Source organism: Perissodus microlepis, chromosome 3 (assembly GCF_051167445.1).
Source record: "Perissodus microlepis isolate ML-2025 ecotype Zambia chromosome 3, ASM5116744v1, whole genome shotgun sequence".
Classification (NCBI taxonomy): Eukaryota; Metazoa; Chordata; class Actinopteri; order Cichliformes; family Cichlidae; genus Perissodus; species Perissodus microlepis.
In genome coordinates, this window is record NC_140463.1 from 30806879 (window position 1) to 30867826 (window position 60948).

A 60948-nucleotide genomic window follows, 5' to 3' on the forward strand; every position below is an offset into this window, starting at 1 on the left:
TCATTTCATTCTATTTTTTCATAATTACGTTTGTAAAAATTTACAGACAGTAATTTTATGTGTTCTGTGTCAGAATAAAACTCTACAAAGCTCAACATCTCTGTCATCAGATTAGATGAACTTTTATTGTCTCCATTCAGAAAAATTCAGGCAAACACGTGATGCAAAATAAGACAAACATACAAATGTTTACAATTTCAACTATAACCATTAAATTATGTCACTGTTAATAATTTGACTCCTGCAGGGAGGATGAAGGGAGCATCCCAACTATATTTCCAGTCCTCTTAATCAAATTTTGAATTTGGGATCTGAGTTTGACAGAAAGTTTGCCAAAACATGTAGTGATATCACGAATAGCAGATTCAACAATCTCCACATAAAATAGTAACATGATGCAATTATCCACTCCATGGACCCTCAGCCTTCTAACAAAAATGCAAGTGCTGATGACACGAATGATCCACATGATGAACCCACTGTAACTGAACATCTAAACACTGAAATGTTGTCACTTGTTCAAACTTCTCTCCAGTCATTAAAACCAGGCTCTCAGAAAATCTCTCTGAAGTCAGGTCTGCATGTAGATCATGAGACACGACTCACAGCTTTTTCTAAAAGTTTGCACCAGCTGATGTGACTGAAACAATTGTGTGTGATTGTTTCACAGATGATGGTAATGGTCCTATCCTGGTGAGTCCTGTTCATCCTGTGACTGAGGGAGCTTCTGTTAGTCTGAGCTGCAGTTTGAAAACACAAAAAATTCTTTCCAATGTGTTTTTCTATCACAATGACAAACTTATTCAAAATGATCCCCGAGGGGAGCTGAAGATCTCTGCAGTGTCAAAGTCTGATGAAGGTTTCTACAAGTGTCAGTACTCAGGAAGAGAGTCAGCACAGAGCTGGATGTCAGTTAAAGGTGAGCAGGATCAAAACGTCTGATGGATTTTTATAAATGATTTTTAGCAAAAAGTTGTTTTCATATTTTCTCTTTTGTATTTAAATCACTAAAAATCTCAACAACTCTGTCATCAAAGTGTTATTCATAAAGATAATCATGTAAAAAAGTGCAGTGGTGTCAAAGGTTGTGCTGTGTGTCAGTTCTCCTCAGTGCAGATCTATTCTGCCCCACCTCTCCTCGTGCAGCTGTGCTGAAACCACACCTCTCTACTAGAGCAGTCACATATAAACATGAATATCATCATCTAATTTAGTCAGATGCTTGTTAAACATGTGCATTTCAGATTGTGGAGTGGAAATCTTTTTGGCTTTGCAGCAACTGGAATTTGAAATACTTTAAATGTTTGGTTGTTTTTTTATTTACAGATTTGTTCAGTTTTTAAAAACTAAAAATCTGTGGCACATCAACATCCTGTAATAAACATGTTCTCATCCTCTCTAAAGCAAACAAGCCATACCTTAACTCATCATCATCATCATCATCATCATCACAGTCCTGGTTAAAACTTCCACCATCACACTTTCTAAAGAGAACTCAGTCTCATATTTTTCCTCATTGTAATGAGGTTTGGTTGAGTGAAGTTTTTGTGTTCACATGTGACCTTTCTGAGTGGAGCACATTTACTGAGGAGACGTATGGCACTACTGTGACTTACATTAATGTAGCATTTGTTGTGCTTCATTCATGTTACGTAAACAATAACCGAGACCTTAAGAGATGAACTTTTTATTTTGCAAATTGCAATTCAAAACAAGTACTATAGAAATTATTTGGTAAAAATAGGACATAAACAGTAGATTTTAAATACAAGATCAGATCTTCATCATAAAAAGCATTTCTGTAATCCATCCTTGTTAACATGTCTCAGCTTTTTCTAAAAGTGTGCAGCAGCTGATGTGACTGAAACAATTGTGTGTGATTGTGTCACAGATGATGGTAATGGTCCTATCCTGGTGAGTCCTGTTCATCCTGTGACTGAGGGAGCTTCTGTTAGTCTGAGCTGCAGTTTGAGAACAAAAAAAATACTTTCCGATGTGTTTTTCTATCACAATGACAAACTTATTCAAAATGATCCCCGAGGGGAGCTGAAGATCTCTGCAGTGTCAAAGTCTGATGAAGGTTTCTATAAGTGTCAGTACTCAGGAAGAGAGTCAGCACAGAGCTGGATGTCAGTTAAAGGTGAGCAGGATCAAAAGATTTGATGGATTTTAATGTATTTCATGCTTGAGAAGGAACATTAGATTGTCTGTTTAAAGGCTTGAGGTTACCTGGATCTATTTTGTCAGAACTTTTTGTAATATTTTGTAATATCTGTATATTGTCAGGTTTAATATTATTGTGATTCAGGACTCAAGTGCAGGAAGTAATGAGTGAAAGTTTCTTTATCAAACAAAGGTTCATTCATTTAACACAACAGATTGTGAGCTTCGACTTGGTCAACAAGAACAAAACATAAATGAACCTAAACTTAATGAGCGAGTCCTACAAAAACATCTTAACTGAGGTGAGAGAGACAGGCCAGAGGAGCGGACATAACAGCGTGAGGGCGGCAGATCTGTGGGAGAGGAGAGAGCAGTTAGGGCAGGAAATCTGAGAGGGAATGTGACAAGACAGAGAGTGTTCATAAAGTGGCTGCAACTATGCCTTACTTGGAGTCCAGACTAGCTGGGGGTAATGGATGAGGCAGAGGTCTGTGGAAACTGCTGAAGGGTGGGCAGGCAGGCAAGTGAGGAAGAGGCTCCGAGGGGGGCAGCAGTGGTGGTGAATAGGGGGGTAATGATCCAAGGTGGCAGGCGTCTGACTGGAGGTGAATGATGGCATGAAAACGAATCTTGAAGCAGGAAGAAACTGAAACAAGGGGAAAATAAAAATAAAAATCCTTTAACATAGAAACTGATTCTTACAAAGGTGTTGTGTCTTGTCAACATATAGAAAATACTGTATATAATATCATGTTACGTTTGACCTCTGACCTCACTTTTACATTTCACATCTGTTTATCTTGTCATGTTGAAAAAAAATCTGCCTTTGGACTTATTTTTACCTCACTACAAACTTCTCACAGTACAAATAAAACAAAATAAATACATAGAAAATGCAATATTGTTCCCTTAAAAGTAAATACTGTCAACAGAGTGAGCTGCCTTAGCAGAGATTTGTGCTCTCAGAGTGTTTGTTTTATTTATTAATAATTAATTATTGTTTGTTGTTACTGTGTCAGGAGCTGACAGCTCTTCATCTCCTGTGTGGTTGATGGTTGGACTGGTTTGTGGAGTCTCTCTCATTATTATTCTCCTGCTCTTGTTGTATCGCTGCAGACAGTCCAAGTGTAAGAGCCTCTTCTTTTCATGCTGTATTAGAGAGTTTATTTACTACACACACTTTAATTATTCACACATATACATGTATTCTGATCTCATGACACAAAATATCAGTGGAACAATTTATACATGACAAACATGTGTAATAACATTTGTCTCTTTCACAGATTCCTGCTTCACCAGGTTGGTAAAATACTTTTTATTATTATTTTAAACAAACATCAGTTACTTTTAAGTTTATTGTGTTTATTTCCTGTTTTAGGTCGATCCAGTCTGAGAGTCACAGTCCGGGCTCCTCCACAAATCATGGAGTCAACCAGGATGAAACTCATGAGTACGGCTATGTTCAATACGGTCAGCATTTTACCGATCTTTATTATCATTATTAATATTGACTTTTAAATCAGTCTTCATTAACAGTAACAGTTTTGAGGGTTAATTTTGTGCTCAGCAGCTTTTCAAAGAACGTTCGTCAAAATCCAGTTGGACAAACATCCAAACAGCCAGCTGACACATGAACATAAAATGAGAAATAAACAGGATTTTACAACCTGATTGTGTCTTTAAGTCAACTGAAAGAATCCACAATGTTGTTGTTTAATATCATAACAACACAAACAGTAACAGCTTTATGGGTTCATGGTCCGAAAATATCTCATAGTCCTGGTTTTGACTTAAACAGAATTATTTAATCTCTTCTTTATGTTTTTATTAAAATGATTAATGTGACCCTGGTTCGTCTTTTTTAGGTACCAATCACATCTATGAATCAGTTTCTCATGTCGAAGACAACAGAAATGGTGTAGTATGTTTTGAAAAGCACAGAGCTGTTACAGATGAAACTTTTTTTTTTGATTTAATAAAACTAATTCCATGTGAAATGTTTACAATCCTGTAACTAAAATATGAACATTTCAGGATTAGATGAACATCAAGATGTCACATACGCTCCTATTAAATTTAAAACCTTTGGAAAGAAGAGTGAGTACATAAAACACATGCAGTTTAAAAATAATAACTGTAAATATAATGTAAAAATACAAAAAATAAAGATTAAAAAAATAATTTTCTTGTGTCAAATAACTTGATCATCTTCACAGGGAAGCATCATGAACCAGAGCAGAGTGCTGTTTACTCTGAGGTGAAGACGGGAGCTGCAGGTACAGACACAACAGTCTCATTCAGTGTTTGTACTGAAATGTGTCATTTCATTATGTTGCAGGTTATTATAGGTCAACATGGAGTTTAGTTATTCACTTACCAAGCTTAGCCGCTACACATCAGCAGAGTTAATCTGCAGTCATTTAGGGTTTTGGTGGGTTAGTCATTAAGTCAGGTGTATTTGTTTAACATGATACTGTGTTGTTGTCATCTTTCAAAGCACTCAAACACAGACACACTGGAGAAGGTGAACAGATTTATTGAGTGATTCAGAAACACAGCAGGTCAGAATGTTTGCAAAGAACGATGAAAACTCAAAACAAACTTCTTCCACAGTTTGAGTTCAGTCTCTTCATCAGATCACAGGTTAATCTCACCAACAGGTTTGTTGGGTTGCCTTTCATTAAAGTGTCTTGATGCATGCTCAATCATCCAGGCAAGTGAATCCCAAAAAGTCATCAGGACGCTACAACACAGAGCGAACACCATCCCCACAGACACAGCGTCCAGGGAAGCAGAAGAACATCACATCAAGAAGGCCCTGAGTAAATGTGGTTATCCCAGCTAGACATTTGTCAAAGCTGGGAAGGCACCTAAAGAAAGCTCCAGCTGATCCAGGAGAGAAGGACAACCGCTGCCTAAGTGAAAACCTGTAGTGATCCCGTTTGTGTCAGGAGTATCAGAACAGCTGAGATGCATTTTCTCTAAACACTGCGTCTCTGTGGCTTTTAAACCCCAAAACACGCTGCGCCAAAAATTGGTATGTCCAGATGAACAGAATCAACTTTTTGGGGCTTTCATTAAAGTCTTTAATCAGGGAGGCAAAAAAGTCAGCTTTTCAGCTGGATTTACTGAATCACAGCATCCACTGATTCTGAACCAGAGCACTGATCACAAAACCAAACACAAACAAATAAAGCATATAATCTGAGTGCGGTGTACCACTAGAAGCACAGCAGAGCTTGAGCACAGCTGTTAAAGCTGGTTGTTTGATACAGGGAAGTATCGGATGTGCCAAAAGCATGGAAAGTGTGTGTGGAATAAATGTAGGGCATATAAATATGAGTAAGGGATGAAAGTAGGGGATGATGCAACATCAGAAGAAAGCACAGTGGAGTTCAAAGTCAAAAGTTTCAGTTGTCCAATCACTGTGGACTTATGAACTGAAATGATCATTTTTGTCCTTCACAAGACTTGGAAGACTTTGTACTGTGTTACTGCTTCCTCATTTGGACTTTCAGGCACAGGATGGAGAGAAGTGCAGCACTGACGGGGGCATTACCCCTCTCCTCACCTCCAAACTATATCTGAAATCAGCAATAGCACTGAGTAGATTAGTTACATTTGGATAACAGTCAGGTGATTGAATTATATGATTATTGCTAGTTGATTAAGATTTTTGTTTTGCCCCTTCTAATTTCCTTAAATAAATATCCTGTGTTCAAAATTCTAAATTGTTAACTTTTTGTGTAACAGTAAAGGCAACTTTAACTGTAAATATCACATCTCATTAATAGTTCTTACATGCTGCTCTTAGCACTTAAAGTAGTCTGTTCTTTACTTGGCAGCTAAAGTAATAATCTAGTGAAACTACAAAGAGTGAGAATCATTAAGGGGAGCGTAGCATTAATGCTGTTAATGGCTGTGGCTAACAAATCTGACTTGATCTGCAGAGTTTAAATCCACCTCTACGTCCAACAGCTCTGTGTCATATATCTGCTGATCAAATGTATCCTGAGCTCTGACTTCTCTTTTAGAGGACAGTCTGATGTATGCTGAGGTCAAACGCCCCCAAAAAAGAAAAAGCCAAGAAAAAAGCAGGTAAACAAAGTCTGCCATCATCTCCAGTGAATGTTGTTCAACATGTTTATCTGGTCTTAAAATCTTATTTTCACTCACAGGAAAATCAAGTCCTGCAGCTGATGCAGCAGTTTATTCTGAAGTCACGTTAGGAAGCTTTCCTGGTAATTATGCTGCCATGCAGGATGAGTTATTCTTCAAGTTATCAAATGGCGAACATCCTGAAACTTGGACATTTGTGTTCTTTGTGTGTTTGTCTTACAGGTCAGTGAGGAGAGCTGCAGCAGCAAAGCCAAAAAGAAGCTTTTTATGAATCCACTGTTGCTCCTCTGCTGCCCGAATATAAGACACACTCACTTTTTAGTGTTTATGAAGATGATATTGAATAATAATATGATATAGATTTGGTACTGTGTTTTAGCATAAAGCACACAGAGGTGTGTCCTGTTTCAGATCCATGCTCTTCATTTTCACCTTTTATTTATTGTTGAGCTTTAATATCAAACTTTGAATGTATCCTGTTCCAACAGCAGTGAGAAAAAGTCTCTGATTTTTGTAGCTGATAGCAGCAACTTAAAGTCAGCAGAGTTACATCAGGAAGTGCTGCTATGGACACAAACAAATACTTTTACTGTCTGAGTTTAAAGATCTGCATCACGTAAAAATGAATTATTTGGTATAAAAAACATGAAAAAGCTGTTTTTCTTCCTTTTCTTTTTGCAGTATAAATATATTCTTTATGGTGACGAAGTGTGTGAGTACCGCAGTGTGTGACGTCTAGGAGTGAATGGAGCTCACTCACCAGTCTCGCTCTCTCGCTTTCTCTCATCATTAAAATAAGATATTTATATATCTGTATAATGTTTATTTGGTTACACTTTGGACTGCAATGTTTAAGTGGTTGGAGAGTCTATATTAGTTTTCAAAAGCCACAGCAAAAATAATAACAGCACAGAGGGTATCACTTCCTTTTAAATATGTGTGTGTAATTAATTGAAGCAGTAGCATCATAAGCATTAATTCAGTGATTACAAGGCCCAGCCCAAAAGACTCTGGTTAATAAAAAAAAATGGGAATACCTGCGCCTGGCAATACCCATAAGCAGCAGGTACGCCACCTGCAGAAACTGGGTTGCTAAAACCTCGTTAAGTCGTGGTCACGTGATCTGGGTGTTTTTGAACCAGGCTTCGGAGCAGTGTGTTGAAACATCTGCGCTAAGCAAGTTCAGCACAGTGTTGAAATGTCTGAACTTCTCATCCCTAGTAATATCGCTGGAATAATAATAGATAAATGTGGGAAGGGTTATCCGATAGTGGTCTTATCTCACACTGAAGTTTCACAAAAACAAGGGGAGCTCGTGGCTATGATGAAGAAAGTCCACTCAACACTCAACAAGCACAAAAAAAGGGATGGAAAGAAACTCCTCACACTGAGGTGAGTGATTATTGCTACTGTCACCAAATACAATACAAAACACAACTGCTGCCCGCAGCTATATGATCAGCACCATATGAACAGAGGTGCTAAGTTAGCGGAGCGCATCGGTCACACCCACATGTGCGCGCACACATTTGAGTTAAGATCTGTTTCTAAGGCTGTTTTATGGGGCGATCGTGGCTCAAGAGTTGGGAGTTCGCCTTGTAATCAGAAGGTTGCCGGTTTGAGCCCTGGCTTGGACAGTCTTGGTCGTTGTGTCCTTGGGCAAGACACTTCACCCGTTGTCTACTGGTGGTGGTCAGAGGGCCCGGTGGCGCCAGTGTCCGGCAGCCTCGCCTCTGTCAGTGCGCCCCAGGGCAGCTGTGGCTACAATGTAGCTTACCATCACCAGTGTGTGAATGTGTGTGTGAATGGGTGGATGACTGAATGTGTAAAGCACTTTGGGGTCCTTAGGGACTAGTAAGACGCTATACAAATACAGGCCATTTACCATTTACATGTGCGCGCACACATTTGAGTTAAAATCTGTTTCTAAGGCTGTTTTAGCACAGTGACGTCAAAGTTTAAGATAGATTTGAGAACTCAGGTTGAAGCAGGATTCATCCAGAAGGATTCACCCACTTTGTATTCTGTAACCTGTGCGCTACATGTACAGAAAAACATAAATCATTATTTAAAACAATTAGATCCTTCTCTCACCCTCCCTCATTGGCTGGGCTCGTTTCTGAGCTGTTAATCTGGCAGGTAATTATTGAAATGAAATGACTGCATCTTTTTAAATTAGCGCACTGTTAGCACAACTTTCCAATTTCATTTTTACAAATGCATCATCATGCTAATTTGGCCCGCAGCTTTAAGTACAAAACTGACACTTTGCCTGTTTGGTGAATGTGGAAAACAGATTTTTGATGCCTAAAGAGCTGCTTTGCACCCACTGTTAGTTAATCAGGAGATATCATGATGATAGTTTGATCATTCATTTATAACTTTTTATTGCATGAAATATGAAATGTTACTCTTTACCTGGTGTGTAAACACATCATGGGAACCCCCAGATTAGAACTAGACCTACTGCAGTGTGAGGGATTCAGGGTCCCCTAATCGAGCCGTTATTATAAACTTCCTCAAAAAGGAACATTTTAAGCCTAATCTTCAGGTTTGGCCACATTTCATTGACTCATTTTATTAGTGACTGGTCTGCTATATTATTCATCTTCAAACTGAGCATCAGGAATAAAGGTGATTGAATGTAACATGGTTGTTGGTGTCAGACAGGCTGGTCTGAGTTATTTGAAAATCTGCTGGGATTTTTCCACACAACCATCTCTAGGGTTTACAGAGAAGAGATCAGAAAGGAGAAAATCCCCAGTGAGTGGCAGTTATCTGGATGAAAATGCCTTGTTGATATCAGGATTCTCCAAATACAAAAACACTCCCTCCACAGCTTTTACAGAACTATTTATAAAAAGTCTCTGAGTTCTCCAGCTCCACTTCTCAAGATTAGGGGACATGAAGCAGAAAACAGGTAAGTAATTTTTACACACAAAAAGGCAGTCTTGGCTTACAAGCCATAGTTAAACTGACTGTTTGTCTTACAATGACACTGCATCAACTGAAGCTCTGTAGCCCAGAGGTGGAAACTCTCCTGACAGTCCCAACACTTTCATATAATAATATAATAATAATGAAAGCAAAATGAAATTCTCACTGTGCTATTTGTCTGTCTTGATAACTCTCTGCTGTTTTCTGAAGACTTAAAACTATATATCTGCTACATAGAAGACTTTTGGATGTATTTCCTGTTTTCTATGAGGCCCAGCCACAAATTATGACATCTTTCAGTAGATTAAAAATAAAACTGTGGCAGAATAGAGAGTAACCAAAAGTGTTGGGCAAGTTACTTTGATACTACTTTCAGTTACTGTTGGTTTTGGGCAGCATGGTGGCATGGTGGTTAGCACTGTTGTCGCAAAGCAAGAAGGTCCTGAGTTCAATTCCACCGTCGGGTCTTTCTGTGTGGAGTTTGCATGTTCTCCCTGTATTCACGTGGGTTTCTTCCGGGTACTCCGGCTTCCTCCTGCCGTCCAAAGACATGCAGCGTGTGGGGATAGGTTAATTGGCTAATCCAAATTGCCCATAGGTGTGAATGTGAGCGCGAACGGTTGTCTGTCCCTGTGTGTTAGCATACATAAACAAAGAAACCAAACTCTAGGAACTAAAAAGTCTAAACCCCAGTACACAACCTAGAACACAAGATCATGATAATGAAAAACACAAACCGTTGGGTCAAAAGACCCAGGACCATAATAATTGTGTTTATTTCCTCTTTTAGGTCAATCCAGTCTGAGAGTCACAGCTTCTTCACAAATCATGGAGTCAACCAGAATGAAACTCATGTGTACGACTCTCTTCAACATGGTCAGTATTTAAACCGATCTTTATTATCATTATTAATATTGACTTTTAGTGGGGATAGGCTAATTGATCAATCTAAATTGCCCATAGGTGTGAATGCGGGAGTGAATGTGAGTGCGAATGGTTATCTGTCCCTGTGTGTGAGCCCTGCGACAGACTGGCGACCTGTCCAGGATGTAGCCTGCCTCTCGACCTATGACAGCTGGGATAGGCACCAGCGCCCCTGGAAAGGATAAGCGGAAGCGAATGGATGGATGGATACTGACTTTTATTAAACCTCCAAAAACATGAACATTTATCAGGTTCAGTTTGTGTTCAGCAGTTTTTCAAAGAACATTTAAAGATCTTACAGTCCTGGTTTTGACTCACACAGTGTTTCTGTTTTTGCTCTGATCTTTAGTGTAACTGTAATAAAATGATTAATGTGAGCCTGGCTTGTTTTTTCTTTAGGTACTGCTGACGTCTATGAATCAGTCATATACATGTAGTGTTTCATGTCCCCTTTAATGCTGAACACCTGATGTGACATTTCCACACATTAATTCTGCTCAGTACCTGATTGTTTTACATGTTTTCCATCCTCCATCTTCCAGTTTTTGTGATTTGGTTCATGTAAACATTTCTGATGGTTTTATTTTCATCAAAATATTTTAATTTGCAATTAAGTTTGAGCTCTTAGAGATTACACTCACTTTGTTTTCACAGACTTGTGACCATGACACAAAACTACAGACAGAAGTGGATGAAATCTCAGTGTTACTGGTTTTAGAAATGCTTTACAATAATAAAAAATACATCATTTAGAGTCAAAATATCATAAATGGTAACAAATATAACTGTTATCTTCGGGTTAGTCACAGTCAAATCATCATCTGCATCAATGAATGTCAGTGAGGCGTCCTGAAAGTCGTCACGTCTCCTGTTCAGTTACCGTCTCTGAGAATCACTCTCCTCTCCAATCAAATCACTTTTCTTCTGTTTATCCTCTGAGTTGATCTTTGATGGTTATGAATCATCGCTCTTCTTTAAACTGTGAAGTCGTTGCTGTTCTTGGGAGACATTTCTCTTTTGTTCTGGTATCAAATTGCTTCGTGTTTGCTGAGCTTCACCATCTTTCTGGTCACCTGTCAAACTGTTGCTCATGTTTCCAGAGCAGCTTTTCTTCTGCTCAGACTGCATGTGCGTGTGTGTTTCCAGCTATACCATACATAGACACGCGACCTTTCAATGAATGAAAAAAAAAGTTCACTCAGTTTTGTTTTGTCGATTTGCCAAATTGTTGCTCAGTTATTGAGAATCACTTGTTTTCTGTTCTGTTGCCAAACTGTCTGTCAGTTTCATATAGACATTAATTTGCTCTTGTTGCCAAGTTGCTGCACAGTTGGTTTGAGTCAAAGTTAATCTCAGTTGACAGGTTGCTTTGCAGTTTTTTTAAAAAAAAAAAACATTCTCCTCTGATAAGTTGTCAAACTGTCTTTCAGAATAATGTCTTCTCAGTTTTCTGCTCAGACTTTTTCTCAGACATCTGATTTTCTCCTTTTCTTTCTTTCTTTTTTTTTTTTTGCCTGTCCCGTTTGGTTCTTTTGCCATCAGAATTATTGTCTAAAGACGAGGAAAGATGCCCAACGGATTTACTTTACCAAATTGACCATCCCAGCCTTGCCGTAATTGTCTATTTGATTCACCTTTTATTGTTTATTTTATTTTATTTTTTATTTTCACTTGCTAGATACGGGACAGACTTGAATGAGGAAAAGAAAAGGGAGAAAGGAAAAGGGGAAAAAAAACAGTGGAGAAGAGGGACGGGGATAAAGGGCAAAAAACCAAAAACCAACTAAATAAGCAGACAAAAAAAATACATATATCAATCACCTGGATCAGCTGTTGAGAAAGAAAAAAGAAAACAAGCAGAAGAAAATGAGAGCAATACAATAAACAACATCACGATGATCTATGGGAATATAACAGTAAATACTAAATATTAAACATTATTGTGCAGCACGTAATATCGACAGCGCACAGTGTGCTTTGAGGTACACCTGCACCCTTTTTGGCTCCTATAGGAGCCAAAAAGGGTGTAGTTTGTGTGTGTGAGCACCCGTGTGTACACCTGTGAGCATGGACGTGTTTGTTTTTAAAAGGTTCCTTCATGTAATGATCTGCTAGAGGGTGTGGGGAGCCACAGCCCCGTCCACCAGGGCATGAAGCAGGTATGGAGGAGATCAAGACTCCAGACATCCAGAGGCCCCCAGAACACAAGAGACCAAGGAAGACCAACAGAGGGGCAGCTGCGCCACTATCCCAGAAAGAGCTGAGGAGAGTCCCAGATGAGGGGTCACTCAGCAGCCAGGGGGGGTTGCAGTGACGTGCCCGTGAGCTCCGCCGGCAGCCAGCTGTGCCAGAGTGACCGAGCCCCAGGCCGAGAGGCCGAGGGCACCCCACCCCCGAAGTGGCCCGAGCGAGCCCCAGGCTCCAGGCCCCAATAAGCAGCCACCAAGGAGTGAGCCGGTGTGTACCTGGGCGCCCATCCCCAGACACAAAGAACCACCAACGCACCGATGTCTGAGGGCGTCTGCCACCGGCAGGGGAAGTGGTGGTGGGAGATAGGCCTCCATACCTTGGAGGGGCTGAGATGTCCCCGGAGAGGTGGCGTCTGATACCCAACCTGACATATAGACACAGACATGCAGGCACACACAGATACAAACATCCATTCCCCCCCCTCATGCTCTTATATGCACTTACTCAACACTCAACCAACGTGGAGACAGACATAGAGAGACACTGTACACACAATCACACTCCCCAAGCGTACTCTAAGAACCGGGTCTAGGTACCTTTGCCCCTGGAGGGGGAAACTGCACCCAGACTCAGGTGGTGTTACCCTTTTCCCTGCGGTGGGGAGAAGCAGACCACCCCGACTCCGCAGCAGCAGGGAGGCCCCACACTCCAGACCCCAGTTGGACGGCCAACTCCTCCTCCTGGCCCCCCGCTCCAGCAGGTCGCAGAGAACGGGGTTGTGTGAAGACTCCAAACCTCCCTCCGCCCGCTCATATGTAGTGTTGATGCATGTGTGTTCTAAGGCAGCGGTCCCCAACCCCCGGGCCTTGGACCGGTACCGGTCCGTGAGTCGTTTGGTACCGGGCCGCGAGAGTTGAGGCTCAGGTGTGAAATGTATAGTTTTCAGGGTTTTTATCGGTTTTCAGCGTTATTTTGTTATCGTTTTTATCGTTTACTCGGTTTTTCTTGGTCTTTTCAGGTGTGTTATGAATAAATTTTATTTTTTTCGGTACCGGTACTAGTTTTATTTTGTTGTATTTATCCGCGACACCTTAAAGGCCGGTCTGTGAAAATATTGTCGGGCATAAACCGGTCCGTGGCGCAAAAAAGGTTGGGGACCGCTGTTCTAAGGTGCATTTATTGATTTTCTCCTTTTCTGTTCAGAGTCACTCATCTTCTGCTCAGTCTAAAGTCAAGACTGTCTCTCTGTCCTCTGTTGTCTTTATTCTGTTTTCTTCTGTCCAGATGTCAAACTCCTTTAATTTCATAGACCTTCATCTCTGTTTGCTGATCAAACTCTTCCTCAGATTCTTACGTTGCTCCTTTTAGTTTTTAACTTGCTGCTGTTTGCTGAGAAAAACTTTCTTTGCTTGTTTTGATTTTTCCAGAATAAATCTGTTGGGTTTAAGTCAACCCTGCTGGTAAACAGAACCTGTTACTGGAAGCAACCACACAGACACCAGTGTACATTTTACTTGCAGGGGGAGCATTGGAGAGCACTGCTGTGACTGTCCAAGCAACTCCAACTCCTCTGTGTCCGCTTCACTCTTTTATCGACAGCAGAGGTTACACATAATTCAGTTAACCACGTGACAGTTTTAAGGCAAGCATGTGTGTGTGAGCAATGTATACGCCTGTGTGTGTGTGTGTGTGTGTGTGCGTGTGTGTGTTTCCAGCTATACCATACATAGACATGCGATCTTTCAATGAACTTAAACCGTGTGTATGAAGTATGCAGAAAAGCAGAAACAAGCACCTTGCTAAACTATAAAAACAGGAACTTGTAATAAGTCATGTCTCAAACAAACATTTAAAGGTGTGAAGTCTTGCACTTGAAAAGAAACAGAACATGGTGCTTTCCTAATGTATAACATAGCTCATCTCTGGACTAAGCTGCACTCTAAATAAAGAAAGCACATTTTGTCAGCACAGACACAGATAAAGGAAATAGTAGAAGGTTGAAAATAAATCCTCTGACTGTCTGGCTTCTTCTTCATAATTATAGCCATATTAGGACACATAAAGGCAATGATTATATATCTATATATTTTAGCACAAATGACAATATAAAAAATATAAATTCCAACAAAATCTGCCTCTGTTTAGTTTTTCTGTTCATTTGTCCAGACTGACACTTCTTTTGCTCTAAGAAATAAGAACACAATGATCGGGACGGTGTAAGCTACCACCCTACAATCACTTTCTGTCACCGACCTCTCAGCTAAACCTGTGTAGAGTCATCCAATAATAACAACTGGGGTTGCCACGATTCATTGACTAGTCACGATCAGGTCAACTAGCGTTAAACGCCAAACAAGAAGAAGCCGTCTCCAGTATCGTAGCTGTGTCCAAATTCATGGGCTGGATCCTTTGCAGGCCGCATTTGTAGGTCGATAACGTTACAGCAACGCAACGAAGACTGTCCAACCTTGAAGACTCCTCCAAATGTGTCCTTTTCCTTAGATTGGAAGGATGGGTCGGGTGTATTCTTTGTGGCCCAACCTAACCCAGAATTCATAGTGCGGCCAGTTCTAGTTTCCAACAATGGCGGCAGCTACTTTGTTTTAATATTACTCTTTCTTGGTCACAAAATAAATATTTAAGATATTTTCAGTCGAGAATGTAGCTGTGTAAACTTCAAATATCTGCTCGATTTATCAGGACATTACATATTTGCAAAAGTGCAAAAGTGTTGCGACCTACCCTCATTCATGTTGTGTGTTCTGTCTGCCTGTGTAAGTTTATTTTGTATTTTACTTTAGCCTGTTTTCTGTTTTGTCGTCCAGCATTAAAGCTGTATTTAAGTTCACCTTTTGCTTCCATCTGTGTGCATTTTGGGTGCCACCGGAAGTAGCATATATTAAGGTGCACATAGTCTTTTCGCATCACCTCAGTAAGACCATGTGAAAATTGAAACAAATCATCCTGGGTGAACTTAAACACATTTGTTCCCCTTTTGTTAAGACAGAAAAACGCAGCACACAAAAATACTGCAAAAGGACGGTCGCCTTATATATACATGGTGTATAAACTCAAAATGCACATTTCACTTAAAAATTAAGATGTGAACAAATCAACTTGTTAGAGATATTCTTCTCCTGTTGACCCCCCCCCCCCCCCCCCCAAAAAAAAATAAAATAAAATAAATAAATAAATAAATAAATACGTCTTATCAGATATTGATGCTTCTTTCCTGTGTGATAGAAAATAGGAGACTGATGTTTGTTTGTTTTTTAAGTTAATTCCCAATAAAACTAACTGTTTTGTTGCTAACTACATTGCTGTCTGTATTATTGCTGAAGTCCTAAATGATCACTTTTAAAGTGTTTGTGCTAATAACATCATGCACAGTCAGACAGGCATGGAGAACAGCACTGACTGGGAGGCTTTGAACAGATCACATGGTTCAATTCAACATATGAGACTTTAAGAATGCACAAGCATCTACTTAGAATCTATTTAATTTATCATCTATGATATTATTATGCACAATTCCAATGTACTTTGTTCATCTCGCTTAAATAAACAAGCACTCTTAAAGTATGAAATATTCATATACAAATACATATAAATGTGTGTACTGTCTCAGTGGCTGATTGTGCCCCACAGGCCTCAGTGTGAGCTTGAACACATTTATAATGTCTAAGTAGTTTAATGTGTCGGTGCTGACGATAAACACATTTTGAATGAAAGCCGGGGAACTTTGGTAGCACAGAAACAAGTGGCTATTCTTTGTGAGCATATGGATCAGTCATATTAACATTATTTCACCCAAAAGCACCAAGTTAATACTTAAAAAAGCTGCAGCAATACACACAAATATAAACAGTACTTGGTGACAACTTTGCTTTTAGCCTTTAACCCTCTGGTGTCCAGGGTATAACTGGCCGTTTTTGACTACTTTTGATTTGGCCTCTATATTTCACCTTTAAAAACTGTTTATCTTGCCAATCTGTTATTTACCCATTTTGATATAATGTATCAGCACAATTTATCTAAATTCAGACAACGTGATATTTTTGACTGTAAAAACCAAAAGCATGTTTAATGAATCATTTTCATAACTTGAAATGCAAATACAAATTGTACATTTTTAAAAAATATGCACAAGTTTTGCAAACAACAAAGTTATATGGTACTATTTACCTAAAAATGCAGCCAAGGCTCAGACGTTTTTTATATAACCATTTAAAACTGTTTACAGAACAATCAGGTGTTCTGCATCAAATAAGAAGGCACACAAATTATTTATGCAACTCCAAAAAATAGTTTGTGTCACTATAACACAGATGAGAACAGCACAGGGATAAACCTGCAGGTCTGACAGCAGGTGTGTCACTCAGCGTTTACACTGCAGTCTGCCTTTGGTGGCTTTAAGACAGCAACTGTGACGTTCACTAGTAGAACTGACACACAAAACAAAACAACGACTACACTACACACTAACTACACAAGACAACAAACTAACTTGAGACTCCAAACACGGTAAACGTCACAAAGCTCTCACCAGTGTTGACTAACGCGTTACAGTAACTACGTTATTATTGTGGTAACGAGCACGGTAACTAGTTATTATGCCAAAATCAGGAACGTGTTAATCGTTACTGGGATTTAGATAGGCTCGTTACTTCATGTGGTGGCTATCATGGAGCTTCCACAGATTGAGTACCATTAGCAAGTGGTGGAGGCCAGCAGGTGAGGCAGGAGGAGCAGAGACCCGTGGCGGCCGCCGGTCCGAGTGTGAACTGAACTTCAGGTAAGAAGTTATGACCTGCAGTCTATCTGGGTCAGATATAAACCAAATTTAGGTGGAGTTTATTTTCGTTATGCTGACCTTTTCGTACTGGGTACTAGCTAGCATGACGGAGTTTCTATACAGCTGGGTGGGTGCTATGATGTTACTGATGTTGGACTTTATTTTGTTCATAAGGTTAATTAGTAGAGTTGCCAACCGTCCCCTAAAAAACTGAATCATCTCGTATTCAGAGAAAATATTACGCGTTTCGTGTTGAGGTGAAAAGGAACAGTTTGTTCCGTACTTCAGCTACAATGAAAGCTGGAGTTATTCTGTGTCTTGGTTACAGTAGCTAAACTAAGTACAACAATCCAGCAAAGCCTACAGCTCAGCCACCACCTTAAGCATCGGATGAGGATGATGAGCAGCAGTTGCTTTGGCCAAAGGCAGGAACCTGGAATGGCGCACCACCCAGGTGGAGAGGACAGCAGGAGAGAGAGAGAGCAACAACATCAGCACTGACAGGAAGTCAGAGAAGACTGGAGGACCATGACATCTGTTTGTGTATTAAATTTAAAGACATTAAGATCAAACCGCAAAAATGACAATGCAGAATAATGCCGATAATGCTGTGTGAAGGGTTGTTGGTGGTTACTGTCTGTTCTGCCACAGGTTTATTTTTAATCTACTGAACGGCCTCATTTTCGTCTCGGCCACATACAAAAGAGGAAATGCAGCCTGTAGTTTGAGCCAACAGTTTTGTGTGTAGCAGTGTCTTATTTTAAGCCATCAGTATCCAGCAAACATAAGGTCCTAAAGCACACTGCACTTTATTGTCCTCTTCATACCCTGATGAGGACAATACTTTATAATACATGTCAGTAAGATGTAAAGGTTTAATGATTGAGACCATGAACATATGCAGAAAGTGTTTAGACTCTGACCTGTAGATCAGACTGTGACAGGAAGGATCACTTCTCAAAAAGACGTGAATGATGGAAAATATTGTGTAAACATTGTTATTTGTATAACTGCAAGTTCACACAGAGCTGCAGTCTTATCTGCACCATCTCTGCACTGAAACAAACATCAATGATCTTTTGTTGTTTTCTTTATCAGCCTGCAGAGTTAAAATGAGGAAGAACATTTGCTATAGAAACTGTGCTTTAACTGCTACATTAACTATTTGCAGGTATTAAAGTAAAATAAAAATAAAAAATACACATCTTTACTGTAACAGTGTCAGAGCTAACAGGTGGGGTGGTCCAGATTAGGAAGAAGAAATTAAAAGAAGGAAAGAGATTTAAAAAAAAAGAAAAAAGAGGAAATGACACGGAAAACAAACAGAACCTGAAAGAGAGCAGAAGGACGACGTAGGCCTGAGGACAGGGCCCAGGGCTGTGATCATATGCACATAATATACAAGGACAAACAACCGTCCACATCAACCCACTGCTCTAAAACACTTCAAAAACTCTGGTGTGAATGTGGTGTCGTCTTATTCTTGTTATCAAACCTCAGTAAGTGTAAAGAGGAACTGGAAGTTTGGTCCAGTTATAAGTGAACAGTCCAATAGTGGTTTGTTGCAATGCTTTGTGCATTTTCTCAGCATGCTTTCAAGATTTAACCGGTGGCGTCCACAAATGTGGACATCACATTTTGTCTTGTCTAGACCACAATACTAAATTTTGCTCTACAAGGACCTGATATCCACTCACGAGGACATTATACTGCCACTGTTCTATCAAATTTTCAATCGAATGTCCCCATATGTGGATATCAGGCCCTTGTACAGCAAAATCAATAAAAAGTAATTCTTTGTTTTTACATTCATCAGGTCCCAATCAGCCCAAATAGCAAAGAGAAATAAAAATGCTATGAAAGAGTTCAGGTCTTCGGAGATTAAAGTTACTATGGCAACATGAGTAAAAATAAAGGTAAAAGTCTTTCAGGAATAATTATGATAAGATCCGTCTACAGTCATGTTGTAGGTAATACACCACAGTATCTTCTGATCTATTAGTCTACACATCACTGAATCATTTGGACAGATTAACATTTGTGGAATCACACAGTGTTTAAGTCTCACTTATTTATTTATGTTGACTGGAGAGTGTAAGTTGACACTTTTGTGATCTCAATAGAGATTTTGTGATGACCCACAGGTAAGTCTCTGTTTTCCTGTGATCAGTTATCTGCAGTGTTGGGTAAGTTACTTTAAATTAGTAACTTAGTTACATTACTACTTACTTCTGTCACGGCGGGGTGCGCCGGTGTGTTTTTTGAAACAGGACCCAAAAGCAGATGTGGATGAGGTGTTGCAGGTTTAAACAGAAAGCGATTATTTGGATGATTGCAGGGATTAAACAAGGAACCCTAAGCAAACTAAAAAACACTAAGAAACAAATACTATGAAGTTCTATGACCATGACTAAGACTAAGACTAAGACTATGGTGGGGATAACAGACGACCCGACAATGACATTCAGAAAACAGAGGACTTAAATACACACATGAGGTGATCAGGGGAAGTGGAGACACATGAGGAAACAGCTGACTAGGATAAACATAATGATGCACAGGCAAGAGTAAAACTAACCACATGAACACAGAACACAAGACCCTTTTCAAAATAAAACAGGAAACATGCAGACTTAGACACGACAACACAACTTAACAGGCCTAACACGCATGACAGACTAGACAAGGAACCAAACATAACCACACAGACATGACGCATGAACCAGGGAGACTTAGTACAGGGGAGATGACATAACTAAGAAACAGGACTACACAGTAATCTAGAAATTAACTAGGTGAACTAAGCTAAGGCACAAATAAATACAAAAGATACATAAACTCAAACACTGGGTCGCTCGACCCAGGATCATGACACCACCCCCCCACCAAGGGCTGGCTCCAGACAGCCCCAAACCAAAAAAAAAAAAAACGGACCACCGAGCCCGGGCGGGAGGCGGGGGACCAGGACGGAGGGCCCAGAACAGGAAACAAAAACAGCCGACAGGAAACACCGGAGCACATGACAAAAGTCCAAACATAGTTCAAGGGGTCGGCAACACAACAGCCCACAGTTTATGAGTTCAGGGGGCCGACCCGGAGGTTGGCAACTCAACAGGCCACGCCATCTCCTATCAGGAGGCCGTCCATGCGGGAGGCAGTGGCGGTGCAGTTCAGGAGGCCGCCCCCGACGGCAATGATGTCCAGCTGACGGCCCGGAAAGTGGCCGGCGATTCCGAGGGGCAGAACGTGGCTTGGGCGGCGGCAACACAGCCGCAGGACCAGGCGAGGCCGACACAGAAGCAGAGGCTGGACCGGGCGAAGCAGAGGCTGAAGCTGGACCAGGCGACGGCGAAGCAGGAGCTGAGGCTGAAGCTGGACCAGGCGACGGCGAAGCAGGAGCTGAAGCAGAAGCTGAAGGTGGACCAGGCAAAGCTGAAGCAGAAGCTGGACCAGGCGACAGCTAGGCAGCCGCAGGTGGTGGCTGGACGGGCTCCTCGGGCCCTCCAGCTGACGTGGCGTGGGGCTGGACGGGCTCCTCGGGCCCTCCAGCTGACGTGGCGTGGTGCTGGACGGGCTCCTCGGGCCCTCCAGCTGACGTGGCGTGGGGCTGGACGGGCTCCTCGGGCCCTCCAGCTGACGTGGCGTGAGGCTGGACGGGCTCCTCGGGCCCTCCAGCTGACGTGGCGTGGTGCTGGACGGGCTCCTCGGGCCCTCCAGCTGACGTGGCGTGGGGCTGGATGGGCTCCTCGGGCCCTCCAGCTGACGTGGCATGTTGCTTTTCAAGTTGCAGCAACACACAGCCTATAGTGGGTGGAATGAGTTTGTTTGAGTCCTCAGATAAGGCTGCTGCAGACGGCTGAGATGGCTCCCCCGAGCTCTCAGCAGGTGAAGGTGGTGGCTGAAGAGGGGACCGTGAAGATATCAGAACTGGAGACTGGAAAACTGCAGTCCGAGCTGGCGACTGAACAAAAACAGTCTGAGGCACAATTTTACACTCTTTGAGGGCGGGGGGAAGACAGTCCTCTGTGCCCACCGCTTTACCACAAGTGTCCATGAACTGAGTGGGATTAATGTTCACAGACCTTGAGTCAGCAGTCATAGTGTTCTTAGTGTTAGATTTCTCCAACCCCGAGTCCATTGTCTCAGAATGACTGGCTGTCAAGCTGGCCACCTGAATGACGTTCAGGGTGCCGCCTGTGGAAACATCACTTAGCAGTTCTTTATTGGTCTCCACGGTTGAGTCACACACCCTGTTACTTTTAACCTTCACGTCACAGGAACCTACAGTACATAGGACATGAGTTTCTACCTCAGGAACGTTGGCTCCATGAGGTGCAGCGAAGGAAGCAACACCTGAAACAGTACTTTGTTTTATTAAGTTATTATCATAGCTTCCGTTATCAGTGGTTGTCTTCTCAGTGGAGCTAAACACAGTGTCCTCTGACTCATAACATGGCTTTGACTGCGTTTCATTCATGGAAGAAGTCATGTCAGCCAACACAGTTTGCTTAACACTTAAAGAATCAGAAATGCAGCCCGAGTTATTCGGTGCTCCCTTAGTGCGATTCATGACCATCTCTAGGTGAGCATATTTAGACGCACAAGACACCGACTTGACCATGAATTCACAGTTTACCAGATCACTAATAGATTTTAAATCCTGAACAGGATCATTACTGGTCTTCGGAAAAACAGTTTGTAAAGATGGGTTACACTTATTAACCATGGGATCCAGAACATTAATTTCTCGCAACACAGTTATAGGAGCTAAAACAGAGTCAGTCTTTGATTTAACAGCATCATGGACAAGATCCAAGTTCTATTCAACATGGTGCTTTGCACAGTACAGCACGATTCAGACAGAATCTCAGACCTTGAGTTGTTCAGCTGCTTTTCTTGAAAAATACTCACATAACTTTGATTCTTAACAGATACATTTAAACAAGGGCTAGTCACAATGTAACAGTCTCTGGACACTGCGCCAGGGGGTTCGTGATTTGCATTGTGCACTGGTGAAGTTTCATTAACAAACTCTATGGAACAACAGCTCTCAATAGGGTCTATACACGGAGAAGTTAAATTAACACAGTCCGTGAAGGTCTTCCCAGGTGTGTTCACTTACATCTTCAACGAGTCCCTGGCGAAGTCTGTGGTCCCCACATGCTTCAAAAGATCCACCATCATCCCTGTGCCCAAGAACAGCAAACCCTCATCCCTGAACGATTACCGGCCAGTTGCACTGACCTCGGTAGTAGTGAAGGTGTTTGAGAGGCTGCTGAAGAACATCATCTCCTCCTCCGTCCCAGACACCATAGATCCGCTGCAGCTCGCCTACCGATCCAACAGATCCACAGAGGATGCCATTGCCCACGTCCTACACACCACTCTCAGCCACGTGGACAAGAAACAGGGTAACTATGTGCGAATGCTGTTTGTTGATTACAGTTCAGCGTTTAACACAATAGTGCCCTGCAGACTGTTCACAAAGCTCAGGGATCTGGGACTTAACAGCCGTCTGTGTGCATGGATGTTGGACTTCCTCACTGGCAGAACTCAGGTGGTGAGGGTGGGTAGATGCGTCTCTAACAGCATCACCATCAACACAGGAGCACCTCAGGGATGTGTCCTGTCGCCACTGCTCTACTCCCTCTACACTTCAGACTGTGTGGCCACCCATGGCTCCAACACCATTGTGAAGTTTGCTGACGACACAGTGGTGTTGGGTGCCATCTCCAACAACGATGAGGCGGCCTACATGGATGAAGTGAAGAATCTGGCATCATGGTGCCAGGACAACCACCTCCAGCTGAACGTCGGCAAGACCAAGGAGCTGGTGATGGACTTCAGAAGGGGTCAGCACAGAGACTACAAGCCCATTATCATCAATGGAGCTCCAGTGGAGAGGGTGCAGTCCTTCAAGTATCTTGGTGTCCACATCTCCTCAGACCTGACATGGGCTGCCTACATTCAGGTCCAGACCAAAAAGGCTAGGCAGCACCTGTATCACCTACGACAACTGAGGAAGTTCAGGGTCTCTCCAAAGATCCTCAGGATTTTACGTCACAGCATCATGTGCGCTTTTTACATCCAACACAAAAACTGCAGTCCGGGACAAACTGTGTGTCTTTTCACCTCAATATGAAACGCATAATATTTTCTCTGAATACGAGACGATTCTGTTTTTTACGGGACGGTTGGCAACTCTAATAATTAACCTTATGAACAAAATAAAGTTCAACATCTTCATAGCACCACCCAGCTGTATAGAAACTCCGTCATGCTAGCTAGTACGCAGTACGGAAAAAGTCAGAATAACGAAAATAAACTCCACCTAAACTTGGTTTATATCTGACTCAGATAGACTGCAGGTCATAACTTCTTACCTGAAGTTCAGTTCACCTGACACTCGGACCAGCGGCTGCCTCGGGGCTCTGCTCCTCCTCCTGCCTCCCCTTTCCCTCATCCACCTGCTGCCTCCACCACTTGCTAATGTTACTGAATCTGTGGAAGCTCTGCGATAGCCACCACACGAAGTAACGAGCCTATCTAAATCCCAGTAACGACTAACGCGTTCCTGATTTTGGCATAATAACTAGTTACCGTGTTCGTTACCACAATAAAAACGTAGTTACTGTAACGCGTTACTTAATAACGCGTTAGTCCCAACACTGGTTATCTGTAACTCAGTTTTCTTCATTTGTTACCATCGAGGCCTGAAACGATCAGCTTCATAATAAAGGTCACCTTTGTTTGGTACTCTGAGTCCTGCTTTGCATGGGTGGCTGTAGCTCAGGCAGTAGAGCTGAACATCTACTGATCAGAGGGTTGTTGGTTCAATTCCTGGCTTCCCCTAGTCTGCTTATCACATATTCTTGGGCAAGATACTAACCCCAAATTGCTCTCCGAGGCATCCATCTGAGTGTGAATGTTTGTCACAAAGCACTAAGAAAAATGTGCTAGTATGAATGGGTGAATGCACGAGTTGTATGAAGCGCTCAGAAGAGTAGAAAAAGTGCTGTATAAGAACCATTTAGCATGTGGGTCTGCTTTTTGAACTGACTCTGAACACAATCACATGATCTTGGTTGGTAACATGTGGTGTTCAACACAAACATCATTATTACAGTGTTTCAATCATTGTTTCACATCAGTTTGTTTTATTTTATTGTGTTTACATGTAGTCAGAGGCTAAGGTCAGTGTGCATCTGCACATACATGTCAAAGCAAGACAAAGAACAGTCTGCAGAATAAATGAGTTCCTGCTTTACTTTGAAATGACAACAGATAATAAATATAACTTTGAATTTATCTATGAATTTAATTGTTCTTTAGTTGGTGAAACATAAAGGTCTTTAGTCTCACTTCAGCCACACACTGAGTCATTTCCTGTGTTTGGGTCTCCACCAAAATTAAAACCAGAATTTAACCACAAGGTGGAAACTTTCACAGGTCTGAGGTCAAAGGAGTCTTTTCACTATATTACTGCATGATGATGTTTCAGCTAAGAGTCAAATAAAATAAAAACATTTTAATGCAGCCTAAAGTAAGAATTTAATTTTAATTCATCAGTTAAACAATCAAAAGGATATATATATATATATATATATATATTTTAAAGGCTTTAGTGAAAATACAGGCACCGAAGTAGAAAAGCTGTTTTGGTATATTCACTCTCAGTGACTCCCAGTCTGCAGAGACCTGCCAGGAGACAAATATTAGTGGATATTGCACCCAAAAAATACCCCAAAAGGGCAAAACATACTTACATGAAGCAACACAACAACTTTGTATATTATAGAAAAAGGAAACAACACAACAAAAGAAACAAGCTTCTATGTTTGCAGTGGACAGGAAATATAAACATGTCAACCAACTGCTGCGGTCAAAGCTACAGGAGCTGTTTAAGTTTTGTGTGAAAGGACAGGAAGCACAGAGAGACCAATCAGAATAAGAGCCTGTAGAAAAACTCTTGTCATGTCTATGTTAAACACAACTTCTCTTTATCTGCAAACTAAAACTGTTTGATTATCTGAGGATCAGAGTGCAGCAGGCTGGATGTGACGATGGGGCACTCTTTGCTCTGCATGATGGGCTTTTTCTGTAAGTACACGTCTGACATTGTTTGAACAGCAGCGATTAATGAAAATGTTTCTGATCTGTGAGAATTACAGTGAGTCACTGCTTTAACCTGTTTACCTGAGAGCTGGAACAAAGCAGACTTGTGATTCTTTAAGTGTTTAAATGTTTGATACAGTGCTGCTTTTTGCATCACTTATAGTTACACACTGTGTTACAACAGTTTGGATTTTTATGTTTATTTTATTTTATTGTCAAACAGATTACTGGTGATTACTGTTCATCTTTAATAAAGTCTTAATTTATTTTTGTTTTGATTTTAATAGTTATGTCTGATGAGGTTTTATTCATTATTTTAGTGCTCAGTACTGTCATCTGTGGAAATGCTGAAGGTAAGAAATGATTATTTTCTTCCTGTTCATATATGTAGCTGTTATCTCCTATATAGTCTCCATGTGGAGACTGTGGCGTTCTTCAGAGCTTTTACTGATGAACCATTTAACCACTAGATGGCGGACTTTGACATGAGCAGACCAGGAAGAAGCAGATGAATAAATGTGACCCGTCATATAACAAACTTGAAACAAACTATATTTCAGGAATAACCTGAGGGACAAAATATTGTATATGATACAGCTCACACTCCACTGCATTTATTGGTTAAAATATTAAAATGATCGTATCAAGAGTGCAACCATGTGAGCAGATGTTTCACTCAGCCGATACACAAATTTTATATTTACTAGAGTTTGTTGCCTTGAAACTGACTGATTTCCTTTTCATGAGTATTTATCTGTCCATCCTCACACATCACAGTTATGATTCACAAGATGCTGATGAACTGGAGGATCAATCTAATTTATTACAGCACAGCGTGATGAGTTTAGGGTAAATGCAGGTAACTCTAATCTGAAAACAGACTCAACCACAGATCAGTCAGTTAAAGTCCTGCCTGAAGACTTTAATCAGTCTTATTATGAATTTTTACTCTCAGTTATTTATAGTGTCATGGTGTGCTGTCTGCCTCAGTGTCCTCTTGAAAAAAAACCCTCTAAAAGTTGTTAAAGTCATAAATGAATAAGGCTTCACATACACAAGAGTAACAAGTAAAACAAACTGGACAAAGTACCATCGATATAGATTTATTCATTTGTGACTGTCATGGTCTTTCATAATTTTAGTCTGAGTTCTTCTTCCTCATCTTTGTTTAGCTTTTTAAAAAATTATTTCCTCTTTAATTTAAAGGTTTGGTTTCATTCATCCTTTGTGTTATTTTTCTTCCTCTTTTATGATTTTCCTGTTTGTTTTTAACTGTTTCTCATTCCCAGTCATGTTTAAATAGTCCTGCTGTGTCTTGTCAGTCTTTGTCAGAGCATCTGTGAACAATCACGTGTGTTCATCTCTTAGTTGTTTCTATTGACAGTTTATTTATTTCTAGTTTTACATTTTGATTCTTTGTATGTTTCCATTTTTAGACTATTTAGGTATTAAAGTTCAGTTTTATTTAAGTTATTTTGCTTCCTGCATTTGAGTTCACACCTCTGCACTCCACTCATTGTTACAGAGACACATATTTACAAGTCTGTGGACTCTACTGGAAGAATGGACACAAAATACTTTTTCTCTAATTTGGTGTTTCTATGATAGTAGCTTAGTTTGGAGATTTTACTGTAGCAAAGTCATGTGTATATATATTAACCCTCGTGTGCATTTCATTATCTCTGTGTGTGTGATCGGGTTTGTAAATATGTCAAAACATCTGTGTGCACAGATATTATCAGCTGGAAAGTCTTAAAGTTTTGCCTGAAGCACTTAAAATACAGACATGTGGTCAAGTTTCAGCTCACCTGCTCTCTTTGTTGTCTGTTTTATTACTTGTGACCTTTGCTGCACTTCTGCTGTGACAGATCCACACATGAGTGTGGAAGGTTTTCTGTAATCGAGGGTTCATTAACCCTGAGCTCAGGCTCACAGGCTTAGGCTTTCTGTCACACTCAGAACAAACCACCAGGTGGCGTATTACTCAGCCAGGCTCACCTGCTCTTCACCTTGTATTTGAGTCTCAGTTGCAGTAGGAAATAAAACCAGCTGGAACATCTGTGTGGCAGATGTGGTGGGTTTCTCCTTCTTCCACTAAAAGGACCACAATAATATACTCATATTTGTCTAAGTTACAGAACTTAAAGTCAAGGCCATTCTGACAGCAGACAGCACAACCACACCAGCAGGGGGCAGTGTGACACTGACCTGTGAGGTGAATTACTCTGTTCAGAAAAACCTCATCTGAAAATGAGATCATCTCTTTTAGCTAAAAGAGTGCAATCTCTGTCTCTGATGGAGGCATCTACACCTGCAGAGGAAGGAGAAGAAACACGAATTTAGTCACAACTAAAAGCGATTCAGTCATTATTCAGGAAACTGATGAGTTTAAAAAATTTTGAGAGTTGAAAAAGGTCTTCTCCAAATTGTAATGGAAATCAGTATTCACTAATCACCAGTACTTAAACCACTAAATCTGTCAAATTATTAATTATTAGGCTCAGTGCATCGTTTCACCTTTGTTCAGTCTTCAGATCACTTACAGACACAGAGGAGTTCATGGTGCTGTTTTGTATTTTTAGAGTGATTTAAAAAACAGTTTGCGCTCCTTTCCTGGTTACTGAACATTTACTCTTAGTTTTTCTTTGCCAGTCTAGTTTTGACTTTGGTGCCACATAAAAACTTTGTATTTCACATTTTATGAACAGTTTATGAGAGCAGAGCAGCCTCCAGCTTTGAATCCATCACTGGAGGTTTAACAACATTGTTAGGAAACAACAGCTAACTGATGACTCATGGATTATATGTTCATAAATGTATAAATATGGAAATGTAAAGATGTCGAAATAAGTAAACTGTTAAATATAAAGATCCGTTAATTACCTGATTTTATTTATTTATTTAAAAGAAAGAACTTTTTGATTTTCAAGTCCAATTATCAGTGTGCTAATGATATATTTTTGTTTGAACAGCTCTGCCTAAGCCCACTGTGACACTGCATCCATCTTGGCCTCAGATATACAGCGGTGTGATATACAGCGGTGAGACAGTCACTGTCAGATGTGAGATTCGGGGAGGTGAAGGAGCTCAGTGGACGTATGAATGGAGTCCAGCCAAGTTAAACACATCTCCAACATCCAATGAATACACAATCAACAGTGTTAGTGAGTCTGATGGTGGAGGATACAGCTGTCGGGGCACAAGAGGCTCCTCCTGGACAGAGTGGAGTGATGTCATCACACTGAATGTAAAACGTAAGTTGGAGATATTTCACTCACACTATGTTTTTTTAATTTATATTGTAACACACCGAAGGCTTTTTTGTTTATTTATTGTTTATTATCAAAAGTAGCAAAAATGGCTTTGATAAAAATTAACAGTAAAGACTCAAAGTTAAACATCTGAAGTATGAAAAAGATTTTGTTATATTGTTATATGTTATAATATTTTTATATTTTTAATGTTGAAATTCTTCGCTATAAAATAGTGTAGAAGACATTTCTTACTTCTTAAATTACTGTTTGTAATTATGCTATTAAATAGTGGCAATTATAACATAAGTAATTCTTTGGATATACATTTTTAAACAAAGTAAAACAAATTAAAATGTGTCTCTGTGCTGAGACCTGGTGGAACTCAAAAAGGTTTTAATTCTTTCAGCTGACTGAAAGCTCTCACCACCTGCAACAGTCACAGGCAGCTTCCTGCAGGAACCTGGTCACAGCAGAGGTCTTGCATCTATTTGAACCCTTTTATATGCCAACACCTCACTGCTGATATTTATGGCAGCTCTGAACTATAATTATTTATGGTGGATCTGTCTTCTCCTGTGCTTGTTTATCATCCCCTCAAGCTAGACAAGGATTTTATTTCCACCCTTTTCTTTGGAATCATATAAAGATTTAACTGCATTCTAACTCTTGGGGATTTTAATGTTTGCTGCCCATCAAACTCCTATAAAACACCCTTCCAACAGATGACATGAGTTTTACAGTCTATTTAAAAGTTTTGCTAGACTGCTGTGATGACATAAAATCATGATTGGCAATTCATTTTTTTGAATGTAAACGATCAAAAAAATTGTATTATTTGAACCTTCAGACCCTCGTTTTGCTCTTAAGTGTAACCTTGTTCCTCTGAAAAAGTTCAGAACTCTCTTTGAAAAAAATCTGCAGGTGATCTTTGATGACAGTCTCTCATTTGAGAAATAAATAAATTGTGTTGTAAAAGGGTTCGGGCATTTGCAAAAATGACGTTCGTTATGTCATCTGCTCACTTTAAGAAAGTAATTCATGCATTTATTTCATCCATTCTTGTGTAATATGCTTTATTTTGGTAGCAGGCTATAATGATTATTTAATTGTTTGTTTTTAAGTCTCTGAATGGATTCACTCTCTCAGAGCTCTCTGATCTTTTAAATAAACAATAAACAATAACAATAAACTCCAAACAGAACTCTAAGGTCAGCTGAAAAGTTGCTTCTATTTGTTCCTGGAAGCAGACTAAAACACAGGCTAAGACTAAGACTGGGCCTTTGTGATTGTTTTGCCTGAACTTTTGGCACAGTCTGCCCTTCAAATTACTCTTTGATTACCAAATAAATAGTGTGCAGAAAAAAAATACAATTCCCAAGAGGCTTCCCTCAACTAGACACATTTGACATAAAAGACTCACCTCCTCCTTCAGATATCAGTGGGCTGGTTCAATTTCAGGAGTGTGGGTGCAGAGGCAGTGGGACAGCTAAGCCTGAGCCAGAGGTTTGATCTGTTTGTCTTGCCAGCAGGTTAGCAGATAAGTGATTTAGCATATATATGTACAAAGGGTCTGACTGCACCAACTAACTGCATGTTGACTAAAAAACACACAAACACATTGTTTTCTGTTAGAAGTTAAGTAAGTTGACTAATAGTAGGAAAGCTTTTCATGCAGACTTCCTCTGAGTTTAATTTCCACCTGTCTTTTCTTTTTTGAAAAACAGACCTTACTTCTAACAGACCCATCCTACAGTCTCTTTGTCCTGCAAAGGTGCTGCTCTAGCCTCTTCTTTGTTGAAAAAAACAAAACTAACGCTATGAAACATAAACATTTAAAAGTACAGTGTGAAGCAAACAATATTTTGTGGTGATAGGTTAATAATTTTTATCACTTTTCTTCCTCTTACGGTGCCCCTGCCTAGATTACTGCAACAGTCTAAGCAAACAATCAGCTGAATAACTGCAGACCAAACAGATTTAAGCTGCCAGGCTTTGAGCTCAAACACATCACATCACATAGGATCCCAGCACTCCCATTTTTCATACTGGCTCCCAGCTTCACGCTGATTTTAACCTCAAAGTAAATGTAAAGCAGAAAAATTTGTGAGTTTTGGAGTATAAATAAAATATAACTTTACAAAGTAAATTCTAATACATTTTATATTAAAATGTTGTGTTACAGTGTGAAAGCTATAAATTGTCTCTCTGTGACTTTGTTTTGATTTTCAGACTTCAAACTGTCTGTGAATCATTTGCTTTGCATTCACTCTACTCTTACGTTATAAACAGAAGAGTTTTCATGTTTCTCTTCTAACTGGATCATTATTATGTGAACAGTTTCCACTAAGCCCACTGTGACCCTGCAGCCATCCTGGACTCAGATATACAGCGGTGAGACAGTCACTGTCAGCTGTGAGATTCATGGAGGTGAAGGAGCTCAGTGGACGTATGAATGGAGACGAGGCCAAGTAAACATAGGTTCAGCATCCAGTGAATACAGAATCATCAGAGCTACTGAGTCTGACAATGAAGAATACAGCTGCCGGGGTAGAAGAAGCTTTTCCTGGACAGAGTGGAGTGACATCATCGCATTCAGAGTATTATGTAAGTTGGACACATTTCACACATTTTAATTTATACTGCACAATGTTTCATCCAAAAACACAACAAAATTCTTTGTATTGCAACAACACTGCAGGTTTTGTTTTTAATTTTGTGTGATTATTTGAATATATTGGAGGTTTAACAGCATTGTTTGCAAACAACAGCTAACTTACAGCTCATAGGTTACATGTTCATAAATGTATAAATAAATGCAAATATGTAGAAATAAGTAAACAGTCAAATATAAAGATCAGTAAATTACCTGGTTTAATTTATTTAATAAAAACAAAACATTTTATTGTTGATTTTCAAGTCAAATTATCACTCTGCTAATGATATCTTTTTATTTGAACAGCTCCTCCTAAGAGCACTGTGACCCTTCAGCCACCTTGGCCTCAGATATACAGTGGTGAGATAGTCACTGTCAGATGTGAGATTCAGGGAGGTGAAGGAGCTCAGTGGACGTATGAATGGAGTCCTGCCAAGTTAAACACATCTCCAACATCCAATGAATACACAATCAACAGTGTTAGTGAGTCTGACAATGAAGAATACAGCTGCCGGGGTAGACGAGGTTCTTTCTGGACAGTGTGGAGTGATGTCATTACACTGACTGTCTTATGTAAGTTGAATATATTTCTCTCATTTTAATTTCAAAAACAAAACAAAATAATTTCATCAGTACTGTGGGTTTCTGGGGTATTTGTTAACACAGTGGAGTGACATCATCACACTGACTGTGTCATGTAAGTTGGGCATATTTCACCTTTTTTTTTAAAAAAAATTTTCTATTGCACAATGTTTAATGCAAAAACACAACAAAATATCATGTCTTTCAATAAAACTGCAGGATTTGTTCTCATTTTAGTATCAAAAGTAGCGTAAAACAAGTTTTACATAAATACACATAAAATACACAGCAATCACTCACAGTGAAACTGTTATGATACGGCTGTGTGGCAGGGAGGACGTAGGACACAAACGCAAAACAATCATCAGAGCAATGAACTTAAAAGGCTGCTTTATTGCAGCGGTATAATTTTCACGAAAAGAAAAAAACTTGCAAAAACAAAATGAAACAAAAAACTGGGAACTAATAACAAAAACACTGGGAAACCTGTAAACTAGCGACAGAGATCTCAGGGAGCACGGAAACACGCAGCATGGTGAGGGGACGACGTGACACTGAGAGAGAGAAACACAGGTCTGAAATACACTGAGCGAAACGAGGGAATGAGACACATGAGGGGAGAACAGTCGAGACCAGGGTGAAGCAAAACTAGAAACAGTGACAAAGGACAAGCGACCGTCAAAGTAAAACAGCAAGTATAACACGGACGAGACACTGAACAAAGGGAACACGGAGCACAGAGACCAGAGAGACTAGGGGTGGGTTTTGATTATCTATTTTCCGATTAAAATCGATTCTAGCTTGAATAACGTGATATCAATTCAATAAAATCCTGAATCGATTTTCTAAATATAAATGTATTTTGTCCGAAACGCCAGAATCTCAGGTTAAACCACAAGATTTCAACAGTCACCAACCAGCTAAAACAGTAAATGAGAGCAGCACCTGCTGTGATGCTCACACCTTTGATAAAGTCTCACAAGTGTCAGCTTTGTTTTTATAGATATAAAAATATGGATATGTACTGATAAGTGATCAGAATTATAATATTTCTGACTGTCTGAGGCAAAATTTCCCAGATTCAAATCGAATCGACTTCTAGAAATCAGTGACGATACCCAACCCTGGACACGACTGACTGGGGAACAAGAAAATACAGTGTCACCTCGTTTATGTCAGGAGATAAATTCTAAAAATAATCCACGATAGGTGAAATCCGCGAAGTAGCCAACTTTATTTTTTACAATTATTATAGATGTTTTAAGGCTGTAAAACCCCTCACTACACACTTATTCACTTTTCTCAGACAGGCATGAACATTTTCACAGTTTTCTCTCTTGTTTAAACACTCTCAAAGTTTAAACCTTCTAGAAAAATAAGTCAAAAATTAAAGAATGAAAACAAAGGCACCTGCGGTTGCCTTTGACGGTGCAAAATGTTTCGTCGACATTGTTCTGTTTGTTGGGGAGAAAACTTACAAACATACAGTGCAGCACTTCAGAGTCACACTACTAGCGATCAAAGATTTATGTAAATTTGACAAGCTGAACGCATTCTGTACTGGACAGCAGCGGTCCTTTATCGCAGTCTTTCTTGCATTACGGACCGGATAATGTCAGACAGTATTTTCACGGACCGAACTTTAAGGTGTCACGGATAAATACATCAAATTAAAATGATACGACCAAGACAAAAACTGTGGTGTTTTGTAGATTTAATAATAAGCATGAATTCACTGTGTAATCGTGTAACTTTATTAGCGGCGTCCTCCTGAAATGCGCGAACAACATTGAGAGTAAGATCCTCCTCCTCTCTCCCTGATGCTCTCTGATCGCTATGGTAACACGTAAATATTTCTTTCAAAATAAGACACAAAACTACAAAAAGATAAAAATAAAGTACATGAAAATATATAATTCACCATAACGCTGAATCAGTGAGAGCCCTGTGCTTGTTTCTCTGCAACGAGCCGGTCCCACCTGGGCATAATGGGGGACAGTGACATCTGAAGTGTGTTGCTTTTGCTCAGTCTGCGCCGCAATTTTGTTTTGGAAGCTGTAACTGCAGAAAACTCCGCTTCACACAGTTATGATGTCGGAAATGGCAACAGGGTTTTTAGTGCTGTTGTGGCAATCTCGGGGTATCCGGGCTACACCGGCAAAACTCATAATTTACTCATGACAACCAGGAAAAGATCCAGGGAAACCGAGTTAACAATAAAAACTCTGAAAACAATAAATTTCACACTCCAGCCTCAACTCTCGCTGCCCGATACCAAAATGACTCACGGATCTGACGAGGCCGCGAAAGGTGAACTGCATTGTAGCGAGGGAGGGACCACTGTAATACAAAATCAAAACACTGGTTCACAGACCCAGGACTGTGACAGACAATTTCATTAAAAAAAAAAAAAGAAACACAAATGTAATGATCCCAGTTTATTCAGCTCAGATGTTGCACATGTGGATTTTTCATCAGTTTTCAGCAGAGCGGAAGCAGGCAGCAGGAAGCAGGCAGTGGTTTAACCCACTTTTGTTTAACTCAGTTTTCTCCTGTTTTGTGGACAGCCAGGAAGGTCAGGCATTGCATCTTCCTTTTCTTGATCAGGGAAGTTTAACCCTGTGTTTTGTTTCTAGGAAGGGGGAGAGTTTTTGTTTGTTATTTTGGCCTCGGAGACCCTGATGCTTTTAGCTTCCTGGCTCAGCTGTGTTTATTGCGAGTCTTTTCCTTTTTTTTCAGCTTTGTAAAAAAAAAGCTGCATAAACCCCGTGGTTTTTGCACCTGTGCTGGTTTTTGCGTGCGTTACACACTTTTGTGAGTGAATAATCCAGCTGTTAGCACAGCCAGTTTACAACATAGGACACATATTAAACAGGTCAATACTGATAGATAGATACTTTATTGATCCACAAAGCAAATTGTGTTAGAGCAGCATGATAAAAAGTGAAAATAGGGCCTTACACTATGAGACAGCGCAGGAACTTTTATATTTACAACAGTGAAAAAGAAAAGTAAAAATTAAATTTGTTAAAAACAGTTAAAGTAAAACGGATATTGTGTATAATATGTTAGGGATTTTATACCTGACAGGAAAGTAAGGTCTCAGGTTATTCAGAAGAATAACAGCCCACCGACAACTCTGGATTATCTGTTGATAAATGTACAAATATGCAAATGTGAAGATGTGTGTAGAAATAAGTAAATAGTGGGATATTTGACTTTTAAAAGTATTTATACGATGTAAAATCTGAGAAACTGAAGTTGTTTACATGATATTGTGTGTTTATGTGTTGATGTTCAGTCTCACAGTTTAGTTTTGTGCACACCTGGTTGTTTTCAGTCACTCTGCTGGTAGATTCTAAATACCAGTAAATTACCAGGTTTAATCTGTTTGTTTTTATTAAAGTTTTTTTTGTTGATTTTCAGTCAAATTGTCACTGGGATGAAAAAAATGTGATTACCACTAACACGAGCAATAAAACCAGGAAAGCTTCAATTATCATTTTATATTTCTATAAGTCTGATGATGTTATTTTTTATGAACAGCTCCTCCTAAGCCCACTGTGACCCTGCAGCCATCCTGGACTCAGATATACAGCGGTGATACAGTCACTGTCAGATGTGAGATTCAGGGAGGTGAAGGAGCTCAGTGGACGTATGAATGGAGACAAGGCTGGGTAAACATACGTGAAACATCCAGTGTATATACAATAAACAGTGTTACTGAGTCTGATGGTGGAGAATACAGCTGTCGGGCCACAAGAAGCTCTTCCTGGACAGAATGGAGTGACAGCACCTCATTGAGAGTAACAGGTGAGTTGGACATATTTCACATATTTTAATTTGTACTGAACAATGTTTCATCAACTCAACCAAATATTTTGTCTTTCAACAGCACTGTAGGTTTATTTTGTGTTTAGGATCAAAAGTAGTTTAAAATATCTTTTAGTGTCATTATAAAGATATTTAATAATAACTCAGTGAAACATCTGGAAAAGATTTTGTTAGTTTGATAGAAGATTTCAGTCCAAATGTAATAATCCCAGTCTCTCCTGTCTTGACCTCATGGCTGCACATGTGGAGTTTATCACTGCAGATCAGTTACTTCCTTTGTTTTTAGCATTTTTACATTCATTCCTCGACGTTTCAGGTTTGACTACAATATAACCTCATTTTATTAGAGACTGTTCTGCTACATTACAGGTTCCACTTAGATTCTTTCCTGTAATTGTTGTTAATGGCATTTGTTTATTTTAATTAATGAAACGTACGACTCTGGATACTGTAGCTCCAGTGAAAACTAAGGTCTCTAATCAGAAGTACCTGACTCCGTGGTATAATTCTCAAACACGTACCCTAAAGCAGATGACTCGTAATCTGGAGAGGAAATGGCGTGTCACAAATTTAGAGGATCATCATTTAGCCTGGAGAAATAGTTTGCTGCTTTATAAGAAAGCCCTCCGCAAAGCCAGAACATCTTACTATTCATCACTGATTGAAGAAAATAAGAACAACCCCAGGTTTCTCTTCAGCACTGTAGCCAGGCTGACAAAGAGTCAGAGCTCTGTTGAGCCAACCATCCCTTTAACGTTAACTAGTAATGACTTCATGAACTTCTTCACAAATAAAATTTTTATCATTAGAGAAAAAATTACCAGTAATCATCCCACAGATGTAATATTATCTACAGCTACTCTTAGTACCATTGATGTTAAGTTAGACTCTTTTTCTCCAATTGATCTTTCTGAGTTAACTTCAATAATTACTTCCTCCAAACCATCAACGTGTCTTTTAGACCCCATTCCTACAAAACTGCTCAAAGAAGTCCTGCCATTGATTAATTCTTCGATCTTAAATATGATCAACCTATCTCTAATGGTCGGCTATGTACCACAGGCCTTCAAGCTGGCTGTGGTTAAACCTTTACTCAAAAAGCCATCTCTAGACCCAGCAGTCTTAGCTAATTATAGGCCAATCTCCAACCTTCCTTTCATATCAAAAATCCTTGAAAGAGTAGTTGTCAAACAGCTAACAGATCATCTGCAGAGGAATGGTTTATTTGAAGAGTTTCAGTCAGGTTTCAGAGCTCATCACAGCACAGAAACAGCTTTAGTGAAGGTTACAAATGATCTTCTTATGGCCTCTGACAGTGGACTCATCTCTGTGCTTGTCCTGCTAGACCTCAGTGCAGCGTTCGATACTGTCGACCATAATATCCTATTAGAGCGATTAGAACATGCTGTAGGTATTACAGGTACTGCACTGCAGTGGTTTGTATCATATCTATCTAATAGACTCCAATTTGTGCATGTAAATGGAGAGTCCTCTTCACACACTGAGGTTAATTATGGAGTTCCACAGGGTTCAGTGCTAGGACCAATTCTGTTTACATTATACATGCTTCCCTTAGGCAGCATCATTAGAAGACATAGCATACATTTTCACTGCTATGCAGATGACACCCAGCTCTATCTGTCCATGAAGCCAGATAACACACACCAATTAGTTAAACTGCAGGAATGTCTTAAAGACATAAAGACCTGGATGGCCGCTAACTTTCTGCTTCTTAATTCAGATAAAACTGAGGTTATTGTACTCGGCCCTGAAAATCTTAGAAATATGGTATCTAACCAGATTCTTACTCTGGATGGCATTACCTTGGCCTCCAGTAACGCTGTGAGGAACCTTGGAGTCATTTTTGACCAGGACATGTCCTTCAACGCACATATTAAACAAATATGTAAGACTGCTTTCTTCCATTTGCGCAACATCTCTAAAATTAGAAATATCCTGTCTCAGAGTGACGCTGAAAAACTAGTTCATGCATTTATTACTTCCAGGCTGGACTACTGTAATTCATTATTATTAGGATGTCCAAAAAACTCACTGAAAAGCCTTCAGCTAATCCAAAATGCTGCAGCAAGAGTTCTGACAGGGACTAGAAGGAGAGAGCATATTTCTCCTGTTTTGGCTTCCCTTCATTGGCTTCCTGTTAAATCCAGAATTGAATTCAAAATCCTGCTCCTCACATACAAGGTCTTAAATAATCAGGCCCCATCTTATCTTAATGACCTTGTAGTACCATATCACCCTATTAGAGCACTTCGCTCTCGCTCTGCAGGCCTACTTGTTGTTCCTAGAGTATTTAAAAGTAGAATGGGAGGCAGAGCCTTCAGTTTTCAGGCCCCTCTTCTGTGGAACCAGCTTCCAGTTTGGATTCGGGAGACAGAAACTATCTCTACTTTTAAGATTAGGCTTAAAACTTTCCTTTTTGCTAAAGCATATAGTTAGGGCTGGACCAGGTGACCCTGAATCCTCCCTTAGTTATGCTGCAATAGACGTAGGCTGCCGGGGGATTCCCAAGATGCATTGAGTTTTTCCTTTCCAGTCACCTTTCTCACTCACTATGTATTAATAGACCTCTCTGCATTGAATCATATCTGTTATTAACCTCTGTCTCTCTTCCACAGCATGTCTTTTATCCTGTCTTCCTTCTCTCACCCCAACCGGTCGCAGCAGATGGCCGCCCCTCCCTGAGCCTGGTTCTAACGGGGGTTTCTTCCTGTTAAAAGGGAGTTTTTCCTTCCCACTGTCGCCAAAGTGCTTGCTCATAGGGGGTCATATGATTGTTGGGTTTTTCTCTGTATCTATGAAGCGCCTTGAGGCGACTTTTGTTGTGATTTGGCGCTATATAAATAAAATTGAATTGAATTGAATTGAAAAAGAAAAGGTGTTCATGAGTGTCATAATATGTTTAATGATACTACAGCTAGAAGAACCTCCAGTGTAGAACAGATGCATTAGTGGATCAGTGGTTTAAGGTTCAGTTCATGGAAAATCAGTCAGAGCCACAAGAACCTGTTTGTTATACAATAACTACAAGTGTGACACACTCCAATGTCCCAAATCAGCAACTGCACCAGTTTCACATGATGACCTCATCAGAACTTTTAGAAAACGTTTCTCACTTGATAATTTCTTCCAGTCTTCTTAATCTGCTGTCAACTCATGAAAAAAATAATCTGTAATTTTTTGGAATCTAAACAAAAACTAAAGTAAAGACTTTACCTTTTACATTTTACTGAAAATATTCTGTTACAGTTTGAAACTTTTATGTTGTGACTTTTTTTTATGTTTAAATTGTCTCTCTGTGAATCAGCTGTTTTGCAGTCACTCTACTCTTATGTTATAAACAGCAGAGTTTTCATGTTTCTCTTCTCCTAACTGGATCATTCTTATGTAAACAGTTCCAATTAAGCCCACTGTGACCCTGCAGCCATCCTGGACTCAGATATACAGCGGTGAGACAGTCACTGTCAGATGTGAGATTCAGGGACATGAAAGAGCTCAGTGGACGTATGAATGGAGTCCTGCCAAGTTAAACACACCTCCAACATCCAATGCCTACAGAATCATCACAGTTACTGAGTCTGACAGTGGATTGTACAGCTGCCGGGGCAGAAGGGACTATTTGTTAACATATTGGAGTAAAGTTACTGGACAATTAAAGATAAAACACCACAAACTCTAGTAGAGGACATAAAGTCAGAGATAGAAACTACAAGAAGCAGGCGCATTTAGTACACGTAGAGCTCAGTGGCCAGCACAACAAACTCTGGATCCTTTGCTTTTAGTTAGCATTTAGCATTTAGCATTAGTAGCGCATGCTGCATCCGCTGTGAAAGGGCCTTTATGCTGCGCACTGTGACTCACAGCAATAGTCCCGGGTCAGAACTGACTTTGTGTTAAACTAATCCTAAAATAATAATGGTATTTCTAACCACTGACATACCACAACTTTATCATTTCAACAGCTACTGAAAGTTTCTGGACCTAGCTTGTATGGGATATTTATATAGATATCCTCCAGCTTTAAACTTTATTAGTGGTGTGCAGATCGATATTGAAATATCAATTCTTCCGATACCTGTAATTTATGTTCTAAAATCGATTCTCATGTTAAAATATCAATATTTTAGTACTTTGGAGTAAATTTGTAGTTTTTCATTAACAGGAACACAGTGGAAAGAAACTATATCATTCGGATCGTCTAAATTGGGAGGAACTACTTCCTCTTACGCCTTTCATAGTCATATGCAAAATACGGCTGTATAAATGTGTTGCAGCCTCTGGCGTGCGCACTCACAACAATGGCTGTTCGTAAACGGAGTGATGTGTGGACATATTTTACCTCGACAAAAAGCCAAGATGCGGTTTTTGATACATGTGGCAAGACAGTGAGGTGTTGTGGCACCACTAACCTTGTTAAACACCTCAGAGTAAATCATATCACAGAATATGATGAGCTTATGTTGAGGTGAACTGAAGAGGAGGAGAGGGACAGGTGCTGCTAGGGCGAGACAGACGTCTCTCGCAGAGTCCTTTAGTGCTGCAGGCAGCAACATGTTCAAATAGCGCACAACGTTTTTTTCAACAAGTTTTTTTTATTTCTATATGATTATTCTGCATTATTAAGTGATAAGAACAAGTAGTCTGATGTCCTGTAATTATTATGAAGCTATATTATTACAATTACATAATACAATTAAATATTGCATTATGAAATACAATGAAACATTAAGTTTTTGTACAAAGTATCAGTATCGGATCAGTATTGTCGATACCACCCGTAACTTTACTTGGTATCGGATCGGAAAGGAAATCAGTGGTGTCAAACATCACTAAACTGTATTACCCTTCCAGGACCTGAAGCTCAGTAAAGCACCCCAAGCAGCCAAATCTGTTTTTTGATTGGATTGTTACATTTGTGATTGATATGACATTAACCAATCAGCTGAAAGGAAGAAAAATCAGGTCAAAATTACTGTGTGTAGTATAAAATCACAAATATTTTTTGCTTTGTTTCAGTAAGCAGACCTTAACAAAAAAAATTGTAACTCGTGTAAATATTTTTATACAAACACAAATCTTTTTTACACACACACACATTCTCATCTGTAGATGCACAAACATACAATTTTCCCATATTTTGGTTTACAAGGTTACAAAACAAAACTCAGTTCACAAATACACATTTGATTTACAAGTACAAAATATTTATGACCACAATTTGAGCCCGTACATGTTGTCCATGAAATTAAGTGCCAAACCATCCTACCTTTGTGAATGTGACCTACAAGCATACTTTAACAGCTAAAATTAAGTGTCAAATCATCCTACCTTTTTTAATAAGAGCTGGAAACATACTCTGACGGGTAAAATGAAGTGCCAAACCATGCTACCTTTGCGATTGTTACATACAAGCATACTATAACGGGTAAAATGAAGTGACAAACCGTCCTGGCTTTATAATTATGAGCTAAAAGCATACTCTGATGGGCAAAGTTAAGTGGCAAACCGTCATACCAACTTAAATTTGTGCTGGAATTACTCTGTGACAGCAGAAATGTGCATAAACTACTTACGGTAGGACGGTTTGTCAAAGTAGGATGGTTTGTCAGAACACGCTGGTCTATTAATTCAGATTAGGACTGGGCGATACGGACAAAAATCCATATCATGGTATAATTTGAAGCATGTGCGGTAACGATATATATTGCGATATATTATTTTCTTCTGCATACTGTATTTTCCACACTATAATGCGTACTTAAAATCCTTTAATTTTCTCAAAAATCAACAGTGCACCTTATATATGAATTCTGGCTGTGCTTACTGACCTCGAACCAATTTTATGTGGTCCACAGCGCTCAAAAATCTGTCAGAAAATGGTAAGCTACGAAGCCGTATTGCTTGGTGGATTGTCAGAGCATTACTGCCGTAGTCAGGAGCCTCTATGTGTGCTTGTGGAAAACATTTAAAGCTGCTGCACAGAATCTTTGAAACAAGCTAGCTTAAAACATCTTTAGAATATAAACAGAGCACTCTGCTCTGTACGTACTGCGGCAGTCACTCAGACAACTGGACGGTCCAAAAGTTGGCCCAATCTATTATTACCTGAGGTTTTAGTAGAGTTGTGACTGAACCACATAAAAATATATCATTAATTTTAATCTCCCCAATCAATGATAATGTTGTGTTCAAAAAATGTTTCAACACAGTTTGTTTTGCAGATTCTGTTTAGCATCTTTAATATCAGGAGAACACAACTTCCAGATTTTATGAGTAAAATTAGTTTTTTTCTCTTTGTCAGTTTAACAGTTTCTGTTGTGCCTGTCACTGTTCCCTGTCTGTTTTCTTACCTGGTTCTTCCTGACCTTGTACTTTCTCCTCACGTTCCCCTCTTTCCTCTCTCCCTCTTTGGACTGACAATCATACAGAAATAGATTCAATTAGATGAAAAAATTACATTAATATGAAAAAAATACTATTAAGATCCCTAACAAGAAGTCCTCTCTCAGTGTACTTTCAACCAAAAGGCAAATAACCAAACCACATGAACATCTAATAAAAGATATAAATATTGAAACACTAGACCAACATTATTCTTGATTGATGGATCATTTGATTTTACACTTTTACCTGAATGTGGCTCCTTTTTTGTTGAAAACGTCCTAATATCCATTATGAACTTGGCTGTCTCTCTGTACACAAACACACACACACACACAGTAACATATAAGGTTAATGAGCACCCGGTTAGTTAGCTAGTTAGTATCCATTTCAAACAGGACAGTGTTAACAACAGCAGGCTACAGACAATTTTAAGTTTTAGATTTTAAATAGGCTGTATACATTTCAATGGGAGCAACAGGACGGTCAAATGTTGCTGATTTTACTACAGAGCAGGACGGATTGTAGGGTAGCAAACGTCGGGAAACACGTTTTCAACCCTGCAGGTTACCTGGTGTAATGTTTTTCAGTTAAAAAGAAACATGGTCTGACTCCTACCTAACTATATAAAGAGTAACTGATGGTTAAATGCAGCTAATATGTCCTGTTTTAAGCCAGGCACTTACACCTCCGCTCCGCTGTGTCTCAGCCACATTCGGTTTGGCAGAAAGGGCGCTAGAGTCAGAGCAGGGGAGAGGCGAGCTGGAACAAACCATTTTGAGAGAGGGGGGTATCTATACTTTTGTTGTTAAAATATTACGTCTCAACCAAGTACTGTATGGTTTTTATATTTTTAGTAGTGTGTCAAACAAACAGCAAATATTGTAAAAAAAAAAAAAAAAAAAAAAAGATTTTGCTTCAGCACCCCCAAAAATTGGCTAAAAAAAGGCCCTGCTACCGACTAATTTTCCCTGTATCTCATTTGCATGAATTAAAAAAAAAGAGTAAAATCAAATTCCTCTAAGTGTTATATTTTTTCTTTAGATATCATCTATACAGTTCTTACTGGCCAATAGGGATGGGTATCATTTAGGTTTTATCCGGTGCCAAACTGTTACTTTTGAAACGTGCCGGTGCTTAAACGGTGCTCAAACCGTTGCTTAAAGAATGGAGAACACAAACTTTGTCCAAAAGCCTCTTATATTTTTATTTTTTTGTCAGAACCCATATCGGTACCCATCCCTACTGGCCAATACCAATATACCAACAATAAAAATACATTTCAGTGCAAATCGAATAAACCATGAAAAGTGTTTCCAATGGAGAGTTAGTTAAAACCTCACATGTAAGCTATGGCGTTATTTTTGTGCCACTATTTTAAGCGCACGTATAAAAGATTTTTGCAGGTGCAAGTGTTGCATTTGGAAGAGAAATTTATTTTGAGCGAAGATAAGCTAAATTTGAATGAACAAAGATTTATTGCTGCTTCATTTCAGTGTTTGCAATTATCCATATCCATAATTTTGCAATTATCCATATACACACACAACAGCAGCCCTTCTCGCGCAGTTTTTGCATTTGCTCTTGCTCAGATCACGGACCTGCTTGCAATGTGTTTCTTGCGCTCTCAACATTTCTACCCCTGCACGTTCAACTGTTTCTGTATGCTTTTATATTTGTGCCACAAAACCAACCAATCACAGACTTGGATGCAAAAAATTCTGATTGGCTGTTTTGGTCTCCAATCAGCTCACTAGCTGCTGTAGCTAAACCCAGGCAAATATCCCAGAATGCATTTCATCCAAAACTCAAACGAGGCAGTGGCGGAGTTTAAAATATTACTCTGTCTGGATCACAAAATAAACTTTTACAATATTTTCAGGTGAGAATGTTGCTGTGTAAACTTCAAAAATCTGCTCGATTTATCAAAACATCACATATTTGTAAAAGTGCTCTAACGTTTTCAGAGATGCCTGTTACCCACCAGCTGACCAGCTGGTCAAGGCTCCCGGCACATTGTTTTCAAACCCCCTGACTCTCTTTCTCTCTCTCTCCCTCCTGCTCTGTTCCTGTGCTACTGAGTGTAACTACCGCCCCTCCCCCCTCTGCCCAGCGTAAAGCACAAGGCTCACATGCTGAGTGAAGCGAAAAAAAGTGCGAGAGAGAGGGTGAGAGAAAAAAAAAAACGCTCGCGATAAGGAGCCGGCTCGCGTCGTTCACATCAAAGACCCGGCTCTAAGAGCCATTTCGTTCGCGACCGACACATCACTACCACCCAGACTTGATCATGACCAGTTGGCTAACCCACCACCTTTCATTGTTTATACCGTTACAAAAACAAACAAACATGAAAAATTGCCATCGGCCAACCAGGCAAATACCCAGTATGCCCAATGGCCAGTCCAGCTATGTGGTCAGCTGGTGGGTAAAAAGCGTCTCTGAAAACATTAGAGCACTTTTGCAAATATGTGATGTCTTAATAAATCGAGCAGATGTTTGAAGTTTACACAGCACCATTCTCGCCTGAAAATATCTCAAAAGTTTCTTTTGTGATCCAGGAAGAGTAATATTTCACTGCCTCGTTTGAGTTTTGGACGAAATGCATTCTGGGATATTGCATTTCATTATTTCAAGCTGATTGAAGAACAAAACAGCCAATCAGAATTTTTTGCATCCAAGTCTGTGATTGGCTGGTTTTGTGGCACAAATATAACGGAGTACAGAAAGTAGTGGTGTGCGATACTGCATATTTTGGTATCGATCCGATACCAAGTAAATTCGGGCCAGTATCGCCGATACCAATACCGATACGATACTTTTTAATAAATAAGGTGGATGCCTCATTGAATTGCTAAATCGCAATTAATTTTCATGACCTTAAGTGTTTTTTGCGATGTTTCCTTTGGTATTATTAATTAGTTAAAACCCAGGACATAAATAGGAGAAATAATTTATTTATAGTTAAATAAAAAATGTTTTATTATTGTGGCGGCTCGTGGTCGCTGCAGGTGAGATGGACTCACCTTCACTGCATCTACAATGATGCCTCGCAGGCTTAAAACCTGTGCGCTGCTTGTGTTGTTGTTTTTGGTGTTGATGTGTTCAGCTGGCAGCAGGAGGGCTGCAGCCATTGAATGTAGGCTACTGTTACAGCAACCGTGTGGACAGCGCGCGGCTCGGGGTGAGCCGGAGGCTGGCGCGCCAGCGGGACCTGCCAAGCTGGAGACGGAGGTCGAGGTGCGCGGGGGTCCTGCCACGCCTGAGGGCGGCGTGCTGTCCACTTCGGCACGCAGGCTGCATGGTCCTGCGTGCCGGCCGTCTGCCCAGCTGCCTGTGAGCCCCAGCTCACTTCCACTCCTGCTGCGCCGCCGCTGCTGCTTGCCATATGGGTGGCCATCAGGCCAGCTCCGGGGCTTCCGCTGGAGGCGCGGGCAACCGCCAGAGTGGACACTTCCCCGTCGCTGGGCTGGGGCATGGGGCGCCGATGGTCCGGGCCGATTCCCTCGCCTGCTCGCGTGGTGAGGTGAAGCGGGCGAGGGGGGTATGTGGCAGGGCGTGTTCTGCGATTCCGCTGCAGGTTTGGTGGTGGTGATGTGTATGGCTGCCAGCGGGAGAGCTGCAGCCGTTGAATGTACTGTTACAGCAACTGTGTGATTATTGTAAGAATAAATGATGCTGCGAAGCATGAAAATGCCATCGGGTCTGCCGTGGTGGCGATCTTTTTTTTTTTTTTTTTTTTTTAATCTTAAGTGCACGCAAACCAGTAAACAAATTAAAACAAATACTGTTGATAAACTAATACAAAAATTACAATTAAAATTCTCAACAACAAAAACAAAAAAATATAATTAATATGTAAACAACTTAACAACCCCCAAAGTGTCTAAGTCACATGACGTGTCAGCGCAACACCGAAACATAAGAGTGGGGGAAGAGGGAGCAAAGTGCTCTCCGCTGTCACAGGAGCGGTGAGTCCAGTGACCTGGTTGTTTCGTTTTTGCCGAAAGCACAGCATAGCAAACAAGCAGAGTTTGTAAAGTAAAGAATCAATCTCACCAGGCTAGTATCGATCCGATACCGATGCCGACTTGGGATCGATACTATCGATCTGAACGCGCTGGGCAGAAATGTTGAGAAGCGCAAGCAACACATTGCGAGCAAACGCAAATGCAAAAACAGAGCAAAAGGGGCTGCTATTGGTGTGTGTGTGGATAACAGCAAACACTGAAATACATTTTTGCATGCAGCAATTCATTTTGTTCACTCAAATTTAGCTTTTCTTTCCTCAAAATCAAATTCTCCTCAAAATGCAACACTTGCACCTGCAAAGGTAGCACATGTGGGTACACTAGCATATTTTTCACAGGGCTAACACATCGAAGACATCGTTAACAGCTTCTACAATCACATAGAAGCTGTTTTATAAAGTTTTATAAATTTTATATGTTAGAAACCGGACTGTGAATCACAATTTAATTTGCACAATTCGAGACTCACCGGAGTTCATGTATTGCTCACACAATACATGAACTCTGTAGCTCAACACGTTACAGGATTGCAAGTTCCACATGGTAAATGGACTGGTTCTTTCTACTCTCCTGGAGTACTCAAAGCGCTCTATACAACACACCCATTCACACAGGCATTACTATCTATACTTTAAGTGCTTTCTAACTATCAATCATACGCATTCATACGCCATAAGTATCTTGCCCAAGGATATTTGGCATGCAAACTAGGGGAGCCAGGGATCGAACCTCCAACCCTCCTGAGCTACAGCCACCCCACCACAGCAGTTTTGTGCATCTGCAAAACAAAATCAGTGCTCAAAACTACGTTTCATGGAGTTCTTTTACCCTTTAAACACAGTGCAATATACAGAGAAATTTACCTTGCTGCCTGCAGAGAGCTGCAGTGAAAGAAAGTTAACATGAGCAGTGCAGCGGTGCATTCACGGTACATGGGAAAACTCAATACTTCACTAAAGATAAAACAAAATTAAAATTAAAATAAAATAACAACCAATAACCATATAATATAATCCAATAATACATACCAGGACCAGGGTGAACTTTGAACTTGTAGGTGGGAAACAGAAGACACAGAAATATACAACCAGTTTCCAGTTTACATTAATTTATGCATCTGAAAACCAGAATAAAATATTTAAATAAAATTAAACAGCAATATGTAAAAATCTCTCTCTCTGTCCAGTTCAAGTTAGTTTGACTCTTATCTGTGTTAACTACAAGTTAACCTGTGTTAGCTCCTTCAGGGTTAACCAGCTTTCTTTCAGCTGCTCTTCAAACTTTGATCAATATGAGCCGACTCAGTTTACTCACTAGACCTGCAGAGTGGCTGGTTAGGAATAATCAGTAACACAGTGAGTTACCAGTACAACACCAAGACAATGAATGGATTTACAACACTGAAAGCACAAAATCAGCTGTCCACAGATTTACAGAGAAAACCTTCCACAGTCACAGTCTGGTGTGGAATCAGTTCTTGGATTAAATCCTCTGTGTGTCGCAGTAACAGAGATTATTGTGGCGTCGTATCAAAGTTCAGAAGTGTGAGTCAGTTTCCTGATCTCTGGAATATGAGTTGATCCAGCAGGAACAGAAGATTTCAGTGGAGGTTCAGATCTCCTAGGCGTGGATCACCATCGAGGTTCAACAGTCTCAGATTTCAGTTCTGAGATCTGCACTCGGCTAATAAACCTGATCTGTTTTGCAACACAAACACTGAAGTCTTATTCCAGCATTCCTAACAGCTCAGCTGGAAATCACATCCAAACTGCTCCCTGTAATGTCAGCGGTAGAGTTGACTGTGCGTATTAGTGTGGTCTAAAGACATCTGTGCGACAGGAAATGTCAGCTTCCACAGCAAAAGAATAAAAAACAACCTTACTAGGTCTCATCTTAGCTATCAGAGGCTTCAACATCAGATTTAGTAAAGAACAAGCACATAGCATGCTAACTGACACCAAAGAAAACCAACTGTAACTCACCAAATCCCAATACACCAAAAACAAAAGTAAAAAACAACACCAATGAAATGATAACTGCTCACACTCGTTTAGGAACAATTCTCACATGTTCAAAATACAATCAGATCATATTAACCTGGGTTACTTCCTCATTATTGATCAATAAATTCAGTCATGCTTCAAATTAATTATTTGAAATGTGCATGTATGTAATAAATTAAAATACACAAAAGTAAACAAAAAAAATTCACTGTTTTGATCTAAAGAGTATTACAGAATATTTTTTGTGGCACAGTTTGTTTTATCTCAACTATGGTTTTGTGATATTTGATCATTTACATATTTCCATCTTTAAATTGTTCTGATTCAATCATTTACTTTTATGTTCTTGTTCTAAACTGAACTGCAGCGAAACCAAAGGCTCAACTGAGAGCTGATAACACAGCTGTTCCAGTAGGGGGCAGTGTGACCCTGACCTGCTCTGTGACTCCTTCATCATCATCATCATCTGGATGGAAATATTACTGGTACAGAGATTGGAAATCTTATCAACCTGTGACAAATGGACAAATCAGTGTCTCAGAGGGAGGACTCTACAGGTGCAGAGGAGGAAGAGGAGAACCAGTTTACTACACAGAGGACAGTGAGACAGTTTGGATTGACACAACTGGTGAGTTTAAATGTAACTTCCCACAAAGCACTACATCTGATGGTAATTGAACCTTTTGTCATTCATGTGTTTTTATTGTACTTTCTTGAACATTAACAGTGTCAAACAGGCCTGCTGTGACTCTGTATCCAAACTGGTCTGAGATATACAGAGGAGAGACGATCACTGTCAGATGTGAGATCCATGGAGGAGACACTGAGTGGGATTATGAGTGGGAAATAAACAGCATCAGAAAACCTCCAAATCAAAATGAATACAGGATTATTTCTGCTTCATCATTCAACAGTGGAAACTATCGCTGTAAGGGCAGAATGAAAAGTTCACAGCATGAAACAACAGAGTGGAGTGATTCAGTCACACTGACAGTTTCTAACAGTAAGTCATATTTGCTTTAAGCTGTTTGAACACTTAATAATAATAATAATAATGTATACTTTATTGATCCCCGTGGGGAAATTACTTGTTTTTCTCTGCATTTGACCCATTTACTAAGTGAAGCAGTGGGCAGCCACTAAGCAGGCGCCCGGGGAGCAGTGAGTGGGGACGGCACCTTGCTCAGGGGTACCTCAGGGTAGCCATTCGGTGGATTCGAGCCCCCGACCTTCCGATCATGGGGCAACCACTCTACTGAGCTATCCCTGCCCCCCCCCCCCTTTTTTTTCCTTTTTTTAATAATAATGTATACTAATGTATACTTTGTAAAATGTGTTTCTGTTCATATAGACTGAGATTATTATTCTTTGTATAAACTGAGCTCACTGTTCAGAGACTGTACTACATGTTCACTGAGAGAAAATCTTTGTTGAACAGATGAACCCCGTCCTGTCCTCACTGTGTCTCCATCATGGCTGAGTCCTGGAGCCTCAGTAACTCTGAACTGTGAGGTTGAACATCCGTCTGCAGGATGGAGCTTCTACTGGTATAAAGCTGTTCCTGATCTATCAGAGAAATCCTCCAGTTATGAGCTGCTACCTGATGGCAGTGGGACTGCACAGGACTCCTACATCATTCATGGACAGACACACACAGCAGGATATGTGTGCAGAGCTGGAAGAGGAGACCCAGAGTATCACACTGATCACAGTCAACCAAAGTTTGTCTGGTCTGCAGGTCAGTTTGTTTCTCTCTGTCCTTTCAATGAGCTCATGTTAGCTCATCATTTTTATTCAACAACATTTAGACCATTAAAATCTCATCTCCATGACAACCATTGATGTCTGTGTATATTAAAACTCCACAAAAGAAGAACTGAACTGAATATTTTCCTTTCTCTCTGTGATCAAACCAAACTGAATTTCCTTGTTTCCTTTTCTTATTTTTCAGTTTTATTTAATGTGATAACATGAAAAACAAAAGACATCTATGAGGTTTTAAATGTTTTCTCTTTGAATACTTTTACTTTGATATTTAAACTCGTGTTACTGTTTGTACTGATTATTTTTACTTGGTGCACAGACAGGATTTACACAGTTAAGACTCTTTGTTTAGTGCTCAGGTAGGTGTTAGATAAAAAAGTCAAATATAGTTAATAAAGAAACAAAGATGTCAGCAGGCAGGTTAACAGCTCTGACAAATACAAGAAAAACACTAACTACAGATGGACGCTAGAAGAAGACGTCACAAATAACAGCTGCTGTTATTGTTCATTTAAAATATACTTCAAAGGTTTTTAGTTTTGGTCCTGCTGCTGCAAAATATCTCACTGTAGAAGGAATCTGTGAAACAGACAATATCACAGAATTATGACAGAAACATTACAGCAAATGACTGAAGTGTGTTCAGAGTGATCTGTATCAGGTGGATGATGCTGAGAGTGATGACTCAAAGCTCATTATGTCACATGACGTGTACCAAGCTCTACATGAGCTGCCAGCAGATAAAGCATGTGGGTTAGATCATCTTAAACATGTCAGTATTCGGCTCCTTTGTTTTCCATTGATTTGACTGTCTGTGTGATTCAGGGCTTGTTGTCAGACTCAGTGTTGTCTCACCAAACAAACACTTTATCATATTGAACTATTAAATTTGATTTTCAAAACAAAAGCTTCAAACTAATATTTTCACTGTGATATTTTGAATCCTAACATCTGTGAGCTTTGTCTCTTCACTGCATGTTGTTTCCAGATGTTCATTCAGCAGCGTCTCTCACAGTGAGTCCTGACAGAGTGCAACACTTCACCTCTGACTCTGTCTCACTGACCTGTGAGGGAAACTTCACTGAGTGGAGAGTGAGGAAGTTCTCTGAGGGCGGCCGACTCTCTGACTGTAGGAGAATGACTGGATCCACATGTAACATCAAAACATCAAAGTCAGATACTGCAGTGTACTGGTGTGAGTCTGGATCAGGAGAGTTCAGCAGTGCAGTCAACATCACTGTACAGAGTATGTTATTATACATTTACTTCTTGGATTTGAATGATTTAGACGTCACATGAACATTTGTCCCTGCTTTGCTGTATGTGAAGTCATTCTATGTGGCAAAACAAACAAAAATGATTATTTCAGACAATTTCAGGCAACGAAGCATCAAAATATTCTTGGATGTTGGTCTAATTTCTCTTCATCCTTTCATAATCCAGTTTGTCATAATTTGCCAACAGTATTTTTTATTTTCTCTGTCAGAATAAAACTCAAAAAAGCGCAACAATCTGTCATCACATTAGATGAACCTTTAATGTCTCAATTCAGAGAAATTTGGGAAACACATCATGCAAAATAACACAAACATACAAACATTTACAATTTCTACCTTTAACCATTCAATAATGTCACCGTCAATAATTTGACTCCTGCAAGGAACATTCCAACTATATTTCCAGTCCTCATAGTCACTCAGAAAACCAGGTCTGCATGTAGATCATGAGACACGACTCACAGCTTTTTCTCAAAGGTTTGCATCAGCTGGTCTGACTGAAACAATATGTTTGTTTTATTTTCACAGATGATGGTAATGGTCCTATCCTGGTGAGTCCTGTTCATCCTGTGACTGAGGGAGCTTCTGTTAGTCTGAGCTGCAGTTTGCAAACACAAAAAATACTTTCCAATGTGTTTTTCTATCACAATGACAAACGTATTCAAAATGATACCCGAGGGGAGCTGAAGATCTCTGCAGTGTCAAAGTCTGATGAAGGTTTCTACAAGTGTCAGTACTCAGGAAGAGAGTCAGCACAGAGCTGGATGTCAGTTAAAGGTGAGCAGGATCAAAAGATTTGATGTTTCTGTAAATGAGTTTCATAACTGAGAAATAACATCATATTATCTCTTTTAATGTTTGAAGCCACCTGGGTCTATTTAGTCAGAACTTTTATAAAATTATTATGTAATATCTCTATATTGTCAGGTTTAATATCGTTGTGGTTCAGGACTCAGGTGAAAACAGCAGAGGATGTACTCAGTCATTTTTTTTTACTCAAACAAAGGATAAATAATTTAACACAACAGATTGTGAGCTTCGACTTGGTCAACAAGAACAAAACATAAATGAACCTAAAATTAATGAGTGAGTCCTACAAAAACATCTTAACTGAGGTGAGAGAGACAGGCCAGAGGAGCGGACATAACAGCGTGAGGGCGGCAGATCTGTGGGAGAGGAGAGAGCAGTTAGGGCAGGAAATCTGAGAGGGAATGTGACAAGACAGAGAGTGTTCATAAAGTGGCTGCAACTATGCCTTACTTGGAGTCCAGACTAGGTGGGGGTAAAGAATAAAGCAGAGGTTGTGGAAACTGCTGAAGGGTGGGCAGGCAGGCAAGTGACGAAGAGGCTCCGAGGGGGCAGCGGTGATGGTGAATAGGGGGGTAATGATCCAAGGTGGCAGGCGTCTGACTGGAGGTGAATGATGGCATGAAAACGAATCTTGAAGCAGGAAGAAACTGAAACAAGGGGAAAATCTGTTAGCATACAAATCTTATTTTCCTAGAAAGGATCCTTGCAGACCTGCCTGGTTACCTCACTGACGAGCTGCAGTCATGTTAACTATCCATTAACATTTGGCTTACAGCCACCGAGGTCTTCAAGGTCAACTTTATGACTAAATAAAAATCCTTATAACATAGAAACTATGATTCTTACAAAGGTGTTGTGTCTTGTCAACATATAGAAAGTACTGTATAAAGATTTAAAATATCATGTTACGTTTAACCTCTGACCTCACTACATTTCACATCTGCCCTTGTTGTCATGTTGAAAAAAATCTGCCTTTGGACTTATTTTTACTGAACTACAAACTTCTCACAGTACAAATAAAACAAAATAAATACACTGAAAATACAATTTTTTTCTTTGAAAGTAAATACTGTCAACAGAGTGAGCTGCATTAGCAGAGATTTGTGCTCTCAGAGTTCTTCTTTTATACTTTATTAATGATTAATTATTGTTTGTTGTTACAGTAACTGTGTCAGGAGCTGACAGCTCTTCATCTCCTGTGTGGTTGATGGTTGGACTGGTTTGTGGAGTCTCTCTCATTATTATTCTCCTGCTCTTGTTGTATCGCTGCAGACAGTCCAAGTGTAAGAGCCTCTTCTTTTCATTCTGTATTAGAGAGTTTATTTACTGCATACACTTTAATTATTCACACATATACATGTATTCTGATCTCATGACACAAAATATCAGTGGAACAATTTATACATGACAAACATGTGTAATGACATTTGTCTCTCTCACAGATTCCTGCTTCACCAGGTTGGTAAAATACTTTTTATTATTATTTTAAACAAACATCAGTTACTTTTGAGTTTATTGTGTTTATTTCCTGTTTTAGGTCGATCCAGTCTGAGAGTCACAGTCCGGGCTCCTCCACAAATCATGGAGTCAACCTGAATGAAACTCATGTGTACGACTCTCCTCAGCATGGTCAGTATTTAATTCATCTTTATTATCATTATTGATATTGACTTTTATATCTGTCTTCATTAACAGTAACAGTTTTTAGATTAATTTTGTGTTCAGCAGCTTTTAAGAGAATATTTGTCAAAATCCAGTTGGACAAACATCCAAACAGTAAACTGACACATAAAATGAGAAAGAAAAATAATTTTACAAACCTGATTGTGTCTTTAACTCAAATGAAAAAAATCCATAATGTTGTTGTTTCATATCAGAACAGCACAAACAGTAACAACATTATGGGTTTATTGTCTGAAAATATCTTACAGTCCTGGTTTTGACTTAAACAGAATTATTTAAACTCTCCTTTAGGTTTTTATTAAAATGATTAATTTGACCCTGGTTCATCTTTTTTTTAGGTACTAATAACCTCTATGAATCTGTTAGCCAAGTGGAAGACGACAGAAATGGTACAGTATATGTGTTGAAAAGCACAGAGCAGTTAGAGATGAAACTTGTTTTTGATTTAATAAAATTAATTCCATGTGAAATGTTTACAATCCTGTAACTAAAATATGAACATTTCAGGATCAGATGAACATCAAGATGTCACATACGCTCTTATTGAACTTAAAAACGTTGAAAAGAAGAGTAAGTACATAAAACATGTGCAATTAAATGTAAATGTAATGTAAAATAAAATAAATAAATATTTTAAAAAATCTAACAGTTTTTCTCATGATAAATATTCTGATGATCTTCACAGGGAAGCATCATGAACCAGAGCAGAGTGCTGTTTACTCTGAGGTGAAGACGGGAGCTGCAGGTACAGACACAACAGTCTCATTCAGTGTTTGTACTGAAATGTGTCATTTCATTATGTTGCAGGTTATTACAGGTCAACATGGAGTTTAGTTATTCCCTTACCAAGCTTAGCTACTACACACTACCACTACACATCAGCAGAGTTAATCTGCAGTCATTTAGGGTTTTGGTGGGTTAGTCATTAAGTCAGGTGTATTTGTTTAACATGATACTGTGTTGTTGTGTTGTTGTCGTTGTTTAAAGCACTCAAACACAGACACACTGTAGAAATTGAACAGATTTAATGAGTGATTCAGAAACACAGCAGGTCAGAATGTTTGCAAAGAACGAAGAAAACTCAAAACAAACTTCTTCCACAGTTTGAGTTCAGTCTCTTCATCAGATCTCAGGTTAATCTCTAATCTAAGGCCTTTGATCAAAGTCTTTAATCTGGGAGGCAAAAAAAGTCCCCTTTCAGCTGGATTTACTGAATCACAGCATCCAGAGCTTCTGAACTAGACCAACGATCACAAAACCAAACACCATCAAATAAAACACATAATCTGAGTGTGCTCGATCACTGGAGGCCCAGCAGAGCACTGTTTAAGCTGGTTGTTTGATACAGGAAAGTATCAGATGTGCCGATAGCATGGAAAGTGTGTGTATGTGGAATAGATGTAGGGCATATAAAATATGAGTAAGGGATGAAAGAAGGGAGTGATGCAGATGAGCACATGAGTATAAATGGAGCTGTTTGGGAAGGTTCAAGGTTCTTTTTGTAGTTTGCTGCAGATGAGTAACATCAGCAACATCTGAAGAAAGCACTGTGGAGTTCACAGTCAAAAGTTTCAGTTGACCAATCACTGTGAACTTATGAAGTGAAATGATCATTTTTTGTCTCTCAAAAGAGTTGGAAGACTTTGTACCGTGTTACTGCTTCCTCATTTGGACTTTCAGGCACAGGATGGAGAGGAGTGCAGCACTGATTACCCCTCTCCTCACCTCAACACTATATCTGAAATCAGCGATAGCACAGAGTAGATTAGTTATATTTGGATAAAATTCAGGTGACTGAATCAAGTGATTATTACTAGTTGATTAAGGTTTTGCTTTGCCCCTGCTAATTTGCTTAAATAAAATATCCTGTGTTCAAAATTCTAAATTGTTAACTTTTTTGTAACAGTAAAAGAAACCTTGTGACGTATTACATCTCGTCAATGGCTCTTACATGCTGCTCTTAGCACTTAAAATAGTCTGTTCTTTACTTGGCAGCTAAAGTAATAATCTAGTGAAACTACAAAGAGTGAGAATCATTAAGGGGAGCGTAGCATTAATGCTGTTAATGGCTGCAGCTGACAAATCTGACTTGATCTGCAGAGTTTAAATCCACCTCTACGTCCAACAGCTCTGTGTCATATATCTGCTGATCAAATGTATCCTGAGCTCTGACTTCTCTTTTAGAGGACAGTCTGATGTATGCTGAGGTCAAACGCCCCAAAAAAGAAAAAGCCAAGAAGAAAGCAGGTAAACAAAGTCTGCCATCACCTCCAGTGAATGTTGTTCAACATGTTTATCTGGTCTTAAAATCTTCTTTCCACTCACAGGAAAATCAAGTCCTGCAGCTGATGCAGCAGTTTATTCTGAAGTCACATTAGGAGGCTTTCCTGGTAATTATGCTTCTGTGCAGGATGAGTTATTCTTCAAGTTATTAAATATCTAACATCCTGAAACTTGGACATTTGTGTTCTTTGTGTGTTTGTCTTACAGGTCAGTGAGGAGAGCTGCAGCAGCAAAGCCAAAAAGAAGCATTTTATGAATCCACTGTTGCTCCTCTGCTGCCCAAATATCAGACATGCTCAGTCTTTAGTGTTTATGAAGATGATATTAAATAATAATATGATATAGATTCTTTTAGCATAAAGCACACAGAGGTGTGTCCTGTTTCAGATCCATGCTCTTTATATTCAGCTGATATTTTATATTCATTTTTAAGCTTTAATATAAAATTTTGAATGTATCCTGTTCCAATAGCAAGTGAGAAAAAAGTTTGAAGTCTGTGATTTTTATTACCTCAAAGCAACAACTTAAAGTCAGCAGAGTCACATTAGTGCTGGTATGAACACCAACAAATACGTTTACTGTCTGAGTTTAAAGATCTGCATCATGTAAAAATGAATTATTTGTTATAAAAACATGAAAAAGCTGAGCTTGATTCATTTGATGTCAGATACTGTCAGATGCTGTGAATTTTATTTTTTATTTAATTTTATTTTAATGTTGTTTGCTGTTCTCACTTTTTCTGGATTTAACATTTTACTTTTTTTAAGGTTATGTATTTTAAATGTAGAGCTCTGCGATCAGCTCTGTTGTTTTAAACATATATAAATAAATTTAACCTTGACTTCACTTTCTCTTATATTTTCATCAGAGTAAAGATTTAAGATTGTTTGTGCTTGATTAGATTTTCTGGTTTGGAAACGGACCACAGAACTCTTCATGATTGGCTGCTTTAAAATTTTTATTGAAGCTATATTGTGATGTTACCTTTTATTTTTTCAATAAGGTGCTCTCCATTTAGAAGTACTCATGTAGGTACACATTATTACTATTTCTTATTATTGAAGAAAGAATAAAGGCCTGGTCATCAAAACAAGTTGGTTAGGTTCCAGTAGACATTTGTGTCCATAGCTCTGTGAGTTGATGATGCAGGCTTGAGTTTTAAAGATGTTGAGGCATCACTGGCTGCCTTTACATTTGTGCTCGTCCCACATGTGGCTTTCTAGAAGAACAAAACACAACTGGGTCCAAAAATATCATCAATACAAACTGTGAGGTGCAGCTCTGCTTTCTTTGTCTGTTTGTTTTTAAAATATTATTACTCCTCAATCCAGAAGCAGTGTACACCTGGACAAGTCACAGTTGTGTCATATGACTATCAGACAGAGACACACAAGCATTCAGGCTCACATTCACACCTACGACCACTTTAAAATGACCAGTTAATCTAACATGCAGGTCCTTGGGCTGTGGGAGGCAGTTGGAGTTCCCGGAGAGGGGCCACGCAGACCCGGGGAAAACCCAGTCAGGACCTTCTTGCTGTGAGGAGACAGTGCCAACCAGCACACTGCTGCCACCTGCTGTTATAATGTAATTATCAAGTCTAGTTGGCTGATTCATTATTTTAGCAGATCTGTAGTTTGCAGTCAAAGTTTCATAATTGCTTCTTTTACGTGACCTCATTGTTATGTTGCTCTTTAGGCTGATGTCTTAATTTAATCTGTGAACTTTATTGTTTACAGCCATTGTGCTTGTTTTACTGCTATACTGGTCCTTTGTTAACTGAGTCCATTTAAAATAATGAGAATAAAACACAGTTCAAAATGATCATTGTGGGCTAAAAAGAAAGGAGCCAGTTAAAGTGGTTCATCTGACCAGGACCAGGTGTCTCCTACTATACTGCACATTACACAATACTGCACATTTCCACAGTCTACTTCATTCTAAACATTCTGCATGTTTTCCAGACATGTTTCTCCTGGTCATCAGGAAATCACAATATTCAAAGAGTCAGCAGCACATTCAGATCAGATGTCTTTCCTAATCACCTGCATGTCTGGACTTTGGGATGAGCTTGGATGGAGAAAACACTGAAAACATGAACATATCTTTTATGAGCTGATCATTCAACAGCTTAATTATAATGAATCTGCTGATGATCTGCTTTGACGGGACTGTGATCAATAAGTCGATGTTATAAGTCGAGACGAGTCAAAATGTTTCCAAATGAAAGAAGATTTATAAAAAAGACTTTTGGAGCAGTTTAGCATGTGAGCAGTGTTACAACCCAAAAGACTTTACACTTATGTTTGTGGATGGAGATGATGAGTCCTCAGTTTACTGGCATCATTGAACCATCTGGGGTGTAGTGTGATACAGATGCTGAAGACATTGTTTGAGTAATACTTGATATCCCTTTATTTAAAGTAGCCAATGAAACACCACAGTACAGGGGTTTTACTTTGTTGTTGTTTTGTAGTACTTCATAATACACTATATAGTTGTTGGTGTTATTTCCCACCATTTACTGTGCAACTTTGTGAATTTATGGAGATACTGTATTTAACTGTAGTGAAACCCTAAACTCAGAGATCCTGGTCTAACTCCAAAGATCTCCTCTGGAACCACAGCTGCTGACCAAACTTACAGATTTATACTTTTATTTTTTTTACTTGTTTAAGGAAATACTGCACACTGCTGCTACAGGACCAAAACGCTGCATCACAATGGAGGCTGCTGGTATTTGCCTAATATGATAGCTCATGTACCCCAAGCTCACTGTAACTGCATCATCTCTGAATGTTAACAATACAGCAGTGCCCGACTCTTTAAACCTACAATCTTGACCTCAGCTGCTTCTACATCTTTAAACACAGCACTTTCAGACTCTCAGGGCTCATGTCAGTCAGTTTTTACCCTGACTGGGAACAAATCACTTTCAGTGCCTTCACTCTCTGCACCTCAGACTTACAGAAATCAAGAATATTCCCATTCAGTAACATTTTCTCATTCAACACATTTCTCATCTCATCTTTATGCTGTTTGTGCATCTTGAGCCTCTTCACACACATCTTTAAATGTATCAAGAAATTTAAATCCAATGGCTTCTTCAAATTTAGACACTATTTCATGAACACCAACACTCTCACTCCCGCTCTCAGACCTATCCCTCTCTGTGGTTTGGCTCTTTTGACCCTACTTTTCTTCTTCAGTTTGATTCCCCGCTGTGCCATAATTAGCCTGTAAGGTTGTCCAAAGGAACATAATCCAAGATCATAAAACACAAAATGCTTAGTTTGTTCTTATATCCGATATAATCAATCATTTTGTATAAAAGTTATTAAAAGTCAGTCATCTCTCCTTCCTCCAACTTCCTCATCTGCCATTCCCATTAAGTCAGGGCAGGTGGAGCTTATTGACTTGGTAGCTGTCTTGATGGGGCATTCCAGCTGAAAATTCCAAACTTCTGACTTCAACATGAACACATCATTGTTCTTTAAGCCGAGTTTCCATTACAACAAACAGAAAGGCGCTGTTTTACTCCTTCGGGAACCTGACAATTGTCTGGAGCTCATCAAGTTTCTTGCGGAGTGATAACACAGGTGAAGATAAATGTAGAAAGAGGTATCTGTTGGTGGTCCTGTCTCATGACGACCGACAGTTTAGAGGTCCGATTCCCTAAAAGGATCTGATTGGATGATCTCTGCTGGAAGATTTGGAGACGAGTCCAAGGTTTCACCAAAAAAAGAGAAATTTGTGGCTATGAGTTTCAAGATGTGGCCTAAAAGTATAAAAAGGGAAAGAAAGCCGTCACGCTGAGGTGAGTGACTATTACTTCTGTCTCTAAAAAATAAACCACACTCACTGACTTTTACTGCAGCGCAAACAAACATGTCTCTTAAAGAAACAGCAACAGTGCACAGAGATACTCAACCTATCACAGCAAAATAACCTTTAACATTCATTACACTATTATATACTGTACAATTCAGACATCAGCCTAAATATTTCCGGTCTTTCTGATTTGCATTAATTGTAGCAGTTTGACAGATGCTTAAATGTTGTCCGTCGCAGATCCGACAGTGATCTGTGGTGTTTCAGAGCTGGATGAGTGTACTCTCATATCCTGGACCCTGATATTGTGGCGGCTTATCAGTGACTTTCACTTTCAAAACACACAATAAGAGGGAGAAATCACGGGTGGATGACTCAGAGATATAGGTGCAGTGTTAGTCCATTCCAATAATGATACATGGATTTTGTTCAAATTGAACAGAATTAAAGCTGGTTTAAGGTTTTTAGTTTCATTTCTGCACAGAGGAAGAAGCAACTCTCAGCTCTTCACAGTGTCGTCACATGACTGTGTTAGTCTGTCAGACTTTCATAAATACCTGCAGCCTCACAAAGCCCACAGGAAAAAAACAAAAACAAGATTGATGTGTATTTATGCACATGGCACAGGAACATGTTCTTCATTAACACACAGATTTGATGCTAAATAAAATTTGATGTTCTTCTACACATCACACAGGTCAGCTGTCACAGGTAGTTTTCAGGTTTATGTGGTGGAACAGCTTATAATAATGCAGCTCCTCTCCTGTGGAAACACATCATCGTGCTAATTTGGCCGACAGCTTTCGAGTCACAAAACTGACTTTGGTGAACCTGGACACGAGCTGTTTGATGCATAATAAGGCTTATACTAAATCTGGCTTTGAAATTTCATGATGAAAGTCTGACTGCTCATTTTACATTTACGTTACAGTTTAGGTTTCTTGCATGACATATGAAATGTTACTTTTTAAGTGACAGCACAATTTGAATTAAGTAAAATGTGAATATTTTATATTCTGTCTGGAGAAACAAAAACAAACAAACAAACCAAAGGGCTTCAGTTGGTCCAACCAGCACCTCTGTGTGTGACACATGAGGTGACGCTGGTGAGGTTGAGAGTTAATTCAGTCATATTGTAGGGACACCACAGTGTACTCTGACATATTATTCTTCACATAATTCAATGGTTTATTCTCTTCTATTTTTGCATAGTAGTGTTGTTTTTAGGTTTGCTGCATTTATTTATTCCTGCCCTGTTTACTTTGCTGCTGTAACAAAGTGAATTTCCCATCTCTGGGAAT

The 60948-nt window shown here is 39.6% G+C and overlaps 3 protein-coding genes and 1 long non-coding RNA gene across 5 annotated transcripts in view; 3 read left to right on the forward strand and 1 right to left on the reverse strand.

The window, feature by feature from the left end:
- The window catches only part of LOC146391156 (Fc receptor-like protein 5), a 24906-nt gene extending 14323 nt beyond the window's left edge, over nt 1-10583 (forward strand). Inside the window, exons 8-14 of the mRNA XM_084922709.1 lie at nt 1892-2157; nt 3191-3290; nt 3450-3465; nt 3545-3636; nt 4032-4101; nt 10013-10098; nt 10546-10583. Coding sequence (XP_084778835.1) covers nt 1892-2157; nt 3191-3290; nt 3450-3465; nt 3545-3636; nt 4032-4101; nt 10013-10098; nt 10546-10583 — 668 coding nt within the window. The remainder of the gene's footprint in view (nt 1-1891; nt 2158-3190; nt 3291-3449; nt 3466-3544; nt 3637-4031; nt 4102-10012; nt 10099-10545) is intronic.
- Nucleotides 10584-25194: 14611 nt separating this feature from the next.
- LOC146391157 (B-cell receptor CD22-like) lies at nt 25195-38809 on the forward strand. The gene is made up of 5 exons (XM_084922717.1): nt 25195-25231; nt 28219-28500; nt 30838-31104; nt 31460-31726; nt 35282-38809. The coding sequence occupies exons 1-5, from the start codon at nt 25195-25197 to the stop codon at nt 35575-35577; spliced, it is 1149 nt and encodes a 382-aa protein (XP_084778843.1). The 3' UTR covers nt 35578-38809.
- A 1396-nt stretch (nt 38810-40205) lies between these two features.
- Nucleotides 40206-45084, reverse strand: LOC146391158 (uncharacterized). Its single transcript, XR_014799888.1, has 3 exons — nt 44992-45084; nt 42218-42279; nt 40206-42000 (listed from the first exon to the last, which is right to left on the reverse strand). It is a non-coding gene; the product is annotated as an uncharacterized LOC146391158 (long non-coding RNA).
- Nucleotides 44993-56598, forward strand: LOC146391159 (Fc receptor-like protein 5). Of its 2 annotated transcripts, XM_084924007.1 has the most exons (15): nt 44993-45486; nt 48367-48627; nt 48727-49002; nt 49438-49737; nt 50752-51009; nt 51569-51817; nt 53014-53133; nt 53293-53308; nt 53388-53479; nt 53872-53922; nt 54041-54103; nt 54219-54278; nt 55718-55780; nt 55861-55923; nt 56024-56598. In XM_084924007.1, the coding sequence occupies exons 1-15, from the start codon at nt 45354-45356 to the stop codon at nt 56029-56031; spliced, it is 2013 nt and encodes a 670-aa protein (XP_084780133.1). In that variant the 5' UTR covers nt 44993-45353; the 3' UTR covers nt 56032-56598. The 2 variants fall into 2 exon arrangements, with proteins under 2 accessions (XP_084780133.1, XP_084780132.1); XM_084924006.1 differs by lacking the exon at nt 56024-56598 and having other exon boundaries at nt 55861-55976.
- The last annotated feature ends 4350 nt before the right edge of the window (nt 56599-60948 follow it).

What these genes read in the sequence shown, in the direction of transcription:
- LOC146391157 (XM_084922717.1), top strand. Translation starts at nt 25,195, where the DNA reads ATGGGGCACTCTTTGCTCTGCATGATGGGCTTTTTCT. An exon ending in CTGCATGATGGGCTTTTTCT is followed by an intron (nt 25,232 to 28,218) that starts GTAAGTACACGT and finishes TTGTTTGAACAG; the next exon opens with CTCTGCCTAAGCCCACTGTG. An exon ending in CATCGCATTCAGAGTATTAT is followed by an intron (nt 31,105 to 31,459) that starts GTAAGTTGGACA and finishes TTATTTGAACAG; the next exon opens with CTCCTCCTAAGAGCACTGTG.
- LOC146391159 (XM_084924006.1), top strand. Translation starts at nt 45,354, where the DNA reads ATGGGTGGCCATCAGGCCAGCTCCGGGGCTTCCGCTGGAGGCGCGGGC. An exon ending in GAGCTGGATGTCAGTTAAAG is followed by an intron (nt 51,818 to 53,013) that starts GTGAGCAGGATC and finishes TTGTTGTTACAG; the next exon opens with TAACTGTGTCAGGAGCTGAC. An exon ending in GGTGAAGACGGGAGCTGCAG is followed by an intron (nt 54,279 to 55,717) that starts GTACAGACACAA and finishes CTTCTCTTTTAG; the next exon opens with AGGACAGTCTGATGTATGCT.